This window comes from Octopus sinensis, unplaced genomic scaffold, assembly GCF_006345805.1.
Source record: "Octopus sinensis unplaced genomic scaffold, ASM634580v1 Contig18757, whole genome shotgun sequence".
Classification (NCBI taxonomy): domain Eukaryota; kingdom Metazoa; phylum Mollusca; class Cephalopoda; order Octopoda; family Octopodidae; genus Octopus; species Octopus sinensis.
Genome location: NW_021835999.1, coordinates 123831 through 195919, shown reverse-complemented (window position 1 = coordinate 195919; position 72089 = coordinate 123831). Strand labels below are relative to the sequence as shown.

The window sequence follows — 72089 nt, the reverse complement described above, 5'->3', positions numbered from 1 at the left end:
GAGTATTTTCTAGTGGCCCATGTCCGGTGTACCCCTTACATATGTTTCAGCCCTAATTAAGGTCATATTATTGAAATAGAGGGAATAGTGCTCTCGCTGGTCTCTACTCCTCGCAGGAATGGGCTATGGCATGTACAGACACAGTTCTCAACCCCTCCCTAACCTATAGAGTCTCTGTGCAAATTCGAGGCCTCCAATCAGCCAATCATCAACAAACTAAGGGAACAGAGGAAGCTCAGGGACGAAGAAATTGGCAAATACAATGCACGTGGTTAGCACAAATATGTCATTTTTAGTGGAAATCGACAAACTGGCTTATGAGTTAGGAATGATGGACAAACCACAGTCCGGACAGGAGTACAACCCTCTCCTAAGTAGACTGACACACTAACATACTTACTCTTCTAATTAGACCGCCCTTCCTATATTAATAGTGGTAGACCATTATATATAAGATAATATGTTACCATAAAATGAAATAGTTATAATTATTAAAATTGGAATATTTATTGTGAATAAAATTAGCGAGCGAATGCTTCTTGAATTCCTCAAGGACATTGAGATGAAGGCTTCCTATTGCTTGAGGAGAGAAGGAATTCTGAAGGCCGTCAGATTCAAGAAAACTCATATGGCCACTATCAAGGAATTCCTATGCAGAAAGTACCAATTTGCAACTCCGGAAAGCCTCAAACTGAATGTTCTGAGGGATTTGCAAGGAAAGCTTGAACAAATACTAAAAAAGAACCCATAAACACAGGAAGCTTCCACAGTGCCAGGACTGACTGTAAGGGCATATGTGATTTGGAATAGTTGTCTGCCTCAAACTCGCCCTGGCCAGAGTTCTCGGATATGCCATTTCGGCGGGATCAGCACTTGGTACATTGGGTGTGATATCAGTCAGTTAAACTGCCCCAAATTGTGCTAATCATGTCCAGTAGCACAGCTGAGGGACTGAGCTGCCTCTTCCTGGAGACCTTTGCTTACCAACTGACCAGTATATATTCATACACCAACAATTACCCCCTCAGGCATTCCATTTACATTATTCCCAGAGCTTATGGAGACAGTCTTTGCTTGCAGAATTGGTGGCTGTTGGTCATGTGTTTGTACCTACACAAGCGACACAGACATGTCCTGTTTTTGTTGTCGGGGACGACTTTGGGCTTACTGTCAGTCCCCTACTGCAATGTGAGGGCACTGGGGGCAGCTCAGCTAATGACTATCCCATTCGCCATATCTGGGAGGGTTCCCTTCTGGTTTATTGTCCCAGTTGCTTCAAATTGTTGCTAACCATACAAACAAGGGGACTGGGAAACTGTCCTTCTCTACAGTGGCTATTATGAGTTTGGGGGCTTTGGCGAGGGTGTTTACCACCCTGCAGGAAAGTGGGGACCGAATTCTCCTGGTGGGGTACATCTCAGGTTGTGTCTCCAGTGGAATTCTGGCTCTCCAAATCATTTATTACCGTCAAAGCAAAAGGAAGCAAATTTGATCATTAATTACAAAAGTTAAAAAATAAAATTTCTATCGAGCTTTGTCCATAGCCATGATGAGGGACTCGAGAACTGACTGTAGTCGTCTGTTTACTTCCACGGCCAATTTGAGAGTGAGGTCCTTCGAACAGAACTGAGACAAATCAGATCTCTCCGGAGAAAACCCCGCACTGATAAGTCGGTTGTCAATCCCGTTGATTGTTGACAAATTCTGCAACTCTGCATATCACGACCAACCTCGAGCAAATGTGAGGGATCGACATTCCCGACGAGGAGAAGGCAATACCTGACAACACTAAGCGTGGCCTGACCAATCCAACCTATCTTTCTGCTCAAGTTGAGCCTTAAGACTGTCGACCGAGTCTTTGAGATTATCGCAAAGTTCCTTGTAGTGGCATATCTCTTGTTTGTGGAGAATGACGCGATCCCACAACTCATGCACGTCGAGGAAAGAGGACAGAGAAGTACGTTCTCCACTACTTCCGTCACAGTTATCGAGGGACACAATCTCCTCCCCTTTCTGGAGTCTCCGCAAATTAATAATGTCTCTGGTTAGGCTCTCTCAATTGCCAATCAGACACAATACTCTATTCTCCAAGACAAATCGTCTTCTTTCTTTGCAAAGAGTGGCCTTCACGATGGCCAACTCCCTCGCACTGGCCGCCCCTCAACACTCAGTCCTCACACATAGTCTCCACTCGTCTCCTCTCTCCTGTCAACTCACTCACTTCCTCTCGCAGTCCCCGAATTGTCTCCTCGTAGGACTCTCGGTCTTCATAAATGTGTCGTAGTTCTTGAATAGTCCCTTCCAACTCCTCAATCCGCGATGTTCTGTCCTCCAACTCAGAATAGTAGGAATTCCGTCAGGTCCACAAGAGCCAGTGCTTCTTAAATTTCTGATAGTCTGAGACACCTTCTCATGAGTGAGGATTATCATGTCCCGACATCTTCGGGGTTTTAATGACTTCAAGCATTGTCCATCATATTTCCTGTGAGGGATGTTGCTGATTCCAGCGTAGAACTTTATCAATTTGTTGGTGAAGGGAGCCGCATTATCCTCACCCGATTTAAATCTCTCCGGGTTTGTGAATCTTCTTAGGGATGACACCTTTCAATGAGTTCCGTTCCTCGATTAGAGGTAGGATCCTCGAAGGAAATTTTCTTACTGGTTTTGGATAAATTTTCCTCATTCTTAAGAATGATTTTTTTCCAATCGAAATTGTTCGGTAGAAATGCTTGAGGGCGTTGTCGACCGAGTCGAAATCATGTACATCAAAGTTAACCAGAGGTGCGAGGTTGGAAGAACATAGGGTCAGGTCGGGGGAGGTAGGCTTGTCCTTGGTGTTGTATGGAGTTCATATGTGCAGTGAGGGGTTGTTCAGGATTACAAGATTGTCCAATTGCTCGAGAATAGACTTTTCTCGGGAGTCAGAAACACAAAGAAGTATTAAAACAAAAGTAAAGTTCAGATATCACTCGATTAAACAGACAGATTTCTAAAAAACTAGGAATAACCCACCAACCTGTGTTTATGTTAAACTTCCTGTGTTTTTGGGGCCTTGCTCATCTCAAGAAACTTTGAATGTGACAACTGTCTGTCTCCTATCATTGCTTGAGGGGGACGTCAGTATTGGAATTGGCCATTTTGTGGGCATTTTTTCACTAATTGCACGAGGAATTGGGATTATCCCTAACAGAACTGGCACCGCACTGATAACTGCCTTCACTGATTATTTATCACGCAATCCGACTTGTCATTTGCCTCCATTTTATGTCCTCATTTCTCTAAATTTGATAAAAAACGAAACAATCAGGATCGCCTCCACTGCTGATTGGGAATATTTCAACTACCTTTTAAAGTTGTTTATTCAATTGGATTACCACGAAATGAATAAATGGATTGTATTCCACACCATTGACTGCATTCAGAGTGAGTTGGTCGTGAGGTGGGTAATCTCTGACTTGAGTGTGTAGAGCAGAGATTCTCAAGTGCGGCCCTGGGCCGCATGCGGCCCCTAGGATTTAATTTGCGGCCCCTAGGTTTTATAAATGTTTTATTTTTAATTAATATTTTTAAATTTATGAATAAAAAATGTCACGTTTTTATTTGTTGTTGTGATGTCTGATTCTAAACGTTGTCGAAAACTTTCCGAGGAAAATAGGATTTTTCAACACATCTGGGAAGAAAAATATTTCATTATTGAGATCAATGGAAAGGCTCTTTGCCTAATATGCCATTCTATTATTGCAACTCTAAAAACGTATACAATCGAACGGCACTACCGTTTCCACTCTATTTTTTATGACAAATTCACTGGTGTTTCTCGGACGAAAAAACTAAAACAAATGAAAGAAGATTATTTAAAACGATCATTACTTTCAAAAGTGGCACATATTCGTCTAATATTAACCTGGCATCATACAAATTAATTTTGATTATTTGGTTAATAAATAATTCTTAAAAATTATTTGCGGCCCCTGTAAATTTTTTTTTTTAATTTGCGGCCCCTGAGCAAAAAAGCTTGAGAATCACTGGTGTAGAGCAGAGATTCTCAAGTGCGGCCCCTGGGGCCGCATGCGGCCCCTAGGATTTAATTGCGGCCCCTAGGTTTTATAAATGTTTTATTTTTTAATTTAATATTTTTAAATTTTATGAATAAAAAAATGTCACGTTTTTTATTTGTTGTTGTGATGTCTGATTCTAAACGTTGTCGAAAACTTTCCGAGGAAAATAGGATTTTTCAACACATCTGGGAAGAAAAATATTCATTATTGAGATCAATGGAAAGGCTCTTTGCCTAATATGCCATTCTATTATTGCAACTCTAAAAACGTATACAATCGAACGGCACTACCGTTTCCACTCTATTTTTTATGACAAATTCACTGGTGTTTCTCGGACGAAAAAACTAAAACAAATGAAAGAAGATTATTTAAAACGATCATTTACTTTCAAAAGTGGCACATATTCGTCTAATATTAACCTGGCATCATACAAATTAATTTTGATTATTTGGTTAATAAATAATTCTTAAAAATTATTTGCGGCCCCTGTAAATTTTTTTTTTAATTTGCGGCCCCTGAGCAAAAAAGCTTGAGAATCACTGGTGTAGAGCATTGTCACACTTTTGAACTTTGTCTGCAAAATGATCGCGGGTTAAGTGAATCTTTTAGTTTTGTGGACTGGTTGGGTGAGCATTTTGAATCTTTAAGACATCGAATATCTGACCTACCACTTGTATTATATCAGTATATATATGTTATAGTCCATCACTTGTATTATATCAGTATATATAGTCCATCACTGATTTATACTCACTACTCATTCATGTGCAAATAAAACATGTCAATTTAATTGAAATACAGTATTACGTAACATTAATAGTATTAGGGTAACTGAACTGTTTGTTTGTCTCTGTAAACAACTGCTCTACTCAATCTCATCCCCCGAGTTGGTGTTTCCGTGATCCGTCACTTGTGTTGCCGAGGTTGTCTGTCCATAGACCTAACCTGGCGACTTTAATCAGGAGAATGTAATAAACGAGTTAATAAACCGAGCCCAGTCTCTGAGTTTAGTCACTGAAAAAGGTTGTTTACATTCACAAGCGTAGTGCTATACTTTGGAATGTTTATAGAACTGTTCACGGGAGGGTTGGAGATATTTCAACATGCACTTGAGTTCTTCTCATCGTGCTTAGTCTCCTTTGATATTAATATAAACAGAGAGGCGTATACGGACAGGAAGTGCTGGAATTAGTATTAAACAGACTTCCCACAGTTCTACAAAGGTGGACTAACGATACTTTGTTGAGTGGCGAACTATCCAGCATACTCGGCTTCGATAATTAGAGCACTAGTCGTGTAGTTGACAGTACTGAACTGCTTATATACCTTCCATGTGGTCTCGCTGGGTGCCTTGATTTAACCTGCGAATGTCACTTTTGTACAAAATGTGATCTTCCATTGAGTTCATACAACACCACCTCCACTAATATGCACATTTGTCACATTGTAGCAGACATTTTCATTAAACTGAGCAACCAAGCCACCAATAATGTACGAGAGGTAGTCCTCAAAACCAATCAATTCTCATCTTATTGTGATTCTCGGCAGTAATTCGTTTAGTTGTGACAGACACGAGTCAATCTCCCAAGTTCTCAATAGTCTATTCCTCAAATACATTTCCGAAACGACTTTCAATCATCTTAAATTGGTCGTATTGTCATATTTATTTTGCAGTTTCACTTACTACTTGATACTACTAGACTGGAGTTGACCATTAGTTGCATCCACACAGCTCTGATCGAGGTATTGGAGTTTGCTATGATAAGAGTTTTCCGGCATATTTGGAATACTCGAATGTGTCCGATTTGCAGTCCTTGTTTGGCCGAATTGCCTTTTTACTATAAATTCCACTTTCCATTCGCCTCGTTTTGGTTTTGTGCTTATGACTGATCACCAGAAAATTGCTCGACGAACACTTCCGGTGCTCTTTTTGAGAGAGACTCCTTCACTCAACACACTCATTAATTTCGTGGCCAATTTTTGTTGCATTGTAAACTTGTCCAATCAAATGTAGAGTCGAAGTAAACTGATTTTTTTAATAAAATAACGAAATCATCAAAAAAACTAGCTATTATGAACTGGCTCGCAGGAATGAAAGACAATTCCCGTGTAAAACAGCCAGCGAGATCCTCTGAATAAGGAATATAAATTCCCTCGGATCTCTGGAGCGGTGGGTGCACAAGGGGCCAAGTTTCTTGAGATGAGCAAGCGTCTTGGCCCCAAAAACACAGGAAGTTTAACCTGAAACTAGGAATAACCCATAAACTCAATTTTGTTCAATTGCTATGATGATTTGGACGTGGATCTGAAAGAATCGTCCTGGTGGTTATGCACCTGCACATCTGCCGAAAATATGGAATAAAACAGTCTCGGAAGTTAAAGACCCACTCCGTTCAGTCGACTGTCTCTAATGAGGTGGTCGAAATACGTGTGGACACTACCATCAAGACTGCAGTCAGTAATAATAAACCGGACATTCTACGACAAAGTTCGGAATATTATTACGCTCATCGAAATTGGGATTACTTCTCAACAATCCTTGAAGTATGTAGAAGTAGAGAAATTACATAAATATGACCTTTTGGCAAACGAATTGAAGGTAATCCATAATTCAAAAGTGAATGTCATACCGATGGTTATTACGTGGAATGAAATAACATCCAGATTAATGAAAAAAAGAATTCGGTCAAGTGTAATTATTAAAATTGGAGTATTTATTTAAGTGAATAAAATTAATATTTATATAAGGCCATGTTGGATGGATTTAACTTAGCTGGGACCATCAGAATCCTCAAGTCTCTCATGTCCCGACTGCCAGCTGGATACCAAGAATCCTACCCCGCTACGTAAGCCTAAATACCAGAATATACTAGTCTGGTTATTTTCTACTTCCTGCTGGCAGTTCTGGACATCCTCGGTGAGGAATGTGACCACAAGGCTGTGGCTGACCTAATAATGAGTCACCAGTGTGCTGACGGGAGTGGTTTTGTGGGGTCCACAGGGGAAGTTATCTCCCCCGACGTGTCCGTGGGAGTTGTAGACTTGGCCATGACTTATTGTGCTCTCATGTGCCTCCTCACAGTCCACGATGACCTTTCCCGGGTCGACAAAAAAGGGATCGTCCATAAAATAGGCACACTTCAACAGGCTGGTGGAAGTTTCATGTCCTCGGTGGAAGGAACCTTTGCTGATCTCCGCTTTACTTACTGTGCTGTGGCCGTGTGTCATATCCTGGGGGACTGGGGGGAGGTCGACGTTGATTCCGCGTATTCGAATATCACGGAGTGTTTGGTAGGTGGAGGACTGGCCAATCTTAGACATACGAGGGGGCCTTTTCGTTTATTCCGGGCGGGGAGGCTAACGGAGGGTCCACTTTTTGTGCCTTGGCTTCGTTGAGTCTCCTTAAAAGACTGGATCAGTTTTTTATTGACCAGCCTGGGTCACGGAGACGGTTAGAACGGTGGCTTGTGCGGAGACAGGTCGGGGGGTTTCAGGGGAGGCCCAACAAGGATGCTGACAGCTGTCAAACCTTCTGGGTGGGGGCCTCTTTGGACATGATTGGGGGTTTGGGGCATGTAGATCGGGAATATCTTGCTTATTTTTTGAGTACGTGTTGTCTGGGGAATGGGGGAATAAGCAAGTTTCCATTTTGTCCATTTGGTGTGTTTTTGGTGGGTGAATTGTAGATTTGATGCACACACATTTCTCACTGTTTGGACTGTCTGTCATTGCCCAGCCTTCCTTTCTCTCCTCTGTGTGTTCCACCCTCATCATTGCCCATAATATCATTTCCTTATAAAGTATTTTAATGTGGTTTGTCCACACAATCGATGGAAGTAATTATAATAATGCATTTACTGCCAGCAAATAGGGGTACCCTCTTATTGTGTAGACAGTCTGCTAAATTGAATAGTCACAATCGATATATATTAAGCAGATATTGTAGTGAGGCACTCTGAGTGAAGAGAGTGATAAGTACAAGTGCTCTATTGGAGACCACAATTTGTTTAATATGACTCTTACATTAGTTAGACGAGATTGGACTTGTTTGTGGAGAATATATTATGTGTAATAGAATAATGCGGATGTGCATAATAAGAGATTTGAAGATTAAAACTGATGAGACTGTTTTACTCTCAAGGGCAGTCTTATATACCTCGATTATTGAATAACAATTATCCAACAATTGAATAGACAGGAGATCCCCGTCGATTGATTGACAGTGTCCCGAGTGAAGACAGACCCATCAATATGCATTTGCATCTCGCAGTTGCGTTAATGCGGAAGCTTTCCCAAAGGATTAAAGACAGCACAGCGCTTAATGACTTAGTTCTTGTTGTCTTGTACTGCCTTTCCGTATTGCGGCTAATATGACAGCTCAGTAAGGCTTAATGGGTCGATATTGTGTTTTCTATTGGCAAACAATGGTTTATTGACCAGCAGCACTCCAAGCAGTGAATGGGATCAGTGGTCCTTGGGGATGTCCTCGAGGTCTTGCCCATTGCGGCGTATCGTGCGTATATCAGCGCTGGTCGGCGTCTTTGCTCACTTGAGGTAGTTGATGTGTGTGCTCCTGTCTTGCTTTATATTTTAATATTACTTAATTTAACCATTTTAGACATGGCCGTTGACACTCCAGACCTAACATGTCTCTTCTGCAAACAGGAGATGGAGGTATTCTCCACACAACCTCACATCACAGACCCTTGAAAGCCTTGTCGACCACACAGTCAGGAACCATAGCCAAAAGTCCCGACAGAACATCAACATCACCCAAACCAAAGGTGACTGCCCTACATTGCTGGCCTATTAGTAAGCTAAGGCAGCAGGCTTAGCCTATTAGAACAGCATGCTTGGTCCATTTTCAGTGTTGACATGCTTTATTGATTGGGGCATGTTCAGCCGGATTTGGGCAATCAATCGCTGTGGTTGATTGGATTAATTGTGACTGTGGTGTCCAGCCTTAATTGCTGATTAGAGTTGAGTCAGTCCGTCCACGAGTATGAGCCACACAGAGACGAGATATGTGAGAAGATTGTGGGAGTGAGTGGATTCCGCTGCAAGTACTGTTCCTTCCATGCTCGGTCGGTCGTCAAAGTGAGGAGGCACTGCTACTTCAGACACCTCCACTACCGACCCTACGGATGTCCCTACTGTGGCTTCCTGGCCATGGAGTCCACCAAAGTCCTCCAGCACTGCACTGGCCGACATCCCGAGACTGTCCCCTCTGTATTCTCCACTATGTGCTACTGTAGGACATTCAAATCAAGTTTGGGGATCCCAGGGGGACCAAATATGGCAATATTACCAGAGCTGTCCCAGTCCAGCCTCCCAAACAGGAGTCCAAGAAAAGGGTCACTCATAGACCACCAAATATGTCCCCAAAGGTGGACAGATCCCCTTTAAAGTGGCAATGTGGCCACTGTGGACTGTCCTGTGTCCTCGATCGAGACTTTTTGAGTCACATTTTGGTGGCTCACTCAGAAATGAAGATATTTCGCTGCAAATGTGCAGATTCTCCACAAATGAAGTGTCAGTGATGGAGAGACACCAGTCTGTCCTCCACAAGCCAGTCAGTCTCATTCCTCGGAGGAAACTGCCCTATTCGGGGGACATTAGTGACATTATCCCAGCCATCCACTACCGGAAACTGAACTGTGGAGTCCTGGTGGGGTCATTGCTGGAGGCCTACCAAAGCAAGAGCAGTGGAGACTCCATTTTGATGGACAAGCAGTTACAAGTCATCCGATTCTACAATAAATCCATCAATTCCACCTCCCGGGACTTTGAGCATGTAGTCTACCCACTGGACAGACTGTTCCCCTCTGTGCACATTGGGGGGAAGACTATTCAATGCCTCTACTGCCATTTCAATAGCGAATCGTGCAGTTTGCAACACTTGCTTTATCATGTGATTGAATTCCACTCGACTGTGAAACCATTTTCATGCTCGGATTGCCAGTTCAAGTCCAACTGTCGTGATCGAGTGCATTTGCATATTCTGATTGAGCATGAGTCTGACTTGTTTATGTCCTCCATTGTCGACCATTCGGAGAAGGGAGGTCTGTTGGGACTGATCAGTGTGCGGGAGTACAGGACATGCTTCCAATTGGTGCTTGATGACAGTATTCTGACTGAGAGTGCTCGAGAAGTCGAGATTTATTCACAGAATGAGTACATGCCGATGTTCCTCGAGTGCAAGAAACTGAAGGGAGGAACCTTTTTCGACCAGGTCCTCAAATTCCAGTTGTGTTCCTCCAAAAGATTCCGCTGTGCCCGATGTTCCTTCAGCTGTGACCGTTCATCCGTGGGAGATCTGCTGAGCCATATGGTGACCACACATTTCGATGGAATCAACCTGTTCACGTGCAATGTGTGTGGACATGTCGACTCGAGTCCTGGGGGGGTGTTCAGTCACCAGTCCTCGGCACACAGACACTCGGGACTGGCCAGTGTGTATGGATACTACGAGGACGTGTTGTGCCACACCACAGTCACCCACCACTCGAAGGAGGACACATTCAAACTCAACATTGAGTGCACTGACAGTGAGGACGAGGTGTGTTCGGAGAAGAAGCCAGCAGAGGAGTGTGGCCAGTTTTGTAATTACTGTGGACTGTTCTTCCGATCCTACGAGGAGGCGGTGACCCACCTGGTGTCTGCCCACTCCACATTGACTCCCTTCGTGTGTGAGGAATGCGACTTTGCGACTGGCTCGGTGTACATTCTCCGACAGCACTGCGACACTGCCCACAACTCGGCACGGTCGGTGGGGCGGATTATTGAGGACAGTGCCATTTCACAACTCATTCGGTCAATCTCCAAAAAACAGAACACTTTTTTGTACTTTGTGGATTCTGTCAACACTACTTTATCCGAGAAGACCAGTCGTCCCTCAAAAAACGTGAAAAATGTATCCAAGAATGTCCAGTTTGTGTGTTTGCACTGCCTCAGTGTGAGTTGCTCTCTCGAGGATCTGCAGGAACACATTTTGTGGAGTCACCACAACTCCCAACAATTGTTCACTCGAATACAGTTGAGTGCGGACTGTGAGGGGATTATGCTGTCGGAGGCCGCGGATGAGGGCAGAACACTGAAATGTCATTTTTGTGAGTTCAGGACTGCACGGCAATGTGAGTTATTGGGGCATCTGCCTGCATGTCTGAATGGGCGTCAGAGGGAGTGTCACATTCAGTGTGTTTATTGCGACTACTGTGAGTCGGGGGTGACTCATTCTTTGGTGGAGCACATTCAAACACAGCACGTGGATTCACTCTTAGAAGGACACCCGATCAGGACTTTGCTTCAGATTGGAGACTTGTGTATCACAGGGGTGGCTCCCTGGCCTTATATGTCCGAGGATAAGGAGGAGACGCCCAATTTGGAGAGTGGAGTCGTCCTGTGCTTTCATTGTGGCAAAGAATTGGACCGGAATGAAGTGTGGACTCATTTTGAGACAGAGCACTCTAATCTAACCAGAATGGACTGTCTGGAGTGTGTGTTCAAGTCCAATTCCCTTTCGGACTATGAACTGCACTGCCAACAACATGATGAGTGTCAGATCCCGGAGTTGTTTGAGTATCGGCGAGTGGAGAATGGCCTGCAAGTGCGTTGTCGAGTGGGAGAACTCAATTCGAGGCCATTCTTCTGTGGACATTGCGGGTTCTTTAAGGATTTCGACATTTGGTCAGTCAAAAAACACATTTCCGAACTCCACGGAAACCTGTTGGAAATGTCGACCCCCCACTTTAGTGTGAAAGTGCACAAATCGGGCGACAAAACCGTGTCCTTGTCATTCAATCAGTCAGTTCTGTCCCGCCCTCCACTAATCAGTGCAGGTGAACTAGCATATGTGAGTGTAGGGGTGAGAATATGCGAGTACAAATGTCGGTATTGTGAGCATGTGGAGAATTCGTTGGACCTAATTCGAGGCCATTTGGTGGGCAGTCACCGCGACCTGTGGAACTTTAAGTGCATTTACTGCATGACAACCAAATCAGAGCAGGCCGACATATTCCAACACAACCTGTCATTCCATCGAGAACAACTCAACGAAATCAACCTCAATTCGCTTATATTTCTGGAGCTTCCTGGAGAGGGGTCGACTGTTGTTGTTGGAGTGAACAGCACAGGCCCGGCACCAGTCCTGAGTAAGCCAGTCAAGTGGTGTTGTGGGTATTGTGGAGAAGAACCACTCAGCAGATCCCGAGATGGAGTTCTCCGACACATTTCACGAGTTCATCGGTCGAATGTGCGAGTTCGGTGTCAGAGTTGTGACTTTGTGAGTCCGGATGAGTACAGACTGGTGGTCCACTACAACCAAAGTCACGAAGGGATTGCCAAATTGGACCAATATTCTCTCCTCGACACCACATCCATGTTTTCAGAATCGGGACAGGATGTGGTCGTGGCAGTGCAGATTCGCCGAGACTGTCAGTACCTCACCAATTGCTCTGTGCTGGGTGGGGATGAGTCCTCCATTGATTTGTCCTTCTACCAGGAATGTGGAGTCAAGCCTGAGGGAATTGCACTCCACCGAGCAGCCTTGGCCAGGATTCAGGCCTTGACTGAGGAAGAGCGGAAGACATTCAGTCGGTGTACTCCTCTATCCATCGAGAACCCTCTCTTTACGAATTTGTGGTATCGAAGAGCCCCCGAGGATGGAGGTGGTCGGTATGTGTATTACTGCACGAACTGTCAGTACAAGACGACATTGACGGCGGATGTGACTCGGCATATCCTGTCGTTGCATATCTACATATATCCCTTCAAATGTCCTCTCTGTCCCAACCGAGGGATTCGCGCCTCAAACATTTCGAAGCATTTGGTGGACTGTCATCCCCAGTCGACTGCCCAAACGAAGCACTGGTCGGTCTTTAATGAGTCATACTACGACTTTCTATTGGGACTCAACAATCCTTCCACTAATCAGACAGTCATGCTGAGCTGCATTGAGTGCAATGGATATGCAGTGAGCATCCACGACTGTCAGGCAGTCTATCGAATGAAACATCACGTCTTCAGACATTTGAACATCAAACCATTCCGTTGTGTCAAGTGCAGTTCTTTTTTTTCTGGGAAAAGCAACACTGTGAGACATCTCCAGGCACTTCATGGAGTTTCGAAGGAGCTGGCCAATGATTATGTCAGCCAGGAACTGTCAGATGAAGATGCCCAGCGTGCCTTGGAGATGGTCTCCAGATGTGCAGCCCAAGTGGACTATAAGGTCATCAAGCACAGAGGAGGATACAAATGTGTCTCAATCGACTCCCCAGAACCACCTTTCGTCCCTGAGAGTGAGCAGGAATCCATAAAGAGTGGCCCAATTACCAGGAAATGTCCACTTTGTGACAGGATGTTCCCTTCCTGTGAACAGGTTGGAGTGCATTTGAATGAGGAACACACTTCGTTGCGTGGGATATACACTTGTTTGTGGTGTATGTTTAGCACGGAATGTTGGGAGGACATGGTCGGGCACGTGATGGATCACATTGGCTATAACATGCACGTGTGTGGTGTGTGCAATCTTGGATTCCCTCGGGCAAGTCAGACAGAAAGTCACATTCGAGGACAGCATGGGAGTTCGGAGTTGGCCATTTTGACAGTCAGTGACGAACGGAAGGACGGGGAATTGAGTTGTGCCCTCAAAAAGATACTCAAGTCAATAAAAGTGAATAAGCCGGCCGACAGTTTTTCGAGTCTGATTGGTGGATTGGGGCCATTGAAAGTGCAGAGAGCGGGGGAGTCTGATGTTGGACAGTCCACTAAACAAATCAAGCTTATTACCTCGAACACTTCGACTGAGAAAAGTCCAAACTCGAAAGTGCAGTACACTTGTTCTCGATGTTCGTACTCTGCCAGCAAGTGGCACAGTCTTAAGATGCATTTGGCAGTGCACTTTGACTACTCACTTCGGTTTAAGTGCTCGGTGTGTTTGACTCGATTCCGTGACGCATACACCACCAACAACCACGCCAGTGACAAGCATCCGGGAGTTCCCTACGAGGTCCTCCGAATATCCCACCCGGAGACTGAGAAGCTGATTGAGGACGAGCTCATTAATTGTGTCAAATTGAATGGCAGTTTCAATTCCATCAACGTTTCCAAAATGAAATTCTCTTCCGACGCACAAAAGAGAAAGTTTGCAGAAGCGATTGAGAAACTTAAGGCCGATTGTTCTGAAGGTTGTTTTGTGGTTTATTTTTGTAGTGCCACAAGTGAAGGAACCTATGACTTCCAGGGGTCCTTTGATTGTCAAAATAAGTCCACAAATAATGGCTTCCTCGAGTGCCAAGAGATTGCGATTGATTGGCGTATCGAATAATTCTTTGCCGGTAGTGATGTGATTTGAGTTGGCAGGACGAATCTGTGAATGACAAGGACACTTCTTGATGATCCGCATGGAACTTGCTTATTGCTATACTTCTCGATAATATTAAATTTCCTTTTCATTCGAGTCTTTTTATTACATAGTTATTCAAAGACATTAGAAAATTAACTTTTAATTTAAGGACTGGATGAATAAAACTATGATTACAACAAATGAAAACTACACGTCATAAATGATAAATTTAATTCAGTATTTTCAGTGTTTGGTACTATTTTGAGTTGCATCTATGATAAAGGACTGAATAAATTATCATAAAATCTATAAATGATGAGATTTGTATTAACAAAACAATAAGTACGGATCTGAGGGTCGAAAATAACAAGCCGGACATCTTGTTCTCGACAAAATGAGGAACACAATCACGCTTATTGAGATTGGGATCACCGCCCAAAAAAACTAAAAGAAAATTGAGGTTCAAAAGCTTCATAAGTACGATTTGCTTGCCAGTGAACTGGGAGTAATCCACAACGAAAGGTACTAACGTGGGACGGTGTTGTGAATAAATTCTACAAACACTACTACAACTCAATTGGTCTCAAAGGACCCACACTTGCTTACATCCAGTCTGTGGTCATCTGGAAAACATTGGAAAGCATTCGTACAGAATATAAGTTTTGGATTTACCCACCCGAAGATCGTCGAATGACCCGGTTTTCAAATGCATCGACGGAGGAAGCTTCCCCGAGTGAGACCGTTGGATCGGACTCGAGAACAACGACATAACTGGCCTGCCCTGTAAAATGGATAAGTGTGCTCGTCGAAGACATTGTCTTGGGCTCAAAGAGAAGGATAATTGTTTGGTAAACTATAGGAGCTTTTAACTCAGATTTGCAAACATAAACAATTTTATGGAAAACAAGCTTGGGGGTTAATAATATGGAAAACAAAAGAACCACATTTTAAACCTTTTTGTATACTAACAAAACATAACGTCAATTGAAAATTTATACTGCCCCGTTAGAATTTATATTTCTCAACGAAAACATTGCATGATGTCTTCGATAGAGATTCTCGTCATAATTTGAAAGAATTTCTCCAAGTTTTTTCATAAATATTGCTAAATATCAATGCGATTGGAGCCAAAGATCCTAGTTCGTGCTTGGTATTAACTCCATCCATTTATTCGGGAGGCCAACAGGATTGGTTTTTACATTCGAATATATAATTAAGGAATAAGAAAAAAGAGAATATCCATATTTGAGTAGATTATAGTTATTTATTTTGTCTGTACTGGATATTTCACGAGTCATTGAACCGCAAACCAAATCTTTTTTAATGCGTCCTAACTATTTCACACATAGAAATGAAAAGACATAAGAAACCTGATATATCACATAAATCTTCATAATCTCATTATTAGGATAATAAATAGAATAGTCATTGTGGAATGGGATTTCCTTGGTCAACCACGAAAGCATTCTCCTTTGAATATGAAATAATCCTCCATCGCCACATTGGTTAGGGCAACGAGATCTATACAGTCTGTCCACTGCCCTCGCCTTGTTCGGGGTTGCATGTTAAATTTGCGAAATCGAAATCAATTTTTAAATAAGCATTCAAAGTGTCGCCATCAAAGCAATGAATTTTATATTCCAACCTCTGTCTGATTGCTTATGTCTCAATTGATATGCAATAGAGAGTTATTTTCCGAAATCTATTAAATTAAACTTATTATCCGAAATAGATAATTTTCAATAAGTAGATCACTTAATATTTGAAATTTCCACTTAATGGCACTTGGAAATCCAAATCTATTCACACAATAGACCTTCGTTTTCTGTTGTTTAAAAGATGCTTTGGAAAATAAATTCCAGGAAGATTTTTTTAGGCAAGCAAAATATAAACTTATAAAAAAGATCGAGAATTTTGCAATAATCAATGAAAGGTACTCTAGATTTACGATTAATGCACAGATTGTATTACTTTGGACAATGAAACTGAAATGGAGCATGTAGCTAGTAAATTTGCCTGTCCATTGAAAGTTTTAATTCTTTTTAATTTTTAATGTAGGTTGGTGATATGAATCATCATATCCTTGCTTCTTCTCCGAATGAAAGGTTTCAGCTAGATCTTGTAGATCTAAAAAAGTTTTCAGTCGTAAATAATAATTGTAGGTTGGTAGTAGGTGTTTATAGTAGGTTGGTAGTAGGTCTCTCAACAATTTATTCAGATTTGCATTTGTCAGAACACTTTTTCATAAATCTTCAAAAGAAGTATGCAACAACTTAAGATCACTTTTCTACCTACAGTGCTCGTCAAAAAAAATTGCTCAGCCATTTTTTCATGCTTTTATTGACAAATTAATAAAAATTTGATCTTACGCTTCATTTTTTATTCTAATTCTTAAGTATATTAATTTATTAATGCGATTTTATTTCAATATAAGGAATTTAAAGCATAAAAATTTAAATCTCGTGACAAAAAACATTGCTCACTTTTCTTGTTATTGCATATGCCACGTTCTCCCAAGAAACAGTTAACTGAATTTAAAAAAGGGATGATTATTGCGTACTTTAAAGAGGGTAAATCAATCAGAGAAATCTCAAAAATACTTAATTTGCCGTATTCCACAATTTCATTTAATATTCGAAAATTTCGAGAATTTGGAACACTGCATCGGAGACCGGGCTCAGGACGTCTTCCGAAACTAAGTTCCCCCCAAATACAATTTTTATGTAATGAAACCGAATCACATCCTACATTGTTGGCAGTGGATTTGTCCAACAAAACTAAAGAAACTTTCAATATTGATGTTTCCCCAAGGACAATTCTGAGAACTTTGAATAAAAATGGGGTATATTGTCGTGTAGCAAAATTCAATGAGAAAAAGGAGTTATTCTTTATATTTAGCAAGGGGAGGACATAATAATTACTGATAATGAGATTTCCAAATTTGTGCTAATGTTTTTTGTCTTGCAATTTTTTGTTTTTGTTTAAGTTTGTAAATAAAAAAGAAAAATTTTATTATAAAAATTAAGGTATAATAATAAAATACTACTTAAGGATGTTTACAAAAAAAAATAAATCAGAATAATGCTATATAGACATAAACATTGGTGAGCAATTTTTTTTGACGACCACTGTATATGGACCTTGAAAAATTTTGCAATTTTTTTTTTTTAAATGACAAACTTATTGTTAATAAACGAAAAGAGTTAAAATGCGCAGCGAATCGACTGGCAATTCCCGCGCATGATGGCCAATGAGATCCTTTGAAAGAGTCTGATCGACTCGTTGGGATCTTTCGTGGCAACCACGAGCTTAGATCCAAGGCGACGGAGAAACGATAGCGTCTGCGGACCGATGACTCCAGAGGTTTCCACCGCGACTGCAGCGAATAGGTGATTCATGGCCAGGACCCGGTACTTCTTCTGTTTTGTTAGTTCCGCCTGCTTTGCAACTGAGCCCGGTTCCGCAGCGGAGGCAATTAGATTCTTGCAATTAGATAATGGTTTAGAATTCAAGAATGTGTCTCTGAGAGATCTATGCGAAGAGTTCAATCTAGTTCAGATACATGGAAGACCAAAAAATCCCCGTACACAGGGGATGGATAAATTCGAGTCTCCTTTCTATCCGGGCGCTGAAATAATTAACATTTTATCAAATAATCGAGTCGAGGCAAATCAATCATTTTTATTTAATAGATAAAATATGATAAAGGAGAGATTTGGACGGTACCAATGGCAAGACTAAAAAAATGATTAATTTTAATATTTTTTGTTAAAATGCATTATTCTTTCAAGTTATTCGATGATTAAAAATTGACATCTACAAGGTCAAAAATGTAACCGGTTTCCCATACGTATCCAGCCGCCCATGTCACAAATTAATTAACTACAATAAAAACAGCTGTCGAACAATTCAAAATAAACAAAATAATCGTATTTTTATGAAAGTTGCAAACTAGAAACCCGTAAGATTATATTTAAATAATTAAAAATTAATTAAACTTCTAGAACAGGCTGTTCTAATTGACCGATTGAAATGCAATTTTTTCCGTCTCATCCAGTACACGCAAACTAATTATATTAAAGTATATTCGATTACTCCTTATTAGAATGTAGATTAAGACCATAAAAAAAGTAGCCATTCTTCCATATAGGTAGATTTCTATAATTTTAATAAATAAATAAACGATGCAAGTCAATTTCGTCACTTTCAAACCAATATTCTCCGTTTCTTTCCACATTGCTTTCAATTTTATATATTTCTTTATGCCCATATGATAAATCAAATGTCAGAGTTAAATTTGTAGTGTTTACGTTTGAATTCCATTGCTGTATCGAAGCAAATTCTAAAAATGAATTTACTTTGCAACTGTTTTCAAAATTTGTACAAAGATTATATTCATCCATGCAAATATGCCCAGAGGTGAAATTATCTGATTTTGTTTTTATAAAGAAATGGAAGAAATTGTTGTAATGGTAAATAGTTTTAATACTTATGAAAATATTGTCGAAATCTATTTTCAATTGTTAACAAATTACCAAAAAATATCTGTTGCTTTTCAGATTTCATCCAATACCTGAAGAAGTAGTGATTATGACTTAAGTTATAACTTGTATTTACATGAATAAGATTATAACTATCGCCATCTCTCATCTTTTTGCTATGGAGTACAAAAAATTAATACTTCTATAGTTTCGGTCAAGTTTTGTCCAGATTTATTTCTATGAAATTCAACAGTATTCAAATTAATTGTCTTAGTAAAAATTCCTTGTGGCAAGGCTATACTATATTTTCCAAATCTCAAACCCTGGTACCAAATGTCATATTCTATATCTTCGCAATTCAATCTATATGCCTTATATCGATCAACCATAAATGCCTGATTTAATTCTAGAAATCTTTAAAAAATTCTTACCAGTCAAATTTAGACATTTTGGGTCGTCAACAAGTGTCTCATTTGCCAAGAAAATTAATTCTAAAAACAAATTAAAAATCATTAAAACATTACCTTTGCTTATTACAGTCGACAACAATAACAGTAAAACAAGCATTCAAACTATCGAAAGATAAAATTCTTTATAAGTGTTTTTAATATACTTTCTGGTACAAAGAAGTCAATTTTAGATATCAAATATCATAGAAATAAGAAATAACTTATTGCTTTTTTGATATTTTATAAATTTTTAGATTATGATTAAAACATGAAAGTTTTCACTAATTATACTAAAATTTTAAATTTTTTAATAAAGTTGTATTTTTTCTTGTATGGAAAATTTCTTTTTAAAACAATTTCATTGACTTTGACCATACCTGTATAAGTAGCAATTACCTATAAATAATTCCGTTATCACGTTAAAAACACCGCTCGAATATAGGGTACCTACATTTAAAAAATGTTTATAATTTGATATCCCACACTTTTTAAGTTATTTGACACTTGTATTTCTGTTAAATTTTTTTAAAACAGTTAATTTTTAAACAAAAACGATTAGAGTAAGGTAGTTTTACGTCTAAAACTGCTAATGATCGATAAGACGTTGCCCCAAAAATCGCAATGGAGATTCTTTGAAACAGCCATTTCTGCTCCCAAGGCTTTCGTTTCTGTTAAATGTATATATTCCAGTAAAATTTAACGTGATAGTTGTTGTGATGTTGTGTAAGTTCGTTCTTATCAAGAAAAAGGATAAAAATAACACAAGTGCAGGAGTGTTGTCTCTGGGGCTGGATAACAGCACAAGGACTAGTATTCATGACAATCCATTTGCTGGGAATCCTACTATCCCAACTAACTTGCATTCCCTTTCGGCCATTATCGATGATGCTATTTGTGTTTCTGAAGCTGAGTGGGTGTCTCAGATTGTTTTTGCCACGAAGCAAAGAATTGGGAGGATACCAAGAGGTGGATGGAACCTTATCCGTGAGAAGTTTAATTCAAAATTCTCGAAGAGTGCAAGTCTCAGTCAACTCAAAGGAATGGTTAAACCAATGAGAGTGGATAATCATTATGGAAGCAATTGCCATCAGAAGCAATTTGTTGAGAGCTCAGAAATTTCCACTTTTAGAAAGTGTCTAGAAGAGTTGAATATACAAATTAAGAATATTGAATCGATTCCAAGGGATTCACGCAAACCAACTCCAAAGATTCAAGATAAATATTTGAAAAATGATATATTGACATGATTGAATTCGGCGATATATTATATTACGAAAGATAATCATCCTAATGATATCAATAGCATTTCTGATATTCTATATGCTGCTCAATGTGCATATTTATCGCTAACCATGAGAGACAAAGCACAGAGCACATGGGTAGAAAATATTGAAAAGAAAATTTCAAAATTATCTGCAGAATTGGAAATCGTTAATTCTCATTCCAATCAAACTCTACCGAATTCTCATTCCAATAAATTTCAAAATTATCTGCCGACGGTCTATCGACTTTCCCGTTGGAGTTCGGCAAGTCTCTGTTATGGGATGCGACGTGTTCAGACACTTTCTCGGAGCTTAACCTTCCTTCTTCAGCTGTCGAGGCTGGCTCAGTCTCTCGCAAAACCGAGAAGATGAAGATTGGAAAGTACAAGGAGCTCTCTGAACGGTATCTGTTCACTCCCATCGCCGTCGAGACTTCCGGCGTCATCGGCGAAAAGTCTCTTTCCTTTCTGAAAAAGCTTGGCCGCATGATCTCCCATAAACGGGGAGACCCACGCGAGTCCAAGTGGCTTCTCGAAAGGATTTCCTTGGCTATAGTACGTGGAAACTGTGTTTCCATTTACGAGGCCGGGAATTTAGTTAGTTAATAACTATTTGTCAATATTTTAAAATTTGCTCAAAAAAAATCAAACTCTACCTCCATCTAAAAAGCAAAAGGTAATGGATGTTTTTTGCCGCTATGGGTATAAGAAAACTAAGAAAGATGAGCTGTCGAGGATTCAGATATTATTGCAAGACCTGATTAGGATTAACAAGAAGAAAATACAAGTTCATAATTTAAGGAAACAATTTCGTAAGGATAATCAGTGCTTCGAATTAAATCGAAAAAGATTCTATCGAGACTTAACAATGAAAGAGGAACTGACGCTGTATGGATTTGATGATGAAGAATGTGTCTCTTTTTGGCAAAAAGTCTGGAGCGAGAGAAATGAGAGGCCTCAATCTTATGACGTTGTTGGAAAACGAACTACTTGTGCTGAACTTATGTTTCCAGAGTTTACGGAAGAGTTTTTTTGGAAATGTTATTAAGTATCTTCCTGACTGGAAGGCATGTGGGTGTGATGGGATATATAGACATTCTGTTCAGTCAACATAGTCGACGGGAAAAGTTGAAATCAGGGTTGATACAAAAATCCTCACCGAAACAAAAGTAGTATTTAATTATTTCAATTGAAAAATAGAATGACTATAACCACTCAAAATACAATAAAAATAATGGTCTAATTATTAATGGGTCAAATTTCATCAGTCACAATTCTTTTATTATTCATTTTGAGTAAAGAAATAGCTGAATTATCGCCTGTGTTTCTCAGTTTGACCATATTGTCCTAAAAATTTCAAGTACCTGGAGATGGAGGCTCCAAGTTGTACGCAAAATTTAATAAATCGAGTCATTACAATCTCTGCTTTCAAAAAAGTGGTCATTATTTTCTACTTTGGGCACCATTACGAATTTTCATGCCAGTTATAAAACAATGCTATTTCTACATTTCCAGGTGAGTTCAATTTTTCTAAACAAAAGACTCCGGTGGTCAGATTCCAAAAAAACACCAATGAACCAAACCGGCGTGGATGTAAAAACCGGTGAATTTGGAGACCCTAGTTCAGTCGAGTATCTCGGCGGTGCCCACGTGCGTATGCTATTTTCGTTTTAACTTTCACAGTAACGAATACAACTGGAAATTTTGCTCAGCTCATTTCCTTTTTAACTTCCACCAAGTCCAGTTTGTCTTACAAAAGAAAATTAAATCTTATGGGGATTCCTTACGACTTTCGAGTCGGAATAAGTAACTGGTAATTTTAACCAGCAGATAATCTCGAAAATACGTTTATTCAGTTTAAAAATCAGATAGAAACCGCATATCAGAGATCTAATAACGTATCTGTTACCCTTTTGGCTCACAGCTATGGATGCATAATTACTGCACGATTTTTGACGATGCAAACTCGCGAGTGGCGAGAAAAGTATATTCGGAGATTTATCAGCATTTCTGGTCCATACAACGGCTCCACTGAAAGTATCCGGGGAATTTTAATCGGTATCACTTGTTGAGTTAACGATTGATAGGAGTTTCTTGGGACTTTCATTTTCCATGTGATTATGCACTTCGAGATGCTCTCCGAACATTCCCAAGCACATATGAACTTTTTCCTGATTCAGACAGTGTTGTCCAAGTAGGGGACAAGACCTACTCATTAGACGATTATGAAATCCTTATAAAAGTATTATTGACTTGCTGAATGCCCAGAACCTAAAAGATGTGGACAAATCTGCAATGCTCGATATGCTAAATATATATAAAAATGTTACTTCAAATACAAAAGTGCCCCGAGACGTAGAAATTCACTGCATTTACAGCAAAGGAATACCAACAGTCAATCGACTTGTGTATATAGCTCAGTGATTTTTTAGGTATTCATCCTGGAATACCTATCCCAATTCTCCTTCTATAAAGTATACCGATGGAGATGGGGTTGTCAGATTGGCTAGTCTACAAGAATGTAAAAAAAGACACCCTTGGGCCACAAATTACGAGATTGGAATAATGAATCATATGAGTGTATTGAACAGTCAATCAACTTTCGATTACATCAAAAAAGTCTTACTAATACCATAATCTAAAACTTTATTACTAACAATTCTCTAAATTGACTCATACCTCTAAAACCAACAACTATAAAACTGAATAATACAGTATAACCTCCATTTGGGGCATCAATTTTGAAAAAATTGCCCCAAAAATAGAGGTTTCCCCAAAAATGGAGGTCTGAAATTTTCTTTATTTTTATAAAAATTTTAATAGTTTTAGCATATTTTTCATTAATTTATAAATAAATAAAGTATTTTTAAGAACATTTAAACATGTTTTCCACTAATTTTATTGATAATTAGAGTATTTTTCAAGTAGAAAAAAATTTTTATTCTATTATACACGAAAATAATCTGTTATTTTGTTTCCTGTTGCAGATTTCTTCATATGTATGCCCAATATTTTTCTGAAATTGTAATAGTCTTTTAACGCATCGGGAAACAAACGGTGAATATTCTCTTCAAGGTTATTCATTGCTGTTATCGTGTCCAAGTGTGAACAGTTGCATTCAGTTTGGTCATATATTGACTCATCATTATTTTCTTCTTCATTTTCAGCAATTACGTCTGCAATTATCGTGTCCAAATTTTCTTTCTCACTGTTAACTAAAAAATTTGAACTAGGAATCTGTTGCCGACAGTTATTAATTGTTTCCCAACAATTCGTTATTGTTTCAGGATTTAAATTTTGCCATGTTTTTCCAACAATTATTATGACATGACGAAGATTTATTTTTTTTAAATTAACAATTTGTAACTCAACGTCCTCAAAATAAAGAGTAAAATCCAATAAAGCGTTAAGATAATTGGACTTGAAAGATTTAATAATACCCATGTCTAACGGTTGAATTAATGAGGTTGTATTTTTTGGGAGAAAAAACAATTCAATGTTGGAAAGATGGATATATTTGTGACAGCTTGCGTTATCAAGTAACAAAACAATTTTTCTCTTTTGCGTAATCATTTGTTCATTTGTAATGGTGAGCCATGTAATAAATATTTCTGATGTCATCCAACTGTTTTTAGATGATGAATATGAAACTCCATGTTCTTCAGGGTTAAAGTTTCCTTGTCTAAATAAATTCTTCCCTTGTCTTGGTGAAAGCCTCAAAAACAATTTTATCCAATTTTTGGGATAAAGTATGAGGAGAGCGTTGAATATTTCTGGGAAAATCTGTTTGAACAGCCCCAGTATTAAAAAAATTGAGATAATTTTTTTAATACGTGACACAGCGCCTAAAAACTTACATTAATAAAAACCTTTACTAATTTTGTACTTATCTACAATATCTCGTTCAGTAAGATGTTTATTTTCACTTAATTCCTTGGCAATTTTGATCTTTAACTCAAGACTAAGCTTACGAGCCATAACAACAAGAATACAAAAATTACACGAGGCTTCCAAATGAAATTTTATATAATTAATTTTAATTTTAATAGCAAATATGTATATAAATTAAAAATCCTGTGCCCCACTTAGAGGTTCCGGTAATTTCTAAATTTGGAAATTACCGCATAAAAATTATATCCTTTTCAAACTACCCCAAAAATAGAGGTTTCCCCAAAAATAGAGGTTCCCCAAGCCAGAGGTCTGCCCCAAATGGAGGTTATACTGTATCATAAATTGTAAATATAAGCCAAGTTTTATTATTTGATCATTTCTAATGATTTCGCTAAAATTCTTATGCTTGACTGTTTTGTAACTGAACACTTAGACCGGAATCAAGGAAACTGGCACAGAACCTATAAAAAGAACGTCATGAAGGATTTCCAGCTTTGTTTTATGGGTGAAAGTTAAAGTCCCTCTCATCTGGAAACGAACTCAAAATTAAACACAGTGAAAGCAATTATCTGCTCCATTAATGTTGAAGAATGGGCGTTACAATCCGCAAAGCTATTTACTAAATGTTAGGGTGTGTCTCTAGTGGTGGTTAGAAAGTCATACTAGGGGGTTTCAATTTCGAGATACAATCTATTTGTCCAAATATAGAAAGTTTGAATATTTCTTTAAAAGGCAACTATCATTTGCTAATTTGAATGAGTTTAACAAAACGAGTGCTTTCTCCTCAAGTGATTGTGATGCAGAACTGTTTTCTTGCTTCACCGTTTCAAATGGGTACGAAAAATTGATACATAAATTACTGATTTTTAAATTTTTATAAAGAAAACTAAATATTTTTTAGTTACTCCGCTGGCGAAGCCCGCATAAGGGCATTTTTAAGGCGAATCAGTTGAGTTTTTTAAGTTTATTATAGAAAAAATATTGGGTTAATAACAAACTTTTACCTGTACATTATATATTCTAAGTCTTTACTTAAAATATTTTGCTGAAAATTTTGTTTGCTCTGTTCTTATAAACTCACCCAAACTCGGCGAGCTTACGAAATACCCTGTTGCTGTTCACGCCTGGAGATCGCTCGGACTTGACCTTCCGAAGAGTCTTTTTATACAGAAGAGTTGGGATGTCATCAAGTGTTCACACCTGTTGGAGAGTCTTCGCTCGCAAGCCGATCAAATGCAGTTAGCTTCCTTGAACTGCGCCTGCCAGCCCCACTCGAGAGATTAGCTAAATGCTCTTTTGTTGGCGTCCAACAGTCTACTTTTGGAGAACGAAACTGTTCGCATCGGAGCGTGTATTCGACTTAGACTTGATATATTCCAAACGTACCGTTGCCGATGTAATTGCATGTGTGAAGCGGCAGTTCATGCTGTCTGAACATTCACCGAAAAGAACGAGAACACTCCTTTCGTAATCGTCAAAATTGACATTAAAAATGCCTTCAATTCAATACGACGTGATACAATTCTGGAGGATTGCTTCACATACTACCCATCTGTGTACAGCTATAGCTCATATGAAAAACCATCCAGTCTGTTCCACTCCCCTTCATTTATTTAAGAGAATTCCATCAATCCGAGATTGATGGCTTTAACTAATTTTTCTTTTTTAATAAATTTGGTTGCTAGTTAATTTTTAATAAATTGTTCAAATTAGTTGTGTATGATTGATGTGTATCCACCCGTGGAAGGTCTGAGGGGATGTCTAAACACGTGTCCTGTGTGTTCCCGATTCTGTGCCCACTTCGGAGCCCTGCAAATGCACATGCGGATTGTGCACAAGTCGTGCATGGTAGGCGGAATGAGTAAATATAGGAAAAAATATGGACGAATGAAGAAAGTGGGGACCAATTCCAGTACTGCTGTCGGGCAATGACGGTAAAACCTGCGACAAAAAATACTCCACATTTGGTCTGCTCAAAAAAGTGTTAATTTGTTGTAACAACAGCACTTTGCTCGTGTCCACAGTTCAGAGTACTGTCCTCGGTGTAAGTACAGACTGTACCCCTCCACCCCCCACTCCTGTCCTCTCTACGTCTGCCACGTCTGCGGCAAAATGTTCGGCCTAAGACAGTCCCTTGGAATGCATTGCAAACGGAAGGGACATTCCAGACACCCTCCTCCTCTCCCGCCGGTCTGTCCGGGGGTTGAGACTGCCTATAATGTCGGAATTCAGACTTTCCGGGATTCCTTTCCTCCCCTCAACACTCACCCTACCAGTGATTATACTCAGAATTTTAATTATTTGGAAGATTATGCATTTTTTGATGACTATATTCAATAAATGAGTTGTTTTTGTTCCATAAATATGTACGTGTGTCCATGAAAGAGATATATTTAATCGGCACTGACTGTCACTACAGTCTTGAGGGCATTATCATACATGAAATGGTCAATGTTGTATATTCTGGACTTTGTTTGTGAATAAATTATTCCTACAGATGGGGTGCGTGCTATAATTAAAATAATTTACAAATTTGATTGAACAAAGCATTGTTAAACTCACTTTGACGCACAAACATTGTGCAATTTCCAACTTTAAATTTAAAATAAACCCATATTAAAGATTGTAAAGTATCACTAACATCACAATCCTGAATTAATAAGCTGGAAAGTAGAATTGCGATCTAGAAAAATAGTCAACGCCTGTATTTTTCCAGTCACAGCATAAAAACACCATGTACCGTCGATAATGCAAAATGGAAACGGCCATTTTGTATTGCCTTCAATTTCTTTGATTGGTTAATTTTCGGAAATTATAAATTTTTGTTTTTACTTCATCTCATAAAGCCGATGGAAAGCTATGATTGTTACTGCCCCCCCTTTCGCCTCGTACTCGTCTCAGTTCATCATATATCAGTTCAATTTTGGACATTTTAAAAGCAACATGGCATCAAAACGAGCAAGTTATTAAAACAATTGCTGAAAAAAGAGCTACGCAGATTTTTGCTATATAATTAATTCCAATAGATGGGGTGCATGTTATAATTTATTTATTAGGAACAAAAACACCGTCATAACCATAATTAACTATTTCAGGTAATCCTAGCCTCTTTTAGAAACCTTCGCATCTTTTCTCTGTATTTTACAGCGGTTTGTCTAAGAGGTCGGGGATCCCGAACATGGACTTTTTCCTGAGGTCTCCACCGTTTTCTTTCATGATTTCTTCTAGTCCCTTTGGTGGAATTTTGTTTCCCGTGACATTTGCTAGGAGGTTTACAATCTCCAATCTCAGTCGATTTTTTTTAAAATTTCTATATGCTAGATTGATTCCCCATACTGTACATCCGTAACCAATTGTCGGTTTAATGTATTTGGTGTATAGAGACTCTAATCCGTAAGTTCCTTTGGCGTCTTCCAAGTTTCCAAGAAATTTTTTAAGAAAGTTTAATTTCTTATTGCATACGGGGGATAGGAAGAACCTTGTGGCACTCCATTCGGTAATATCGAGGAAATTGAGTCCCGGATAGAATGTGGAAAGTTTCGTATCAACGTATTTCTTATAAGCCGACCATTTTGCATTATTGTAATCGTAGTAGGAATCATGTTTCTCTCGGGTCATTTGAGAACAGGTGCGTGTTATAATCAATAACTAAAATAAATTACAAATTTGATTGAAAAAAGCATTGTCAAACTCACTTTGACTCACAGACATTGTGCACATTCCAACTTTGAATTTTAAAATAGTAATAGCAAAAGCATCAGGACGTGGAAAAAAGCAATGTTTTCAGAGTTAGAGGAAGGACGTCTTAAAACGATTGCTGAAAGAAGAGCTAGAGGGTGTAGCATCAGCACAGTCAAGCTGCGTATCCTGACCTGAAAATCACGAATAAAACCAACAAGAATTCTGGCTTCAAATCGTCTGCATGTTGGTGCTATAAGTTTATACAACGAAAGAACCTATCTGTAAGAAAGACAACGTCAATTGTCCTAAAGATGATGGAGGACTACAAACATAAACTGATGGAGTATCAGCGGTCCATAATCAAGATGAGGACAAAGCACCACTCTAACATCGAAATATAGGAAACGCTGATGAAACCCAATTGACTTTTGATCTGCCGAACTCTTGATGAACACTTGTAGTTTAAACACATGTGATACCTTTGATCCTTTACACAAGTTCAACGCACATAATTGATTGTCTCTTTAAGATCGTTTAAGTCGCCATACCCTCGTTAAGATAAGGTAATACACGTCACTCAACACGCTTGTACCACCTTACTTTGACTGCGTTTAAAAAATCTGAAACGCAAGCAACCCGCATTTTAAGTGCGCACTATATTCGATTACTGTGTTTTTCCAGATGTTTTTGGCCCGAAATTACTTTCGTGTTATTTTCGATTACGCGTTAAAATCGAGAAAATACGGTAACCTTATTGAGATATTGTATTAAAATATTGTATTGGGCAGTCATTGGTTATATATAAACATATTCGTATTCAATTTTCGAGACATTAATATGAAATGACATGTTTTCTTTTTTCTAAAAATGTTGCAATTTTGTTTGTTTTTTCCCACTACTCTGTCTTGTATGGAATGTAAAAGTCCCGTTCATGTAGTCATTGTAAATTAATATCAAACTTAACCAAAGACCTTGAAACAGATATGTCGACAAATCCCGTCACTGTCTGAATCCAACTTAGATATTTAAAAATTATATTCTGCTAAATTAATAAATGTCAAATTTGAGATAATTTAACTAATGGTCTCACGAAGCTTTAGCTATGGATAATGGATCTGGAGAGTCGTGGGTTCGAATCCGAAGGAGGCTAGTTTCCAGCTGGGGTCAATTCTCATTACCGTCCTCTGCCCGCGAGGCGACGAGTTCTTCTGGCACGACACAGTTTAAAAAGGGGATCTCTTACCTTTCCGGTCTTAGCGTGGCGTTATGGGGTCCACAACGTCAATTGGAACTTCCAATCGGATATGGAAACGCTCAGGAGGCACTTAATGCCTACCGAAAAAGGACCTCTAGAACTCTGACCCTCGGACATTGTCGTCCCAGTCCGATTATTGTCAAGAGCCAGGATGACTCTCTGGAATCGTGTCTTACTCTTGATAGACGGAGGCCAGTGCTTCTAAAGTCCCCCGACGAGAGATCTCGTTCCACTGCCGCTGAATAGAACCAAACCGGGCTTCCTACAGACCACAAGCAGCCAAGTATCCTCAGATAATTTGCGTTCAGGGTGGTTTCTGAGAACGATGTCTGAAAGAGAACGAGAAGCAGAGTGAGAGGATAGGAATACCGAAAGGGCCAGATCGGAATAAGATCTCATACTAAGGTTGCCCAGCGCACAGGTAAAAATGTCTGGGTCCAGATTGCAGAGTGAGCTCGTACCGAGGCTGAAAATATGGTCAAAGTCGGAAAGAAGGTCATGCCTGTTTAAACAGGGCGCACATCTCAGCGTTTAAAAAAAGTGGAAAATTATTTTCGGAGAAGGAAAAAAGCCACACGAGGGTCGATGTCTTTGAGCTTCTCAGTCACTTTGGATAGATTGGAAATTTTTTCAGACAGGGAGCCTTCAAGAGCAGAAGGATCCATGGAAGCACCGAGAATCGTCAGATTCGGTTTGGGTGTAATTCGGACGTCGGAAAAAATTCTTCGGCAAATGGAAGTTGCGGCAGTGAACAGGATTTAAATGAATGTTCACGATTTCGGATTTTTCCACATTTATAGGAGAATAAAGCGGAAATCGTCGAAAACGTTGCGTCATCCAGGTACCAAATGTTAATAGGGGATCGGACAGAGTGGACGATACTATTAACGCCCAAAGCAAAAAACACAGGGCCCAGGGAATCACCCTGCTAAACCCTGGAAGAGGCAGAAACATCGTCAAACATAAGGATGTTTGGGGAAGCAAACAAGTAATCTCCTCGCAATAGAAACAGACTTTCGATTAAGACAGAACAATGTTAAATGTTTGAATTTGTGATAAAATGACTAGCGAGAATTTCAAAAAGTATTTTTGTAAAAGAAAACATTTTTAATTCATTTTATTGCGAGTTTACCGACTAATATTTCGTTTTGGAGGAGCCATCTCGTCTCCAGAGGATTGTGTGTTCTCAGGGTCTTGAGACGTCCAATACACATGAGGAAGCGCAACGACTCCTTCCCAATCGATCCCAGGGTTTCGACGGCAATCGGCCGGAAAACGTAGCGATCGGTGAGCCCATCATATTTCTTCTTCTTGATGTCCTCTGCTCTATCCGCAGCTGTGCCAGCATTGCAGGCACTTTCCAACATATTTGTCTTGGACAAGGAGTCGGAACATGTTGAATCCCATACGAGAGGCTTTCCTTCCAAAAACGGAAAGATAGTCATCCCGTCTGGGCGTGTGTATTGGACGTCTCAAGACCCTGAGAACACACAATCCTCTGGAGACGAGATGGCTCCTCCAGAACGTGTCCCAAGCAATAGTGAGGGGAAACTGGATCATCAGTTAAATAAGTTATGATAAATTCACTTAATTAACACTTTTTGATATTTCGTTTTTGTTATTTTTTTAACATTTGAAGTCAATTTTTTACAATCGAAAAATCATTTCCAGTAAATCATATTTACGAAATTTACCGATTTCGATTTGTTTATCACCCAAAAAATCAATTTTACTCAAAAATTAATAAAGCAATTTGCCCCATTTTAAAACGCACATTTTAGGTGTTTCTAAAAATAGCCATTTTTAATGAGCTGAACAAATCAATTAAAATATTTTACACATGACTAAACTCAAAATCTGATAAAAAACCTTAACTACTACATCTAAACTTACTCATCTGCCCTTACTAAGAAGGCTGTCTACCCTCTCAGATGTAAGAATAGAGGCAGACCTACAGCTAATCCAACCAGATAACAAAAATATTAATAATGTCATTTAAAATAGTTTGGAATAATTTTCTCGGTGAAATATCGAAACATGTCAGGATCAGCTCTGATGGAGGCGACGATGTGATCGAGGGTGATATATTCAGAGCTGGCTTCGATGGCAAAGTTGCCTGCAGATTTAATTATTGACTCCGAAAGGACTTCCAGGACAGCAGACATGTAGACGGCTGCACCAGGACTGAGTCGAGGTGTTCCAAGGAGACCTAAGGTCATTTTATTGGGTTATACGGGATCTTAGTTCTCTGAAAACGAATCCAGGAGAGATTTTCAACTCGTCACTGACCATACTAACGTGCGATCATATTTAAATTTTTTTATTTAAATCAACATATTGAATTATACATAATAAAACATAATTTAATTTTTAAATAATTTCTGAATTTTATAAAAGAACTCAAACTAATGAACATACAAGAATAATAGGATCTCTCTGGTTATAAAAAAATCTTTAAATTCATAATTATCATAAAAAGTATTAAAAGCAATCTATTTTACTGTTTGAAAAAGCATGTCTCTCGCATAGATATGACATCTTCAAGGACCCCAGTAAATTTATAGCTCAGTGTGCTTGGAAGCAAATCAAATTCAGCAAGGAAAAACCTAACTTCTACACTTTCTGTCAAGATTTTGCGTTTGGATTAGATAATGTCTTGACAAACTCTTAACCTCTTTATTTTTTAAACCTATCTTAGGTCGAATATTTTTGTCTTTCAATGCAGCTAAGTACATACAGTTACATGTATGTCACAAGTAAGCTAATTATCAATACGGACACTTATTCCTCAGGAACTGAACTTAACACGTGGAAATGTTATTTCAACACTAAAAACAGGAATAGGAAATATTGAAACATATCCATCATGGAAGTATTTAAGAGTCCCTTTTATGACAACCCTAATACAAAATCCATTCCATCAATCTACATTCGCATCTTATAAGCAAGTCCTTAAAACTCAATTGATTTATGAAAGTTCATTTTTTATTCATCCGTTTAATTTAAACAGTGGAGATTTATTTTTAGCTGTTTTATCGATTGCATATTTACTGTAAACATCAATGTCGGTAAATATCAATTTATAGCCATCATTCGAAACGTTAAATTTTTTGTCGTCTGTCACCGGTTCTGTCGATAGCAGGTTGAGAACGATCGCGCTAAATCGATTTACGCTGCTTGCGGTAGCATCGAAAATTAATGGTAAGCGACTGAGAAGGTTAAATACGAGGCATTAAGTATTCAAACTTAATATTTCACATGGCCCATACGATACCTATGGGCAGTTTGTTACATTAACCTTGAACTAGGATTAACTTGAATTAATTTCATTTTATTAAAACCACAAAAAAGATTTTATAGGGATTTTATATTTATTAATAAAAGACTAAAGAATTTTAGTGTAGTCATTAGTACAGTCGATATTTTTCCTTTTAAATTTTTTATCTGTTAAATTAAAATATTTAAAACTATCTCAACGCGATTATTCGATAAAATATTTCTCCTGTTCATAGCTTTGTAATAACTTGAATTTTTGTCAATTGGGTTGATTTTGAAATTGAATCTCTTTGCAGTTGGAAACAAATTGTCTGACTGGGAATAATCTAGATATAGATTTTAAATCGATTTACATGAATTTTCAATAGATTCTATCCCTAAATAAAAGCTAAAGTTTTATATTTCAAAAAAAGCAGCAATTATATCATGAAGCTTATCTTGAGAGATAGTTAGCTTGAAATAAAAATCATAACGATTTGGAATTTTTTAGCTTTTGAAGTTATAGCGGCATAACTGAAGAAAACATAACCTGGAATCTCAATTCCCCGCTGTATTCAAATAAAGGACACGTATTTCGTTAAAGGGTTGTTTTTTGAGTGTTTTTTTGGACTTCAACTCTGTAAAAATGTACTTCTGTAATACTTTGATTTATTTTCCGTTGCTGGTATAGAGTTATTTTAAAAATGCATCAAATTCAATCAAGTTAATTTTTAAATACAATATCTACTCTAATCGATTTTATATTATACTAGCTCGGCAGCTCGCTTCGCTCACCGCGACCTAGCTCCTGCGGAGGGCCTGTTTCATCAAACAACTATAAGTTTATGTAGATGTATAAAACTACCTGGTTTAATGTAACCCTATTCTATCGCCTGTTGATAAACGATGTTTGTCGTCCGTCCTTCCTTGGCATATATGAATAAATTTTCTCTTCTGCCTACCCTCGAGCATCCCACATACAGCTGTCCATGTGAAAAGCACTCACTCTCTAAAAATAACCCAACTACCTTTAATGACTGTCCCTGGGCCTTGTTTATTGTCATTGCAAAACTCATCCTCAAAGGAAATTGCAGCCTTTTAAATCTAAATGGTGATTCATCAGAAATTATCGGAATTCGTAGAATATAAACATCCTCACCTCTATACTTACCTGTTAATGTCGTCGCCTCTATTACGTTAGCCATCAAATTTTTGATAACTAACCTCGTTCCGTTGCATAATTTAGGTGGCGCAAGATTTCGTAATAAAACCACTGGAACGCCTATCTTTAACTTTAAAAGATGATTCGGCATTCCAGAGGGATCTAAGGAGTTTAAAAATTCAATCCGGTTGAATTTTTAGAAAATAACAAAAAAAATAAAAAAAACAAATAAAAATAAATAATTTAAAAACAAACAAATAAAAAAAACAAAAAAAAACTTTAAAAATTTGTAAAATAGTATAAAAAAATCTCTGCCGCCACGGCAACAACCTGTCTAATTTTTTTAACAGCCAATTAAGATAATGCTTAAGAGCCTTTATAGTCCGGAGATTTAGCTTAGTGACCTTGATTAGACAAACCACTGGCGGAAATGGGGCAGCCGGAGATGGGGCAGCCGGAGATGCGGCAGGCAGAGTAGCAGCAGCCAAAAAAGCGACACACAAAAAAGATTTAATTAATTACCTTAAGCTGACCGTTTTTTCTTCAGCTTCGTTTTTCCTCCTTCGGTTATCTATTTAAAAAATTATTTTTGAATAATAAAAAATATTAGGAAAAAAGAGGCATACAGAAAATAAATTCTATCTTTACGAAAAACTTCTTTTCTTAGAGTCGTCTTCCCTCCTTCGGTTATCTATTGAAAAAATTATTTTTGAATAATAAAAAAGTTTAGGAAAAGAGGCATACCGAAAATAAATTCTATCTTTACGAAAAACTTAACTAAATAGTTAATATTTTTACGCAAATTCTTCTGATTGCGCTGTCAATTGGTCGTAAATTGTGTTAATGATTGTGCTAATGTGGTTTCAACGTTGTTGCACGCTGTTGTTGTTGTTGTTCATTTCATTCTCTCTTTCAATTTTCTTTTTCATTCTTTGTTTTCTTTCTCTTATCACTTCTTTTCAATCTTTTTTCGTTCTATCTAACCCATTCTCTATCATCTCATTTTTTCTTTCCTATCTCATCTTACTTTATATCTCTCTATCCCCATGTCATTTTGTTTATCTTGTAAATCTGTTAATTCTCGCAAAACGGGTCGCTCCTGCGCCTCTTGCCTCTTGCACCTCTCGTGTGTTAAACTCACTAAACGTGATTCGGCGTCAATCCTTTCTTGGAAGTGCCCCTCATGCCTCCCACACACGTCGATCCCTAAGCCTTCTCCCCACCCGGCGCCCATCCAGCCCGAAAAATTCTTTGTCGCTTCTTTCCGAATCCCGAAGCTTCCGCGTAATCCCTGCAAGAATTCCCAAATCTGCGCGAATCTGCGTTGCTGATACGCTATCCGACATAATCGATCAGTCCCTTAAAAGCAATCTTCCAGAAACTTGGTGCAAACTATTTTCGTTTCCTTCTGTTTGTCTGGGAGCTGCCCCTCGTAAAACGGAGTCAGTAAATAGGACATCGGCCGCTCAGCAGATTAAAGACCGCTGCAGTTCGTTCATAAAGGCACCCTTCGACTTATCATGTATCACGCCGGATCGCCCCTCGACCGCGAAATCTCGCGGGCCTCTTAAACAAGACGAAGGGGTACGCTTAGCCCGGTCAGTTAACAGCAAACTAATGCAGGGAGATGTCTCAGCGGCTGTTCGCCTGATTTCATCCACAGCATCCATTGCCCCGCATACTGATTCCGTTCTGAATTCACTCCAGTTGAAACATCCTCCCGCTCCACCTGATATCCGTGAACCCCTTCACATTGCCAAATCCGAACGAATTGTTTCTCCCAGTGACGTGTTAGCCTGCCTTGGATCATTTCCACCGAGCAGTAGCGGGGGAGTAGATGGCCTAAAGCCGATACACCTAAAGGATCTTGTCGCGCCCATGACAGGGGAATCTGGTGCACGCCTCCTGTCCTCGATTGCATCCTTGTGCAGCAGAATTGTCTCTGGAAATATCCCATCTTTTGCACGCGATCTACTGTTCTCGGCCAACCTGACGGCACTTAATAAAAGTGATGGGGGCATCAGACCCATCGCTGTGGGAAACACATTCAGGAGGCTCTCTGCAAAAATTATCCTCAGTGTTGTCCTCCCTGATTTGAGCTCTCAGCTGCTGCCACATCAGTTCGGTGTCGGTGTTAGCGGTGCTTGTGAGGCTTCTGCCCATGGGATGAGGGAGTTGGTCATCAATGGCAACCCAAAAATTCCATATCTTGTTAAGCTGGACGTGCGCAACGCTTTTAACAGTGTTCGCAGAGACCACATCCTGGAAGTTGTGCACACCCGCTGCCCGGCACTCTACCCAATTGTCCATCTATCTTATGCGCGTTCCTCGAATCTTCTTTTTGGAAAAAATCTGTTGTCCTCAGCGTCTGGGGTTCAGCAAGGGGACCCATTGGGGCCTCTCCTATTTGCCCTCGCAGTGGACCATATTGCTCAAAGGCTTTCGTGCCCGCTAAATTTCTGGTATCTCGACGACGTCACCTTAGGTGGCTCGCTCGAAAATATTCATAACGACGTTGCTGATGTTATTTCGGGTTTTAGCCAAATTGGCTTATCCCTTAATGGCTCCAAGTCGGAATTTACCCTGCTCTCCCTCGATCATTCTTTATTTTATCCTGCCTTCACGTCCCTGTCCGAGAAAGTTGTCGGTCTCTCTGCGACAGACCCTGATGATCTGGTCATCCTTGGTTCACCAATCTCTGGTCGAGGTATTTCCGCTGCCATCGAGTGTAAAAAACGCCAGCTGGCTCAAACACTGGAGCGTATCTCCCAACTGGGCGCACATGTCGGGCTATTCCTTATAAAGAATTACCTATTCATCCCCCGCCTAACCTACTTATTCCGCTCGTCTCCATGCTTTCGGGAACCAGATCTCTTGTCCGTCCTGGACTCCGTAATCTGGAAGTCAGTTGGGAAGCTTCTTAATGTTGACTTTGGCGGGGACCAACTTACCCGCGCAATGTTACCCCTCCGTTTCGGAGGCATCGGTATCCGCTCGTGCAAATACATTTCTATCCCATGCTACCTATCTTCGCTCTCGGCATCAAGAAATTTTGTCAGTTCTGTTCTTTTTCGCTCCCCTGAACGTTTTGAACTGGCTGAATTTTCTTCTGCCCTCGCTGCCTGGACCGCCTCAGGTCTTTCCTTCCCCGTGGAGGATCACTTGCAGAGGAGTTGGGACTCCATCCGCTGCAAAGAAGTGGTAAAGTCCCTTAAAGGAAGCGCCGATCAAGTTAAACTCGCCTCGTTGAATGCAGCCTGTCACCCGCATTCTGGAGACTGGTTGAAAGCCATCCCTCTGTCCACCGCTGGCCTCCTCTTGGATGATGAATCGACTCGAATCGGGACCTGTCTTCGTCTGGGAATTCCCCTCTGCCACCCTCACCGGTGCAAGTGCGGCCACATGATTGGCCCCGATGGTCTCCACCCCCTTTCGTGCCGCTTAAGCACCGGGCGTATCCCGAGACACACTGGCCTGAACTACGTCGTCAAACAGGCCCTCAATGCCGCAGGCTTCCCTTCTGTTCTAGAGCCTGCCGGCCTCGACCGTGGCGACGGCAAGCGTCCAGACGGAATGACGGTCTTTCCATTCTCGGAGGGGAAATATCTCGTTTGGGACGTTACCTGCGCGGACACCTTTGCCCCCGGGACCGTTGCTCAGTCTGCGTCCTCCCCCGGCTTCGCTTCCCGTCGGGCTGAGGAGACGAAGCGGAAGAAATACGCCTCTCTCCCACCAAATTACCACTTTGTCCCGATTGCTGTGGAGACAAGTGGAGTGATAGGGACGGCCGGAGTGTCGCTCCTGTCCGAAATCGGGAAGTGCATCCACAAGTGCACGAAGGACCACCGCCAAATCGGCTGGCTGTACCAGAGGATATCGATCGCAATCTTGCGAGGTAACTCGCTTGCAATCCGAGGTGCAGCCACGACACTTAATCTTAATTAGCTTTATTGGTTTCAACTATCAAAGTGTTTTTCAAAATCTGTTAATTGCACACTCTATTCAAGGTCGTGCAATCTGTAATTGCACATTCTGTCAAAGTCAAATATGATAATAGCTTTAATTTTGATTCATGGTAGATAATGATATATTCATTTAATTTTAAAGAGAAAATCATAGGATGAATTGAATTTCTTTATCGCGAATAATTGGGAGTTCATCATTGTTAATATTCTCGCTGTCGTTTTCATCAAGGATATTCTTAATACGTGAGATTTTTGCCTCGAAGGTTTTAATGGACCTCATCATGAATGTCGAGGACATTAACGTTGTTCATTTTAATCAAATGCAGAAAATAATTTTTTGATTTTTTGGCGGGAAGGTTTTAAGGACCTCATCATGTAAGTCGAGAACATCGTAGTTGTTCATTTTAACCAAAATGCAGAAATTTTTTTTTAATTTTTTTGGGGGGAAGGTTTTAAGGACCTCATCATGCAAGTCGAGGACATCGTAGTTGTTCATTTTAACCAAAATGCAGAAAATTTTTTTTTAATTTTTTTTTGGGGGGAAGGTTTCAAGGACCTCATCATGTAAGTCGAGGACATCGTAGTTGTTCATTTTAACCAAAATGCAGAAAATTTTTTTTAATTTTTTTTGGGGGGAAGGTTTTAAGGACCTCATCATGCAAGTCGAGGACATCGTAGTTGTTCATTTTAACCAAAATGCAGAAAATTTTTTTTAATTTTTTTTTGGGGGGAAGGTTTCAAGGACCTCATCATGTAAGTCGAGGACATCGTAGGGTGGAAGATTCTTGGAGGAGTTCATGATTTTAAGCTTGTTCCCCATTATTGGCTAATTATAAGGGGGAAAGATTTTGACAATTTATCTGTACTTTGCCAATTTGAAGTTGGTGTGTACACACAGACAGACAGACACACACCATACCATTTTATTATTAAGATCACCAAATTCAAGATTATATAATCATCAAAGTAAATACTAATTAAAGGTCAAAGCATTTATTAGGAAAAGAAAGCAAAGAAGAAACAGCCATTATTCATCAAGAAGCCAATCAAGGCTGAAAGTCGGAAGATCATCTAAATATGTTTAATTAATATCATTAAATTTACCCGGGTCATCTTTCTTATCTAAATATAATTTAAAACTGATAAAAACTAACCTTTTTTACATTTTTTACTATAAAAGGTCTTACAAAGAGAATTTGGTTTCTCTTCAACTTTGTAATCCAAACTTGGTAAGAATGCTTCGCTAAAATCCTTTTCGGTTAAGTCTGAATAGTCAATGACACCTTAAAATAATTTTAAATAATAAACGAATTTGCTTTCTTTGCCAAGCTTGATTTGACTGTTGTTGAAAATTCTGGTTCGATTGCTGAGAATACAAATTTTGGAAATTATTTAAATCATTCGACCCAGTCGAATAACTTTGATTATTGAAATCACTATATCTAGTCGGTTGTGTTTCATTTTGTTGACAGGACGATACATTGTCAGTCGTTTTTTCCCCTGGGCAAGATAAATTCAAACTCAGTACGGGAGCATTCTTGTTTTACACAAATACATGGAATCCTCATGCATTCACAATTCTTCTGTGCCGACATTAATAATCTTTCGTAAAATCGTATTTATAGGCTAAGAAAAACCGCATTTATTTTACTTAAATCGGCAGTTCAAAGAACTTTAATACATCAAGGCTACAACTAGTATATTTATTATATTTTTAATAATCCAACTATGTTTTTAACACGCACTCTTTTACCTGCTAACATTTTCAAATTAATTCCCATGAAAGCTGATTTAAAAATACAAACCAATAGTCCCAAAGAATTTAAATTGTCATTGATAAACTTTAAATTTTGGTATAAGAAGGTTTTATAATAGTTAAAATCGTTATTTGTGAGACTTAGTACATTTATAAATTGAGGATTTCCCCCTATCCCCCGAATGGAGTGCCACAAGGTTCCCCCTATCCCCTTTATTATTCAACCTAATGTTAAATGATATGCCTCTTCTTGAAAAAAAGAATGACATTTTACTATTATATGCGGATTATATAATCGTTGCATCGAGGGATGATATAATATGTGTCAGCAAAGCTACAAGAAGATTACAGAAAAATATAAATAACATGTGTATATGTCTCAATGGCGATCTGTTGAAAGCAAGCCCGGAAAAGTCTGAGCTAATTTTTTTCACAACTAACAAAAGACTGGGGAATTTGTCGATAAATGTGACCATGAAAGGGAAATCAATTCCTCAAAATAAAACTCTAAAAATACTAGGGATCACCTTTGACACCTTTCTAACCTCTACTCCCCATACGGAAAACGTGTTGACAAAATGCAGTAAGAAACTAAACTTTCTTAAAGCATTTCTTGGAAACTTAAAGATGCCAAAGGAACTTACGGATTAGAATCTCTATACACCCAATACATTAAACCGACAATTGGTAACGGATTAACAGTATGGGAATCAATCTAGCATATACAAATATCAAAAAAAATTGACAATATTCAAATGGAGATTGTAAACTTTCTAGCGAATTATCATAAACGGCTTAATTTATTTATGTCATTACCTGTTAAAAGACGACGTTCTTTTAATGAAGAAAAAAGAAAATTTAATATCAACTGGGAAAGTGAATACTTCGTAGTCGAAACAGACAACAATAGCATGCAATGCTTATTGTGCCATGAGATTGTGAAAACTATTAAACGGGACAATGCTAAACAACATTTTCAAAGACATTTAGACCACCCAGTTGTCAAGTCCAAGTGTTCAAGAAAAGATTCCGTCGAAAATTTGAAATACAAATTAAGACAACAAAAAAAATGTTTAAAAACTTTTAAATGTGGCAAATGCAAGAGTTGAAGCATCCTTTCGAGTTGCTCATATCCTTGGATCTGCTGGAAAACCTTTTTTAGACTGAAAACTTGTGAAAAGATGTATCATGGAATCAGTTAAATGCATTGATCCCGACAAGGAGCATAACTTTGAAGCAATTCCACTTTCACGTGACACAATTCAGCGCCGACAGTTTCATATTGCCGAGCATCTTAATCTATCACTCCTACAAAAATTAAATTCTCAAACTACATTATTTTCACTTGCCATTGATGAGTCGAATGATATATGTGATTCTGCTCAGCTGATCATATTTATTCGTACTCTATCCTTCGATTTTGAAATACATGAGAATTTTCTATCCATGAAGTCACTACCTGGAAATGTACGGGGTCAAGATATATTTTAAATAGTTAAACAATGTTGTTTGGAATTCAAATTGGACATGACATGTCTAAGAGGAATATGCACAGATGGCGCACCAGCAATGTTGGGTAGAAAACAAGGATTTGTTGCACGCCTAACTGAATATGTCTCAGAAGAGTATAACAATAAATCAGTTATTGGTGTACATTGTATTATTCACCAACAAGCACTTTGTTCACAAATGAAAAAATTTGAAGATACACTTAATGAAGTAAAACAGATTATTATATATATCCGAAACAATGCATTGAGACATAGACAGTTTCGAAATATCTGCTGAAGACATTTTATACCATGCACAAGTTCGATGGCTTCACAAGGTGAAACAACATGTCGTGTGCTTGATTTACGAAAAGAAATATCAAACTTTTACTCATCAAAGCAAAAAGAGTGTCTTTTGGATTAAAAAAAATTCTTAATTGACTTAGCATTTCCGGTTGATGTACTCACATATATCAATAATTTGAATATATCTTTGCAAGGTGAAGACCAAACAATTTGCCGAATGTATAAAAAAATTAACGATTTTATGGATAAATGCCGCCTACTGAAGATTCACATAAAAAATGAATTATTTCATTTTCAAAAAGTCAAAAATCTCATTGATGACAAAATAATTAATTATGACGATCTTACACCAAATACATTTAATACTATATTCGATTATATTTTGAAACAATTTGAAGAGCGATTTAACGAAACTAAAAAAATTGAACTCAAACTTCAATTAACTGCAGTACCACATACTGTTTCGATTGAGAATGCGCCATTGGAATTTCAAATTGAATTATTGAAATTATTGGAATTTCACCCCTGTCCTAGACAATGCGCTGTAGAATACAGAGAAAAGATGCGAAGGTTTTTAAAAGAGACTGGGATCACCTGAAATAGTTAATTATGAGTATGACAGTGTTTTTGGTCCTAATAAATAAATAAAATAAATAAAGTCGACGCTAATCAATAGATCAAACTAATGTATCACACATGTAATGATTTTATTTTGTAGAGACAACGAAATAAAGTTTAATCAACAATGAGATTTCAAACTAGACATAATTAACTTATGTGTTCTAAAATCGGCATGATTTCCCACTCAGAATGACCCCAACCAAAAGAATTCACCAGATATATTTGGTAATAATTTCTCTACGTGAACAGGGAAAAAACAGAATGGACAGAAATAATATGAATGAATAACCCAGTCGAAGAGAAATAGAGAAACACTAATAAACTCGGCTCTCTATTAGGAGACAGTGGGGATATCATATGAGGAAAAATGTTGCCAAACGCGGCATTAAACAGGCTGAAAAACCTATGGCCATAACGGAAAGGGAATAACAAAAAACAAAGAATAATGCTATACAACACATTTATCAAACCAATCCTCTTATACAACTCTGGGACATGGAGAACAACAAATGAGGAATTGGGGAGGCTCGACTCGTTTTACATGAATCATCTAAAAAACATATCTGGAATTTCCTGGCCATCCAGGATCTCACAGAGTAGACTATACAATAAGTGTGACTGTACGCCAATAAGTTGCGAGATTATTAGCTCTTGCTGGAGACTTTTTGGACACATCCTGAGGTTAGACCGAGGGACATTTTGGTTATAAAAAATTAAAAGGATAATAATATAAATAAATAAACGTTGCAGGTGTGTTTTTGTTATGATTGCAATCCGGCGAGCTAAGGTTTGAACCTTGTCATAAACACATAGAAAAAAGGTGGAAGATTTAATAAAAATGCAGCATTGTAATCTTTTGTGCCTCCCCGAGAACTACCAACTTAAATACTACTCCTACCATCTTCTTTCATGGCCACAAATCTCCTACGTTGCTGAATCAGGGAATCAAATCGTGGGATATGTCTTGGCCAAAATGGAAGAGGAGGCTGTCCAGGCACCCCACGGACATATCACCTCCCTGGTAGTGCATTTAAACATTCCCAGGCTGTAAAGCGGACATACCGAAAGTACGGAATTGCCAGGAAACTGATGGAATTGGCCTGCCAGGCAATGGACGAGTGTTTTGGAGCAGAGAAGGTGACCTTGCATGTCCGCATATCCAATCGTCCTGCCTACAATCTCTATAACAACAGTCTTGGTTTTAGTGTGACCAATGTGGAGCCCAAATACTACGCAGACGGGGAAGATGCCTATGCCATGTCCAGACCTGTTCGGCCTTTCCTTAATAATGCTTAACTTGATTGATTCTATTTGGTTTTGAACTCAACGATATTTTGTATAATGTCAGTAGTTTTTGGTAGTTATGATTTAATTGTCAATGGTTTTTCTAAAATATGATTAGAAACGATAATTAAAATAAAATTGTTTTGGGTTGTCACTTTTCTAGATCACAAAAGTTGCCGAAATAGTAAAACAAATCGGTTATTGAATATTCAAGTTTTTGAAACATTTTTAGTATCTCTACTAAAAATAAATATTTTTTAAATGAAAACCTCGATTTTGAACTAAATTTATTGCTTTTAAAAAAGTAGAAATTCCTAGACTACTGAAAAATTATTCATACAGAGCACTTAATTGTAAATATGAAACGAACACATCACACAATAGCTCGAATAAAAAACGATTATTCAGTACATAACTCGTGCAAATAATATTTAAAATTTTCATGCAAAAACAAAAACTGACTACATTTTTTAAACTTTGGATAATAAATTCTCGGTTTAAACAATTACGGCTTTGAAATCCAAGAGAAAAGATGAGAAAGACTTCAAAATCAATAAATTAGTCTTTAAAAAGTTTTTAATGGCTATATCAAGATAGTCTAAATATGCAGTCATTTTCTAGTAATCATTACTTAGTCTACCCGCCGTCTAGCCAAATACTGCTTCACTTTTTTATCTTGACTGGAGCTTGCTGAATGCTATACCACTATTCCCTTTCTACCTTTTCTCAGCACAAGTAGAAACATCTTTTTAATCTCAAGCACTGATTGAGTGCTCCACTTCTCGCTTTTAATTATATTTCGATTTTTCTAGATGATTGTGACTTTAATCGACACACTCAAAGTTCACTTGGCTATTTTCCGATTAGAACTGCCGCTTTCAAATTCGAAATAGTAATTGTGGACAGAAAAACGGTTTTTTATACATACTAACGAATAAAGGAGTTCTTGAAGTGCATTCCGCCTCGATGTATTTTTTCTCAATTTGACTGAATTCCCTAAATACAGTAGACTATCCATTTAACGAAAAAAAATTTAACGAAAATATTCATTTTACGAAAGTCAAAATATTTTTTTACGTTTTTCCTTAGATAAATTCAAAAATAAAATTTTTTTTCTTTGTAGTAGTGAATATTTAAATATATTTAACGAATATTTAAATAACGAAAATTAAAATTTTTGATAAAATTTTAAAATAATTTTTCCTCGCTATTTCTTTGTAGTAAACCATGTGTGCAAGGGTGAACAATTATTATTATTATTATTATTTGCAACATACGTAGAATCATATTAGTTATAATTTTACTCGTGCAGCATTAAAAACAATCCTTTGAACCAGCCTCCTCCAACCTCCTCTGTCGTGAGCGAGTTTCCTCAGCTCGTCCAGATCCTCACCACTCCTTAGCCTTTTCTTCACACATTTCAGGTCTCCGTCAAGTGTTTCCGGCAGCGTAACACGTGGACGTCCACGGAAGCTCGATCCCTCTTTCAGGAAGTAGCCCTCCATTGCTATGTTAGCTGGGGCAAGCATGTCCATTCGTAGAATATGGCCAAATAACCTCCACCGCATATTGACGATTTCCACACTCAGAGGGCCAGTTCTGCATCTATTGTATAGCGATTCCTGGTTGATTCTTATAGGCCAGTTCAATCCCAGTAGGGATCTAAGTTGCCTGCGGTGAAAAGAATCGAGTCCACGTTGTTCAGTACTAGACATTCCCCAGGTCGCCGAATTATATGTCAGGATTGGTTTGACAAAGGCTTCATACATCCTCAGACGAAGTGACGTACAGAGTCGTCGTTTGCCGATCCACTCTTTCTTTATCTTGTTCATCGTGGCCCAAGCGAGAGCCTTTCTTCTGACAATATCATGGCCGTCCCCAAGTAGAGAACCGAGTTTGTTCGTTTTGCGCCAGGCTTCACTTGAGCTGCTCTCCATCCTCATGATTTCAACGATGTCGGTTTTTCCAACGTTCATTTTAAGGAACCATCTGTTCAGCTCAGCAGGTGCCACTTCAAGGAGTCGAAGTAAGGCCGATTTGTCGTCTGACACGAAGTCGACGTCATCTGCATATACAATTTCGACGATATTGCCAGCATAGAATTTTCGAAGGTCTCGTAGTGCCGTCTCCAGATAGATCACGAATAGCAACGGCGAGAGGGCGTCTCCCTGAGGGGTACCGACGTTGCACGTGAATTCACGGGAAAACGCCGTGCCGACCCGCACCTTGAGCTTTGTGTTCGATAGTAGTACTCTTATCATATTGACAGAGTCAGGGTCCAGGAATTGTTCCAGTATTTTGAGGAGTAGACCACGGCGTACCGTGTCAAAGGCCCTAGACAGGTCTATTCCCAGGACTGTTGTTGCACTTTTGTATCTCTGGGTGATAGCGCAGTACCACTTGTGGGCCCAGACAGCATCGGCGGTGGATCTTCCTGTCCTAAATCCACTATGACTCGGGGATAGATAGTTGTCCACTTGTTCTCTTATTCGGTTCAGTGTAACTAATCCCAAAAGTTTCCGTAAGGTGTTTAGCAAGATTATAGGGCGTAGATTTTCGACAGGCCCAGCCTGCTTGTTAGGCTTTTGGATCGGTATTAATAATCCGGAATCAAGACCGAGGAATTCCTTTTTCATAAACATACCATTGAGTAGCTCCGCCAGTTTGTCTGTTAGTGCAGGCGGTCCGTATTTAAACAGTTCTGAATTTATTCCATCCGGTCCAGAGGAGCGGCCATTTTTAAGTTTGGCTATTGCAGTTGATACTTCACCGGTGGTGATAGGTAGGCTGAGATGAGTGGTGTATCCGCTGGTGTAATCGGATATTTCTCCGTGAGCGGTTAATATACTCTCGAAATACGAGGCTATATATTCAGCCTGCTCTTTGGGATTTGTGATGAATCTTCCATTGCTGTCATGGATTTTGAGTTTGTTAGTTTGTTTTTTCCTGTTGAGTAGGCGGATTGCCGTAAACATTTTTGAAGAGTCCTTTAGCTGTTCAATTCCTGCAGCTATTAAGTCGAGTTTGTTAGTGAAGTTTGTCTTGTTCAACATTTTGATTTTTTTCTGGGTAGATGAACGTCTATTCTGTAAGATTTGTTTCTTCTTCGGATCAGATGTGTTTTCCAGTTGTAGTCTTAGCTCCTTTTGTTCTTTGATGAGGGCAGGGAGATCAGAGTGTATACCTTTGTTGCATAGTACTTGCGACCGAAGGCCAATTGCCTCGTCGGCTGCCAAGAGGATCCCTTTCATTGTCTCCGCCCAGGCACCTCCTGGAGAAAGTTCGGCATTTATGTTTCCAAGAGATTTCATGATTGACAGTTGGTAGTTGTCTCTGACCAGCGTAGATGAGCACAGTTGTTCGATTTTATGCCTTATCCTTACATCAGCGTTGGGCCCCCTTCGTCGTAGGTCAATTGATGTCTTCATAGCAAACTTGGCAGAGACAATTTTATGATCACTGTAAGTAGCTGCACCTCCATAAGACCTTGAGTCTCGGAGAAGCGATTTTTCCCCGGCTCGACAGACGATGTAGTCAATTTGGTTGAAAATGTTGACGGACCCTGCGGTCGGTGAGGGTCGTTGGCCAGTCCACGTCGTTTTGTGACGCGCGGGATGCTGGAAACCGGTGTTGCATAGGAATAGGTCAAAGACCCGACAGAATTCAGCTAGAACAGTTCCTGGATAGTTTCTGATTCCTCTTCCGTGATGGCCAATAAAACTTTCGTTTCCCTTACGGGTTCCAACTTTCGCATTCCAGTCCCCGGCAACAAACAGAAAGTACGAAGAGCCGAGGTCTGTTAATGTCCTTCCTAATTCCTCATAGAAGATATCAAGTTCTTCTGGATTTTTTTGAATACGTCCACTGTGTGGCGCGTAGACATTGACAATTGACGTGAGTCTCCTCGACTTGCTGCTTGAGATTGTACGTAGTTGTAAGACGCTGATCCTATCGCTGACTTTCCAATATCGATATAGTCTGGAGGTGTGGTTCTTGTGTATTGCGAATCCTTGTCCATAATGTATAGATTCTGAGGGAAGCAGTATTAGGCGATAATTTCCGTGTATTTCGTCAAGTCCGTGTTTTACTTTAGTCTCCTGTAGACAGCATATAGAGCCCTGGTATTTTTCGAGATCAGTACATAGAAGGTGCCTCTTAGCCACGGTTTTCAGACCTCTGACATTGAAGGTAAGGATTGTTAGTTCATTAGATTGTTTCGAATGCTTAAGAAAAAGGGTGAACAATATGAAGAAAAAAAGAAAAACTTATCAAATTCAACAAAAACTGGAAGTTATTGATTTCAAGAAAAATAATCCTGATGTTACTCAAGAAAAATTGGCTCAGCGGTTTAATATGCCTATTGGAGTGATCAATTCAACGTTGAAGAAAATGCAATTGTATGGATCAAGGCGTCACAAACAAAAAAAGAATATTACATTTAAAAGTTGTACTGATAAGATATATGAACCACTATATGCATGGATTCCGAACAAACGTTTCTGTAATCACACCATAACTAATGAAATGGTACGCGAAATGGCACTCAAAATTGCTCAACGATTTTATATTGAAAATTTCAAAGCATCTCACCCATGGATTTCACGCTTTAAGGAAGAGTATAAAATAAAAACACTCACGATTTCTGGAGAAGAACAATTAGTGGATCCCGTTTTGCTTATAGATTCATATGAACGCTTTGCAGCTATGTTAAAAAAATATGGATCGAAAAATTTTTACAACTGCGATGAAACTGCCCTTTTTTCAAATGTACTCCAAAAAAAACATTAGTTCTTGACTCCGAATCAAGGGCTTCAGGAAAATTTTCAGGAAAAATATTTTTTGCAAGAATCTGGTGAACATATTCACCTAATTACAAATTTGAGAAATATATTGGCAAAAATTAAAAAGAAGGAACCTAAAATTACCGATTACATGACACATTTTTAATTAAACAATTTTTTTCGTTAAATTCATTTAACGAATGCTCAATTTTCATTTTCGTTAAATGAATAGTCTACTGTATAAGCTAAGCACAAATAATTATAAATTGACAAGTGTGATAGACAAGGCAAAATTCCAAATAGGACTATGAAAGTGAATAGCTCTGTGATATTCAAACAAATGTTAATAATAAAAAAATAACATTTGTTTGAATAAAATTCGAATTCTGTTAAATCTAATATTTACGGGTACCAAATCAAAACGAATTGGGAATCACTATGAAATATTCTAAATGGTGCATAATCTATAGAAAATCTTAAAACGTGGTTACAAACGCTTTTTTCACAATTATTAACAATGGAAACAAGAGATTTATATCAACAAGTTATATAAGATTTACCTTCGATTTAACACAATTTTTCCTTATCCTTTTGCAGTCAAAAAGTCAGGAGAAAATGCATTCCCACGAGAAGCGTATTTAAGTCAATTATGGGTGATACAGCCGTCTTTAACGAACTTTTTTCATTTTCCGATATCTAAAATTTCTAATGTGGGTAGAGTCATTTTTAATTGCTCAAAAAATGAAGGTCTCCACTACCCTCTTTATGTAAGCCAAGTAACCAACAAATGAAGAAATAATTAACAAATATAGAGTTAGAGTACAAAATTTATTAGAGTCAGCTGCATTGAAAACAATTAATGCTTGACAATAGATATTCAATTTGACTCATTTGTTGGGCAGTTTGCAATGCAATTTGTTTGATGTGTGAAATTACTTATTAATAAACAATAAATATTACTAGTCTTTAGTCTTGTATCATTCATAAGAGAAGTACATTTTTGGCTCTTAAATAGTAAAATACATTATTTACTTATAAGTGAGATCTACTACGTCAAATATTCAGTTTACCTGATATTCTATCTCTGCTTTATTATGCAGTGGATATTGTAGGTAGAATGATTGAGTATATACTTTGAACTTAAATTATATTTCATAAATGATCCTTACCACGTCATTTTCGTCCATGAATTTAAATATTTAATATTAAAAAAATATCATTTCTTTTAGCAAAAAAACAACGAAAATACTTAATATTCGCATTAGTAAACAAAAAGACTCAATTTAGTTATAAAAATTGTCTTAACGTTCGAGCTGAACTGTTTCCACGACATATTCGGGGTTTTCGTGGAGATTTTTGATCTTTTCATTTGCCTCTCTTATTTTAATTTTGAGATGCCAGTTCGGTTCTTTAGGGACTGGCACAAGCCACCGAGAAGCAAAATGAACAAAACTTTGATACATTTTTAGTTTCATGTTGTTAGTCAACTCTTTTTCATTTTCCAACATTTTTGGATTGGCCATTTGAGAGATATGACTTTTCTCAGATTTATATATAATGGTCACAAATACGACAAAAATTGCCAAGCCACCGGCAATGAGGAGACAAGTTCCAAACATTTCTAATATTTTTTTAATAGTCATTTCTGTGGAAAAGCTTTTTTCGAGTCCAAAATAGATCAGAATAAAAACAACCCCCAACGTGATAAACGAAATTCCAAGCAAATTAATAAAATTAAGAGGAAAATAGAAGGGGTGGTATCGAAGTAGAATTTTCCTCAGACCGTGCATATCTCCTCATGTAAATTGCGCATAAAACAAATGTAATGTTTGAACAGCAGGGCTTAACACAGCTTGTAGTCGTCATTCATTCAGTAATGTTAGTAATTCATTTCATTGATTGAAATAGTCACATGTGTTGGATAAAGACTCCCCAAAATATTTGTTTTGACTAAAAATCTGGAATTGAAAAATATTTAAAGTATTAGAAATATCTGATTTCATTTTTTATTTCATAATCATCCCAGTCCGACTCAAAAAAGATATTGAAGTAAGTTAAACTATTTCAAAATTGTGAATAAATATTCATTATAATCATTTGGTCAACTTAACAAAATGTTATTTAAGTTATTTAAAATAATAGTGAAGGGATTATAATGTAGATCTCAAAATGTCTGTCGAGTGTTTGAACAAAGAGAACAATTCACCAAGAAGTGAATCTTTGTATTGCCTTTTGCAAGATAGAAATTTGTTTTTTTATACACTGTGTGATCATTACAAGAAAACTAAGAAGACCACGTGAATACACAGTGCAATAAAATGCTAAAAAGTGACTATGTAAGAAGACACGACGAGGTTTTAAAATTCATCCATTTGCACTTTTCCATACAGTTTGGAGTAAAGAAAACTGGGAAGTTAAAGTTTAGTTTATCGACCCAAAATTTAGAGATATAGATGGATAGATCAATATTGATAGATACCCAAGTTCAGTTCAATAAGCCAGATATACAACAAGTTATATATTTTGGACTCAACAAGTTATATACGACAAGTCGAAGATTAAGATTATCATAATTGTATTGGAAATTACATCTCAAGAAAGACTCAAGCAAACTGAAGTGGAAAAATTCAATAAATACAGGGTGGTGTCTTGTGATGAAGAAGACACTAGAAGAATTCATTACTGAAACTAGCAAGTTGGTTGAAATGACAAACCAATTTTACAAAGATAACCCGGATGAAACAAATGCGCAATGAACATGAAAGTGCAAATAGTGACGATAGTTTTCCGAAGACAAGAATCAATTAATTAATTAATTTCTTATCATTTTCGGTTTTGGGTTTAGCTAATAAAGTTATTGTCACATTTAAAAATATATTAAAATATTTTCTTGTGAAGATATGAAAAGATACTTATCCATACTGAACAAACAAGTAAATAAAAATATCCAACTCTAAGCTTCAACCCATTTTAACCGACTTTTGTCGTATTCGCGTAAAGGGAGCCAAAGGGGGCAACGGAAACAAATTCAACGGCGGGATTGGAGGAAGAGGGGGAGACGTATTTGTTATCGGGGACAGCAATCTTTATTCCCTTCAGTCCAAAACCGTGTTTGGAGACCCTGGGGGACACAGCAAGTATATTTTTTGACATATCAAGTTACCGTGCTCTGGTAGGACTCCCAGGGAAGTCCTCCTACATTCGGTCACCTTTGGGGGTCATTGTCAAGACGGGGACCAACCAAATAATTGGTTTTTTACCTCAAATTGACAATAAGGGGAAATCAACTTTCACGGACAGAAACTTCTCGTGTCTTCGGGAGGAGAAGGCGGAAATCAATCCAACGGATTTGTGGGGAGGAGTGGGGAAACCAAGTCAATTACGTTGGACTACAAACTGGTGGCTGACGTTGGATTAGTGGGGTACGTCCGGGACTAACCCTAGTCTTCCCAATGCAGGCAAATCGACACTTCTGTCGGCTATAACCAGTGCTTTACCCAGAATAGGGGACTATCCTTGTAATTTATTGCATAATTTGACAGTCACGACAATCACGCCTCAGATTGGGGTGGCAGAGTTTGTCGATGGGAGACAAATTTTAGTAGCGGATCTTCCAGGGATTGTCGGGGATGACAAATCGGCCTCTCTCATAGGAATGACTCCCAAAATGACATTTCTTAAACATTGACACGGGTTAGAGTCTTTCTTTTTGTTATCGATGTTACTGGCTTCCAATTGGGTCCTGATTCTCCGGAATATGACTCGATTGAAGCGGTCCGTTTAATCACTAAGGTCTCCTTTGTCTTATATTTTAGGTTGTTTGTGAGTTCGACGATTCCTTCAGTCTCAAACCTCGAATTCTGGTGGTTAATAAAATTGACAAGGACAAGGATTATGTTTTGAGAGAGCCTTTACTGGAGTTTATCAGGAATTCTTCGGGTTAAAGAGATGGTGATTTTATTTTTAGAGAGTGGCTTTATGGATGTGGTGGAAATATCTGGAAAGGACAGACGTGGGACTGAGGAGTTGATGAGGTGTGTCCGGAAGCGAATTGACATGACTGCGGACGACCGTGGAACGGAATCAAAGCGGACAGTGATGGAGATTAAATTGAGAGAACATAACACAAATAAATTAGTTTAAGTTTATAGTTTTTATTGCTGCCAATTTTTATTTCTCAATAACATGATTTCCACATGTACACGGAAAGTAGCTTTTTTTACTTAAACTTGAGAAAAATCATTTTATTCGAAAGTGATTTCAACCTAATCATCCGAAATGTTATTTCAAAATTTATTCTTAAATGGAATCTTATTCTAGTCATAAAACCAGTTTTCAAAGATAATTTTATATTCAACTTTTTTGGTTGTTGGTTGTTGTTGCTGTTTCTATTTTTATTATTTTTGTTATCATTTCATTATTCTATCATCTATTAATCTATCCTGTCGTTATCATTCTATTAATCGTTCCTTTTCCTTTTTCTTTCGCTTTATTGCATCATTCTTTACATGGCAACTTGTTCCTCTTGTAAATCATCCAATTCCCGCAAGAAGGGCCGCTTGTGCTCCTCTTGCGATCTGTACTTCCATCTATCCTGCGTCGGGCTCTCCAGGGCCAGCTCGGCCGTTATCCAATGCTGGAAGTGCCCGAGTTGCCTTGGTCTACCCAAACGCATATCCCCAATTCCCGGGAGCCATTTTACCCCTTCTCAATTCCTCAAATCCTTATCTGCTTTCCGAAGCGAATCATTCATCCCAGTAAGGATTCCAAAATCGGCCAGACCCACTGTGGCCAAGTCCCTCGCAGCCTTGATCGACCAGGCGCTGGCTTCCAGCGCTCCTGACCCTTGGTTCAAGCTGTTCTCTTTCTTTCCCGTTTGCCTCAATTCTTCTCCTATGCGCTCATGCGCTGCTAATCACGTTTCTTCTGCCCAGCGGATTAAGGACCGTTGTACATCTTACGTCCACTCAGAGTTCAACTCTGATTGGCTGTCTGTCTCTCTTACGCCCCCTTGTAAGGAGGCACCTTCAAAACGGCCCGGTCTCGCAGAATTGCGCTTTTCCCGGGCAGTCCGAAGCAAACTCCTCCAGGGCGATATCTCTGGAGCAGTGCGCGCAATTTCATCCAACTCCTCTGTGGCTCCTCGGTGTGATGCTGTCCTGAATCAACTCCGCAGCAAACACCCCCAAGCTCCCACCGACCTCCGTGCAACACCGACGTTAGTTTCGGCTCCGTCCAACCCGATAACCTCGTCTGAGGTTTCGGCCGCTCTCGGGTCTTTTGCGCCCAGTAGCAGCGGCGGGATAGACGGTGTAAAGCCCATCCACCTACGCGATCTCCTGAGCCCATTAACCCACGAATCCGGAAAAGACCTGCTATCTTCTGTCACTCGTCTTTGTTCGCACATTGTCTCGGGCGAGATTCCAACCGTCGCCAGAGATCTTCTTTTCTCTGCTGGCCTCATTGCCCTGTCGAAAGCCGATGGTGGCGTGAGGCCCATTGCGGTCGGTAACGTTTTCAGGAGACTCTTGGCCAAGATAATGTCCCGCAGGGTGGTTCCCCCCCTGAGTCTGGAGTTTCTCCCTTTCCAGTACGGTGTCGGCGTCCAAGGTGCCTGCGAAATTCTCGCGCACGGCACTCGCCAACTTGTCCAGTCAAAGCCAGAAGACTGCAAGTTCATCGTGAAGCTGGACGTCAGCAACGCATTCAACTGCGTCCGCCGGGACCATCTGCTCGAAGTGGTCTCGGCACGTTGCCCCGTTCTCTTCCCAATTGTAAAGCTGGCATACTCTGCCCCAAGCTGCCTTCTGATCCATGATCAGATCATCATGTCAGAATGCGGCATTCAGCAGGGTGACCCACTGGGCCCATTGCTGTTTGCCCTCTCTGTTGACCACATTGCACGGAACCTTTCTTCCACTGTTAACTTCTGGTACCTGGACGACGTGACGATTGGTGGACCTACAGAGGTCGTTATGGAAGACGTTAAGAGAATCACTTCCGGTTTCTCCAAGATCGGACTATCTCTTAACGGCGAAAAATGCGAACTCGTAAACATTTCTCTTGCCCCCGCCGCTCTCCGCAACACATTCTCCTCTCTCAGCAGCCTGATCGTTGGGTTAAGGCTAACGCCCACCAGCGATCTAGTTATCTTGGGCTCTCCAATTTCCGCTGATGGCATAGAAAATGCCTTATCGTCTAAATGGGACGAAATTAAACTACTCACTGATCGGATCCGTGGGCTTGGCTCGCATCTTGCGTTTTTCTTGTTGAAGAACTTTCTTTTCGTCCCCAGACTGACCTATATTCTCCGTTCCTCCCCGTGTTTCGCTGCCACAGACTCATTATCCAGAATCGATAATCTTGTCCACCAATCGCTAACATTCCACCTCAATTTGAGGTTCACTGGTGACGGTTTTACCCGTGCCAGTTTACCAACTCGCTTCGGGGGGATCGGGATCCGCCCTTGTGCGGACCTGGCCCTACCCTGCTATCTCTCATCCATGTCGGCTTCCAGGAATTCCGTTTGCTCAGTTCTACTTCCCTCTCTCGAACTTAATGAGCTCTCGGAATTCTCATCTGCATGCCGTACGTGGTGCTCACTCGACCTTGATTTTCCCACGATCCCTTCAGTTCAAAGGGGCTGGGACGAAATTCTCTGCTTGAACACATTACGAAAACTTCGCTCCAAGTCGGACCAACTCCAGCTGGCCACCCTTAACTGCGCCTGTCAGCCGCACACGGGTGACTTGCTCAAAGCTCTCCCCACTCCTAGTACGGGGTTACTACTGGACGACGAATCCTTGCAAATTGGGATCAGCTTACGATTGGGTTTGGACATCTGCCAGCCCCACCCTTGCCGGTGCGGGTCCTCAATTTTGTCAAACGGCTTGCACGCCTTGTCGTGTAAGAAGAGTGCCGGGAGAATTCCCCGTCACACTCATCTGAATGACGTTGTGAGGAGGGCTCTAGAGTCGGCTGGTTTCCCTTCCACCCTAGAGCCAGTCGGCCTTTCCCGGAGCGACGGCAAGCGTCCCGACGGGATGACGACCTTTCCTTTTAGGGAAGGCAAGTCCCTGGTTTGGGATGCCACGTGTGTCGACTCTTTTTCGGCGACAATGCTTCCCAGGACTGTCGCAGACCCGGGTTCCGCCAGTGCGCTGGCTGAAGAGACAAAGATGATGAAATACCGGTGTATTTCGGACGCTTTTGAGTTTGCCCCCCTCGCCTTCGAAACCTCTGGAATCGTCGGAAAGGCTGCGACTCAACTCCTCACCGCCATTGGTAGAAAAATCTCCACAAAAACAAACGACCGGAGGGAGACGAGCTGGCTGTTCCAGCGAATCTCGGTTGCTGTGCTCCGCGGAAACTGCCACTCAATACGCAGCGCGGCATCGTTGAGCTGACCCTCAGGCTCTCGACAATTCCCTTAGCCACCCAATTGCTTACTTTTTTCTTACTAACTTTTATTTCGATAATTTCGCTAAAATTCTTATGCTTGACTGTTTTGTAACTGAACACTTAGACCGGAATCAAGGAAACTGGCACAGAACCTATAAAAAGGACGGTCATGAAGGTTTTTCAGCTTTGTTTTACTGGTGAAAGTTAAAGTCCCTCTCATCTGGAAACGAACTCAAAATTAAACGCAGTGAAAGCAATTATCTGCTCCATTAATGTTGAAGAATGGGCGTTACAATCCGCAAAGCTATTTACTAAATGTTAGGGTGTGTCTCTAGTGGTGGTTAGAAAGTCATACTAGGGGGTTTCAATTTCGAGATACAATCTATTTGTCCGAATGTAGAAAGTTTGAATATTTCTTTAAAAGGCAACTATCATTTGCTAATTTGAATGAGTTTAACAAAACGAGTGCTTTCTCCTCAAGTGAGTGTGATGCAGAACTGTTTTCTTGTTGCACCGTTTCAAATGGGTACGAAAAATTGATACAAAAATTACTGATTTTTAAATTTTTATAAAGAAAACTAAATATTTTTTAGTTACTCCGCGGGCGAAGCCTGCATAAGGGCATTTTTAAGGCGAATCAGTTGAGTTTTTTAAGTTTATTATAGAAAAAATATTGGGTTAATAACAAAATATTCTAAGTCTTTACTTAAAATATTTTGCTGAAAATTTTGTTTGCTCTGTTCTTATAAACTCACCCAAACTCGGCGAGCTTACGAAATACCCTGTTGCTGTTCACGCCTGGAGATTGCTCGGACTTGACCTTCCGAAGAGTCTTTTTATACAGAAGAGTTGGGATGTCATCAAGTGTTTACACCTGTTGGAGAGTCTTCGCTCGCAAGCCGATCAAATGCAGTTAGCTTCCTTGAACTGCGCCTGCCAGCCCCACTCGAGAGATTAGCTAAATGCTCTTTTGTTGGCGTCCAACAGTCTACTTTTGGAGGACGAAACTGTTCGCATCGGAGCGTGTATTCGACTTAGACTTGATATATTCCAAACGTACCGTTGCCGATGTAATTGCATGTGTGAAGCGGCAGTTCATGCTGTCCGAATATTCACCGAAAAGAACGAGAACACTCCTTTTGTAATCGTCAAAATTGACATTAAAAATGCCTTCAATTCAATACGACGTGATACAATTCTGGAGGATTGCTTCACATACTACCCATCTGTGTACAGCTATAGCTCATATGAAAAACCATCCAGTTTGTTCCACTCCCCTTCATTTATTTAAGAGAATTCCATCAATCCGAGATTTATGGATTTAACTAATTTTTCTTTTTTAATAAATTTGGTTGCTAGTTAATTTTTAATAAATTGTTCAAATTAGTTGTGTATGATTGATGTGTATCCACCCGTGGAAGGTCTGAGGGGATGTCTAAACACGTGTCCTATGTGTTCCCGATTCTGTGCCCACTTCGGAGCCCTGCAAATGCACATGCGGATTGTGCACAAGTCGTGCATGGTAGGCGGAATGAGTAAATATAGGAAAAAATATGGACGAATGAAGAAAGTGGGGACCAATTCCAGTACTGCTGTCCGGGCAATGACGGTAAAACCTGCGACAAAAAATACTCCACATTTGGTCTGCTCAAAAAAGTGTTAATTTGTTGTAACAACAGCACTTTGCTCGTGTCCACAGTTCAGAGTACTGTCCTCGGTGTAAGTACAGACTGTACCCCTCCACCCCCCACTCCTGTCCTCTCTACGTCTGCCACGTCTGCGGCAAAATGTTCGGCCTAAGACAGTCCCTTGGAATGCATTGCAAACGGAAGGGACATTCCAGACACCCTCCTCCTCTCCCGCCGGTCTGTCCGGGGGTTGAGACTGCCTATAATGTCGGAATTCAGACTTTCCGGGATTCCTTTCCTCCCCTCAACACTCACCCTACCAGTGATTATACTCAGAATTTTAATTACTTGGAAGATTATGCATTTTTTGATGACTATATTCAATAAATGAGTTGTTTTGTTCCATAAATATGTACGTGTGTCCATGAAAGAGATATATTTAATCGGCACTGACTGTCACTACAGTCTTGAGGGCATTATCATACATGAAATGGTCAATGTTGTATATTCTGGACTTTGTTTGTGAATAAATTATTCCTACAGATGGGGTGCGTGCTATAATTAAAATAATTTACAAATTTGATTGAACAAAGCATTGTTAAACTCACTTTGACGCACAGACATTGTGCAATTTCCAACTTTGAATTTAAAATAAACGCATATTAAAGATTGTAAAGTATCACTAACATCACAATCCTGAATTAATAAGCTGGAAAGTAGAATTGCGATCTAGAAAAATAGTCAACGCCTGTATTTTTCCAGTCACAGCATAAAAACACCATGTACCGTCGATAATGCAAAATGGAAACGGCCATTTTGTATTGCCTTCAATTTCTTTGATTGGTTAATTTTCGGAAATTATAAATTTTTGTTTTTACTTCATCTCATAAAGCCGATGGAAAGCTATGATTGTTACTGCCCCCCCTTTCGCCTCGTACTCGTCTCAGTTCATCATATATCAGTTCAATTTTGGACATTTTAAAAGCAACATGGCATCAAAACGAGCAAGTTATTAAAACAATTGCTGAAAAAAGAGCTACGCAGATTTTTGCTATATAATTAATTCCAATAGATGGGGTGCATGTTATAATTTATTTATTAGGAACAAAAACACCGTCATAACCATAATTAACTATTTCAGGTAATCCTAGCCTCTTTTAGAAACCTTCGCATCTTTTCTCTGTATTTTACAGCGCTTTGTCTAAGAGGTCGGGGATCCCGAACATGGACTTTTTCCTGAGGTCTCCACCGTTTTCTTTCATGATTTCTTCTAGTCCCTTTGGTGGAATTTTGTTTCCCGTGGCATTTGCTAGGAGGTTTACAATCTCCAATCTCAGTCGATTTTTTTAAAATTTCTATATGCTAGATTGATTCCCCATACTGTACATCCGTAACCAATTGTCGGTTTAATGTATTTGGTGTATAGAGACTCTAATCCGTAAGTTCCTTTGGCGTCTTCCAAGTTTCCAAGAAATTTTTTAAGAAAGTTTAATTTCTTATTGCATACGGGGGATAGGGGGAACCTTTTGGCACTCAATTCGGTAATATCGAGGGAATTGAGTCCCGGATAGAATGTGGAAAGTTTCGTATCAACGTATTTCTTATAAGCCGACCATTTTGCATTATTGTAATCGTAGTAGGAATCATGTTTCTCTCGGGTCATTTGAGAACAGGTGCGTGTTATAATCAATAACTAAAATAAATTACAAATTGATTGAAAAAAGCATTGTCAAACTCACTTTGACTCACAGACATTGTGCACATTCCAACTTTGAATTTTAAAATAGTAATAGCAAAAGCATCAGGACGTGGAAAAAAAGCAATGTTTTCAGAGTTAGAGGAAGGACGTCTTAAAACGATTGCTGAAAGAAGAGCTAGAGGGTGTAGCATCAGCACAGTCAAGCTGCGTATCCTGACCTGAAAATCACGAATAAAACCAACAAGAATTCTGGCTTCAAATCGTCTGCATGTTGGTGCTATAAGTTTATACAACGAAAGAACCTATCTGTAAGAAAGACAACGTCAATTGTCCTAAAGATGATGGAGGACTACAAACATAAACTGATGGAGTCCATAATCAAGATGAGGACAAAGCACCACTCTAACATCGAAATATAGGAAACGCTGATGAAACCCAATTGACTTTTGATCTGCCGAACTCTTGATGAACACTTGTAGTTTAAACACATGTGATACCTTTGATCCTTTACACAAGTTCAACGCACATAATTGATTGTCTCTTTAAGATCGTTTAAGTCGCCATACCCTCGTTAAGATAAGGTAATACACGTCACTCAACACGCTTGTACCACCTTACTTTGACTGCGTTTAAAAAAATCTGAAACGCAAGCAACCCGCATTTTAAGTGCGCACTATATTCGATTACTGTGTTTTTCCAGATGTTTTTGGCCCGAAATTACTTTCGTGTTATTTTCAATTACGCGTTAAAATCGAGAAAATACGGTAACCTTATTGAGATATTGTATTAAAATATTGTATTGGGCAGTCATTGGTTATATATAAACATATTCGTATTTAATTATCGAGACATTAATATGAAATGACATGTTTTCTTTTTTCTAAAAATGTTGCAATTTTGTTTGTTTTTTCCCACTACTCTGTCTCGTATGGAATGTAAAAGTCCCGTTCATGTAGTCATTGTAAATTAATATCAAACTTAACCAAAGACCTTGAAACAGATATGTCGACAAATCCCGTCACTGTCTGAATCCAACTTAGATATTTAAAAATTATATTCTGCTAAATTAATAAATGTCAAATTTGAGATAATTTAACTAATGGTCTCACGAAGCTTTAGCTATGGATAATGGATCTGGAGAGTCGTGGGTTCGAATCCGAAGGAGGCTAGTTTCCAGCTGGGGTCAATTCTCATTACCGTCCTCTGCCCGCGAGGCGACGAGTTCTTCTGGCACGACACAGTTTAAAAAGGGGATCTCTTACCTTTCCGGTCTTAGCGTGGCGTTATGGGGTCCACAACGTCAATTGGAACTTCCAATCGGATATGGAAACGCTCAGGAGGCACTTAATGCCTACCGAAAAAGGACCTCTAGAACTCTGACCCTCGGACATTGTCGTCCCAGTCCGATTATTGTCAAGAGCCAGGATGACTCTCTGGAATCGTGTCTTACTCTTGATAGACGGAGGCCAGTGCTTCTAAAGTCCCCCGACGAGAGATCTCGTTCCACTGCCGCTGAATAGAACCAAACCGGGCTTCCTACAGACCACAAGCAGCCAAGTATCCTCAGACAATTTGCGTTCAAAGTGGTTTCTGAGAACGATGTCTGAGAGAGAACGAGAAGAAGAGTGAGAGGATAGGAATACCGAAAGGGCCAGATCGGAATAAGATCTCATACTAAGGTTGCCCAGCGCACAGGTAAAAATGTCTGGGTCCAGATTGCAGAGTGAGCTCGTACCGAGGCTGAAAATATGGTCAAAGTCGGAAAGAAGGTCATGCCTGTTTAAACAGGGCGCACATCTCAGCGTTTAAAAAAAGTGGAAAATTATTTTCGGAGAAGGAAAAAAGCCACACGAGGGTCGATGTCTTTGAGCTTCTCAGTCACTTTGGATAGATTGGAAATTTTTTCAGACAGGGAGCCTTCAAGAGCAGAAGGATCCATGGAAGCACCGAGAATCGTCAGATTCGGTTTGGGTGTAATTCGGACGTCGGAAAAAATTCTTCGGCAAATGGAAGTTGCGGCAGTGAACAGGATTTAAATTAATGTTCACGATTTCGGATTTTTCCACATTTATAGGAGAATAAAGCGGAAATCGTCGAAAACGTTGCGTCATTCAGGTACCAAATGTTAATAGGGGATCGGACAGAGTGGACGATACTACAGTACGACCCCGGTTTGGGGCAGCATTTTTATCATAGTGCCCCAAAAAGCGGGGGTGCCCCAAAATGCGAGGGTAAAGATTTTTTGCTTTTATTTTCTCCTCAATAGATTTTTATTGCATTTTAGACTATAAATTAAAATTATTTAATATTAATAAAAATTCTAACATAGTCCTTTCTTAATAAAATTTAAAAATTTTAATAAATCCAACAAAAAATACTATTAAAAGTAATCAGTAATTTTCTCACCGAATTGGTTTTTTTTCAGTTCTCCTGATAGGTTTTTCTAAATTCGTAGTAGATTTTCAAAAATTGTGGACATGTACTGAAAATATTATCTTCTAGAGAATTCACGATGTTTATGATTTCTTTAATTGATGATTTTTTAGATTCATATCCATCATAAGTAATTTTGTCCTCATTTTCACTTCCTACAGTTTCCAAACAGTTGTCACTTCCTACAGTTTCACTTCCTACAGTTTCCAAACAGTTGTCATAATCAGCAAAAAAATTGGAAACCGTAGAAAGGTCAGATGAATTCTTTTCTCCACTTATAGTTTTAAATAGCAACTCGTGTCTTTTCTTGAACCGGTCTAGCCATCCATTTGATGCCTTAAATGATTCATAATTTATCTTTTTAGATAATTTTTTTGCAATCAGTTTTAAGATAGTTCCAGAAATTGGAAGAAATTCATCTCTCAGACGTAGAAAAGTTTCAAAAACTAATCTATCTAATTCATTATTTGGATCATGTGATTCCTTGATTCTATCGGATTCAGTTAATCCCGCGTCAAAATAATAAACAAAATTTTGTTTAATGCGAGAAATAGTACCTGTAATTAATAATTAGTTAAAAAAGATACCTTTGCTCGTTTTATACTTTTTAGCAAGATCTCTTTCTGAAAATTGACCATGTTTTATATCTTTAGCGATTTTAATTTTTGTTTCATAATTAATCTTTGAATTCTTTTTACGAACCATACTAAAGTCAAAATAAACACGTGAAATAATAGTATTAATTAATAATTAATAAATAAACTAACATTTTGTAATTAAATAAATTAAATAAGTGCCCCAAACCGGGGTCATCAAAAATAAATAATAGAATGAAAAATTTACTGTTTTCAAAAACTGCCCCTAAAAGCGGGGGTGCCCCAAAACCCGAGGGTGCCCCACCCATGGGGTCTGCCCCAAACCGGGGTCGTACTGTATTAACGCCCAAAGCAAAAAACACAGGGCCCAGGGAATCACCCTGCTAAACCCTGGAAGAGGCAGAAACATCGTCAAACATAAGGATGTTTGGGGAAGCAAACAAGTAATCTCCTCGCAATAGAAACAGACTTTCGATTAAGACAGAACAATGTTAAATGTTTGAATTTGTGATAAAATGACTATCCAGAATTTCAAAAAGTATTTTTGTAAAAGAAAACATTTTTAATTCATTTTATTGCGAGTTTACCGACTAATATTTCGTTTTGGAGGAGCCATCTCGTCTCCAGAGGATTGTGTGTTCTCAGGGTCTTGAGACGTCCAATACACATGAGGAAGCGCAACGACTCCTTCCCAATCGATCCCAGGGTTTCGACGGCAATCGGCCGGAAAACGTAGCGATCGGTGAGCCCATCATATTTCTTCTTCTTGATGTCCTCTGCTCTATCCGCAGCTGTGCCAGCATTGCAGGCACTTTCCAACATATTTGTCTTGGACAAGAAGTCGGAACATGTTGAATCCCATACGAGAGGCTTTCCTTCCAAAAACGGAAAGATAGTCATCCCGTCTGGGCGTGTGTATTGGACGTCTCAAGACCCTGAGAACACACAATCCTCTGGAGACGAGATGGCTCCTCCAGAACGTGTCCCAAGCAATAGTGAGGGGAAACTGGATCGCCATCAGTTAAATAAGTTATGATAAATTCACTTAATTAACACTTTTTGATATTTCGTTTTTGTAATTTTTTTAACATTTGAAGTCAATTTTTTACAATCGAAAAATCATTTCCAGTAAATCATATTTACGAAATTTACCGATTTCGATTTGTTTATCACCCAAAAAATCAATTTTACTCAAAAATTAATAAAGCAATTTGCCCCATTTTAAAACGCACATTTTAGGTGTTTCTAAAAATAGCCATTTTTAATGAGCTGAACAAATCAATTAAAATATTTTACACATGACTAAACTCAAAATCTGTAAAAACTAGTACACCTTAACTACTACATCTAAACTTACTCATCAGTCCTTACTAGGAAGGCTGCCTACCCTCTCAGATGTAAGAATAGAGGCAGACCTACAGCTAATCCAACCGGATAACAAAAAATATTAATAATGTCATTTAAAATAGTTTGGAATAATTTTCTCGGTGAAATATCGAAACATGTCAGGATCAGCTCTGATGGAGGCGACGATGTGATCGAGGGTGATATATTCAGAGCTGGCTTCGATGGCAAAGTTGCCTGCAGATTTAATTATTGACTCCGAAAGGACTTCCAGGACAGCAGACATGTAGACGGCTGCACCAGGGCTGAGTCGAGGTGTTCCAAGGAGACCTAAGGTCATTTTATTGGGTTATACGGGATCTTAGTTCTCTGAAAACGAATCCAGGAGAGATTTTCAACTCGTCACTGACCATACTAACGTGCGATCATATTTAAATTTTTTTATTTAAATCAACATATTGAATTATACATAATAAAACATAATTTAATTTTTAAATAATTTCTGAATTTTATAAAAGAACTCAAACTAATGAACATACAAGAATAACAGGATCTCTCTAGTTATAAAAAATCCTTAAATTCATAATTATCATAAAAGTATTAAAAGCAATTAATTTTACTGTTTGAAAAAGTATGTCTCCTGCATAAATATGACATCTTCAAGGACCCCAGTAAATTTATAGCTCAGTGTGCTTGGAAGCAAATCAAATTCAGCAAGGAAAAACCTAACTTCTACACTTTCTGTCAAGATTTTGCATTTGGATTAGATAATGTCTTGACAAACTCTTAACCTCTTTATTTTTTAAACCTATCTTAGGTCGAATATTTTTGTCTTTCAATGCAGCTAAGTACATACAGTTACATGTATGTCACAAGTAAGCTAATTAGCAATACGGACACTTATTCCTCAGGAACTGAACTTAACACGTGGAAATGTTATTTCAACACTAAAAACAGGAATAGGAAATATTGAAACATATCCCTCATGGAAGTATTTAGGAGTCCCTTTTATGACAACCCTAATACAAAATCCATTCCATCAATCTACATTCGCATCTTATAAGCAAGTCCTTAAAACTCAATTGATTGATGAAAGTTCATTTTTTATTCATCCGTTTAGTTTAAACGGTGGAGATTTATTTTTAGCTGTTTTATCGATTGCATATTTACTGTAAACATCAATGTCGGTAAATATCAATTTATAGCCATCATTCGAAACGTTAAATTTTTTGTCGTCTGTCACCGGTTCTGTCGATAGCAGGTTGAGAACGATCGCGCTAAATCGATTTACGCTGCTTGCGGTAGCATCGAAAATTAATGGTAAGCGACTGAGAAGGTTAAATACGAGGCATTAAGTATTCAAACTTAATATTTCACATGGCCCATACGATACCTATGGGCAGTTTGTTACATTAACCTTGAACTAGGATTAACTTGAATTAATTTCATTTTATTAAAACCACAAAAAAGATTTTATAGGGATTTTATATTTATTAATAAAAGACTAAAGAATTTTAGTGTAGTCATTAGTACAGTCGATATTTTCCTTTTAAATTTTTTTATCTGTTAAATTAAAATATTTAAAACTATCTCAACGCGATTATTCGATAAAATATTTCTCCTGTTCATAGCTTTGTAATAACTTGAATTTTGTCAATTGGGTTGATTTTGAAATTGAATCTCTTTGCAGTTGGAAACAAATTGTCTGACTGGGAATAATCTAGATGTAGATTTTAAATCGATTTACATGAATTTTCAATAGATTCTGGAGTTGAACAATTAACAAAATCCTTCATTTGTTCCGAAGTCCAGAATTTGTGCACAAATATATATTCAACAAGTATGGCGACAAGTTTTTACTCTGCTAATATGTATCCTTTGATCTTTTTCATCCTCTTCATTAATTATCGTTACGAGTTCTCGATCCCTATTTTTCACAATATATTTTTGTGCAGATATCTCGTCGTATAATGGGTATTTTCTATAACCCGGGTTTGCATCCCCATCATGGCGTATTAAAATTTCATCGCCACTTTAAACTTCATCATATTTCCATTTTCTCCGCCTTTTCATTTTTTCTCCCGATTTTACAATATTTTCAAGGGCTTTTTTCCTTTTTTTCACGACCTCAGAATTTGTTAGTTTTTTATTTGGTTTCTCCAAATCAGTTCCGAACAAGAGGTCAAAAGGCCTTTGTTTTGTAGTTTCTTAAGTTCTGTGTCTTCGATACAAAAAAAACGCAACTTTGAGCCATTTTTAGAAATGTAGGTGTTGTTCTCCTTGAAACTAAATTTTTTGGCATATCTCCGTATTCGTGCCCTTTCTTCCGAACTCAAGGAATCATCAAGGTGGCCTGATTCCAAATACTCCCTAATTTTTTCGAGAGTGTCTCGAGTTAATTCAACTAAAACCATTGATTAATGCTAATCTTTTCAACTTTTTAGAACTTTTTTATTAATAAGATTTTATTTTTTTATTATCAATATTTTTTTGCAATGAAATGTTTTGTAGGAAAAATATTTGTTTTGTATTTAGATAATTGACCTGACCGATCTGGCGCCCCGGCCGGTCTGGACGGTGACATATAATCATCAAAGTAAATACTAATTAAAGGTCAAAGCATTTATTAGGAAAAGAAAGCAAAGAAGAAACAGCCATTATTCATCAAGAAGCCAATCAAGGCTGAAAGTCGGAAGATCATCTAAATATGTTTAATTAATATCATTAAATTTACCCGGGTCATCTTTCTTATCTAAATATAATTTAAAACTGATAAAAACTAACCTTTTTTATATTTTTTACTATAAAAGGTCTTACAAAGAGAATTTGGTTTCTCTTCAACTTTGTAATCCAAACTTGGTAAGAATGCTTCGCTAAAATCCTTTTCGGTTAAGTCTGAATAGTCAATGACACCTCAAAATAATTTTAAATAATAAACGAATTTGCTTTCTTTGCCAAGCTTGATTTGACTGTTGTTGAAAATTCTGATTCGATTGCTGAGAATACAAATTTTGGAAATTATTTAAATCATTCGACCCAGTCGAATAACTTTGATTATTGAAATCACTATATCTAATCGGTTGTGTTTCATTTTGTTGACAGGACAATACATTGTCAGTCGTTTTTTCCCCTGGGCAAGATAAATTCAAACTCAGTACGGGAGCATTCTTGTTTTACACAAATACATGGAATCCTCATGCATTCACAATTCTTCTGTGCCGACATTAATAATCTTTCGTAAAATCGGTATTTATAGGCTAAGAAAAACCGCATTTATTTTACTTAAATCGGCAGTTCAAAGAACTTTAATACATCAAGGCTACAACTAGTATATTTATTATATTTTTAATAATCCAACTATGTTTTTAACACGCACTCTTTTACCTGCTAACATTTTCAAATTAATTCCCATGAAAGCTGATTTAAAAATACAAACCAATAGTCCCCAAAAAATTTAAATTGTCATTGATAAACTTTAAATTTTGGTATAAGAAGGTTTTATAATAGTTAAAATCGTTATTTGTGAGACTTAGTACATTTATAAATTGAGGATTTCCCCCTATCCCCCGAATGGAGTGCTACAAGGTTCCCCCTATCCCCTTTATTATTCGATTGTAGGAAAGAAAGTCAAGCGGAAAAAACGTCAAGTGGAAAAAAAGTCAAGTCCGTAAGCGGAAAAAAAGTCAAGTGGAAAAAAAGTCAAGTCGTCTTTGTTTACTTTATATTGTATCTTTTTCGCAATAATAGCAACTTTTAATTTTTAACAATTTTTTTCAATACTTGACTTTTTTTCCGCTTTACTTTTTTTCCATTTTTGAAATTTATTCCCTTATAAATTTTCGAAATTTAGCGCAAAACGGAAAAAAAGTCAAGTCCGTAATTTCGTTAACGAACTTGACTTATTTTCCGTCTTAAAATAATCGCTTTTCCTAAATCAATTTAAGAACTTCAAAAAATTATATAATTTTTAATTGTGTTAAAAAGTCTTCGCAAGGATGCAGAGGAAGCTTAAGAACAGATCATAACTTTGAGTTTCCTAAAGAAGGAACCTCTCACAATCACGAATTAGACGAAACTCAAATAAAACTGACGAAGTTGTGCAACAAGGCAAAAACTTCTTGCAAAAAAAGAGCCAAGAGAATCCCTTACAAATCTATTCAAATGTTGTTTCTCAATGTGATACATCATCCAGAATTATTCTCCCTTCTGCAGATTCTTTCAAGCGAACAATAAGAAATCAACGCTTGTCTCTACATATTCCAAAAAATATTCTAGATCTAGAAGATATTCCATCATTTTTAACTTCAACTCTTGGTCCGGATTCAGAAAACTTTTTAATTTATGATAATCAAAGAAGAAACGATAGACTTTTAATATTCAGCACCAATACTAATTTAACGTTATTGGCAAATTCCAAAGTATGGTATATGGATGGAAATTTCTCTATGGCACCATGCATATTCAAGCAAATATATTTTATCAGAATTGAGTTCAATTCCAGTCCAATTACAGTTATTTATGGAATATTACCTTCTAAATCAAGAAAGATTTACGAAGAATTTTTTGAGACTATTCAAAATGCAATTCATAATTTGAATTTGGAATTTTGTCTTGAAACTATTATGGCAGACTTTGAAGATTCGGTATTTCGAGCTGTCCTTGCAGTATTTGGGAGACGAATACATATTAGAGGATGTTATTATCATCTAAGGCAGTCAACCTGGAGAAAAATTCAAGAATTGCATTTAGTAAAAGAATATAAAGAAAATATTAACTTCAACATTTTTTGCGCTATGATAGACGCTCTTGCGTTTTTGCCCATTCAAGATCTGGAAGAAGGAATAGAATTCCTAATAGATAATATACCAAAAGATGTTCCAGATTCAAAATATATAGTAGATTATTTTGATCGAACATATGTTCGTGGTTATTATCGTTGCTTAAATAAACAAGAAAACCCTTTATCTGTTAGAATACAGCACATTTCTCCATTGTTCCCTCCAATTTTATGGAATGTGTATGAAGCCACGCTCAATAATGATCAAAGAACAAACAACTATTGTGAAGGATGGAACAATAAATTATACAATTTGACGGGATATCGTCATCCATCGATATGGAATATTATATCTTCTTTTCAAAAAGAAGAAAAAATGACGAAAACAATTATTGACCAGGATTCCATCGGAAGAAAAATTACGACAAGAAAAAACAAGAGTACACTCGATCGACAACAAAGGCTGCTAAATATATGTCTGGATCGCCAAAACAGAAAAAAGACAATAGGAGAAACCCTACAAGCAATTGCATGGAATATTAAATATTCTTTTGATTCGAATTAAATAATCCTTTCATCACGTTTAATAAAAATCTTTTTTAAATATTTAAAAATTTTTAAAAATAAAGAAAATCTGGACTACTCTAAGAATTTTTGTAAAATTTATGTGATTTATTTTCCGGAAGAAATGAAACAGAATAGATAAAACAAAGGAAGCGAACTATTTCGGCAGGCGAGAAGCTAACGCGAACGAAAAAAAGTTTGCGCATACAATTGCAAGTGATATCAGTTTAAAAAACCGATATTCTGAACCAAGCTTTTAAAATTTATTTTCACAACGTGTTGCTTAGCTGTGGCAGAACATTTAAATGAAATTACAGTCCGTAATTTCGTTAACGAACTTGACTTTTTTTCCGTTTTGCGCTAAATTTCGAAAATTTATAAGGGAATAAATTTCAAAAATGGAAAAAAAGTAAAGCGGAAAAAAAGTCAAGTATTGAAAAAATTTGTTAAAAATTAAAAGTTGCTATTATTGCGAAAAAGATACAATATAAAGTAAACAAAGACGACTTGACTTTTTTTCCACTTGACTTTTTTTCGCTTACGGACTTGACTTTTTTTCCACTTGACGTTTTTTCCGCTTGACTTTCTTTCCGCATACCTATTATTCAACCTAATGTTGAATGATATGCCTCTTCTTGAAAAAAAGAATGACATTTTACTATTATATGCGGATTATATAATCGTTGCATCGAGGGATGATATAATATGTGTCAGCAAAGCTACAAGAAGATTACAGAAAAATATAAATAACATGTGTATATGTCTCAATGCCGATCTGTTGAAAGCAAGCCCGGAAAAGTCTGAGCTAATCTTTTTCACAACTAACAAAAGACTGGGGAATTTGTCGATAAATGTGACCATGAAAGGGAAATCAATTCCTCAAAATAAAACTCTAAAAATACAAGGGATCACCTTTGACACCTTTCTAACCTCTACTCCCCATACGGAAAACGTGTTGACAAAATGCAGTAAGAAACTAAACTTTCTTAAAACATTTCTTGGAAACTTAAAGATGCCAAAGGAACTTACGGATTAGAATCTCTATACACCCAATACATTAAACCGACAATTGGTAACGGATTAACAGTATGGGAATCAATCTAGCATATACAAATATCAAAAAAAATTGACAATATTCAAATGGAGATTGTAAACTTTCTAGCGAATTATCATAAACGGCTTAATTTATTTATGTCATTACCTGTTAAAAGACGACGTTCTTTTAATGAAGAAAAAAAAAATTTAATATCAACTGGGAAAGTGAATACTTCGTAGTCGAAACAGACAACAATAGCATGCAATGCTTATTGTGCCATGAGATTGTGAAAACTATTAAACGGGACAATGCTAAACAACATTTTCAAAGACATTTAGACCACCCAGTTGTCAAGTCCAAGTGTTCAAGAAAAGATTCCGTCGAAAATTTGAAATACAAATTAAGACAACAAAAAAAATGTTTAAAAACTTTTAAATGTGGCAAATGCAAGAGTTGAAGCATCCTTTCGAGTTGCTCATATCCTTGGATCTGCTGGAAAACCTTTTTTAGACTGCAAACTTGTGAAAAGATGTATCATGGAATCAGTTAAATGCATTGATCCCGACAAGGAGCATAACTTTGAAGCAATTCCACTTTCACGTGACACAATTCAGCGCCGACAGTTTCATATTGCCGAGCATCTTAATCTATCACTCCTACAAAAATTAAATTCTCAAACTACATTATTTTCACTTGCCATTGATGAGTCGAATGATATATGTGATTCTGCTCAGCTGATCATATTTATTCGTACTCTATCCTTCGATTTTGAAATACATGAGAATTTTCTATCCATGAAGTCACTACCTGGAAATGTACGGGGTCAAGATATATTTTAAATAGTTAAACAATGTTGTTTGGAATTCAAATTGGACATGACATGTCTAAGAGGAATATGCACAGATGGCGCACCAGCAATGTTGGGTAGAAAACAAGGATTTGTTGCACGCCTAACTGAATATGTCTCAGAAGAGTATAACAATAAATCAGTTATTGGTGTACATTGTATTATTCACCAACAAGCACTTTGTTCACAAATGAAAAAATTTGAAGATACACTTAATGAAGTAAAACAGATTATTATATATATCCGAAACAATGCATTGAGACATAGACAGTTTCGAAATATCTGCTGAAGACATTTTATACCATGCACAAGTTCGATGGCTTCACAAGGTGAAACAACATGTCGTGTGCTTGATTTACGAAAAGAAATATCAAACTTTTACTCATCAAAGCAAAAAGAGTGTCTTTTGGATTAAAAAAAAATTCTTAATTGACTTAGCATTTCCGGTTGATGTACTCACATATATCAATAATTTGAATATATCTTTGCAAGGTGAAGACCAAACAATTTGCCGAATGTATAAAAAAATTAACGATTTTATGGATAAATGCCGCCTACTGAAGATTCACATAAAAAAATGAATTATTTCATTTTCAAAAAGTCAAAAATCTCATTGATGACAAAATAATTAATTATGACGATCTTACACCAAATACATTTAATACTATATTCGATTATATTTTGAAACAATTTGAAGAGCGATTTAACGAAACTAAAAAAATTGAACTCAAACTTCAATTAACTGCAGTACCACATACTGTTTCGATTGAGAATGCGCCATTGGAATTTCAAATTGAATTATTGAAATTATTGGAATTTCACCCCTGTCCTAGACAATGCGCTGTAGAATACAGAGAAAAGATGCGAAGGTTTTTAAAAGAGACTGGGATCACCTGAAATAGTTAATTATGAGTATGACAGTGTTTTTGGTCCTAATAAATAAATAAAATAAATAAAGTCGACGCTAATCAATAGATCAAACTAATGTATCACACATGTAATGATTTTATTTTGTAGAGACAACGAAATAAAGTTTAATCAACAATGAGATTTCAAACTAGACATAATTAACTTATGTGTTCTAAAATCGGCATGATTTCCCACTCAGAATGACCCCAACCAAAAGAATTCACCAGATATATTTGGTAATAATTTCTCTACGTGAACAGGGAAAAAACAGAATGGACAGAAATAATATGAATGAATAACCCAGTCGAAGAGAAATAGAGAAACACTAATAAACTCGGCTCTCTATTAGGAGACAGTGGGGATATCATATGAGGAAAAATGTTGCCAAACGCGGCATTAAACAGGCTGAAAAACCTATGGCCATAACGGAAAGGGAATAACAAAAAACAAAGAATAATGCTATACAACACATTTATCAAACCAATCCTCTTATACAACTCTGGGACATGGAGAACAACAAATGAGGAATTGGGGAGGCTCGACTCGTTTTACATGAATCATCTAAAAAACATATCTGGAATTTCCTGGCCATCCAGGATCTCACAGAGTAGACTATACAATAAGTGTGACTGTACGCCAATAAGTTGCGAGATTATTAGCTCTTGCTGGAGACTTTTTGGACACATCCTGAGGTTAGACCGAGGGACATTTTGGTTATAAAAAATTAAAAGGATAATAATATAAATAAATAAACGTTGCAGGTGTGTTTTTGTTATGATTGCAATCCGGCGAGCTAAGGTTTGAACCTTGTCATAAA

At 38.2% G+C, this 72089-nt stretch overlaps 2 protein-coding genes across 2 annotated transcripts; both read left to right on the top strand.

The window, feature by feature from the left end:
- The first annotated feature begins 21840 nt into the window (after positions 1–21840).
- Positions 21841–22663, top strand: LOC115231728 (phospholipase A2 group XV-like). Its single transcript, XM_029801685.1, has 3 exons — positions 21841–21922; positions 21953–22106; positions 22516–22663. The coding sequence occupies exons 1-3, from the start codon at positions 21841–21843 to the stop codon at positions 22661–22663; spliced, it is 384 nt and encodes a 127-aa protein (XP_029657545.1).
- An 18081-nt stretch (positions 22664–40744) lies between these two features.
- Positions 40745–43269, top strand: LOC115231727 (N-alpha-acetyltransferase daf-31-like). Its single transcript, XM_029801683.1, is given in 3 exon segments — positions 40745–41023; positions 42794–43015; positions 43018–43269. Coding segments are annotated over 3 exon segments (753 nt in total).
- The last annotated feature ends 28820 nt before the right edge of the window (positions 43270–72089 follow it).

Coding starts and splice junctions, on each gene's coding strand:
- LOC115231728 (XM_029801685.1), top strand. CDS start 21,841: ATGGGTCAAATTTCATCAGTCACAATTCTTTTATTATTCATTTTGAGT. Junction 21,923..21,952: donor ATTATCGCCTGTGTTTCTCA/GTTTGACCATAT, acceptor AAAAATTTCAAG/TACCTGGAGATGGAGGCTCC. Junction 22,107..22,515: donor TGCTATTTCTACATTTCCAG/GTGAGTTCAATT, acceptor TTTGGCTCACAG/CTATGGATGCATAATTACTG.